This window comes from Oryx dammah, unplaced genomic scaffold (genome assembly GCF_014754425.2).
Source record: "Oryx dammah isolate SB20612 unplaced genomic scaffold, SCBI_Odam_1.1 HiC_scaffold_29, whole genome shotgun sequence".
Lineage (NCBI taxonomy): Eukaryota > Metazoa > Chordata > Mammalia > Artiodactyla > Bovidae > Oryx > Oryx dammah.
This window is the reverse complement of record NW_024070213.1, coordinates 7,962,245-8,033,378: the sequence shown is the minus strand read 5'-3', so window position 1 is coordinate 8,033,378 and position 71,134 is coordinate 7,962,245. Positions and strand designations below refer to the sequence as shown.

The window sequence follows — 71,134 nt, the reverse complement described above, 5'->3', positions numbered from 1 at the left end:
CCGACAGACACCTGGTCCCTGCAGTCACGAAACGCCCGGGACGCCGCGGGGGCGGGAACCTCCGTGCCTCCACACCCCCGCGGCCCGGCCCAGCCGCGCACAGGTGCACCGACCGCCCGCGCCCCCACGCCGCCCGTCCCGGCTCTACGACCCCAGCCGGGGGAAGCGGGGCGACGGTGAGGAAGGGGCCGAGGGGCGAGGCCGGCTCACAGCCGGACCCCCGGAGGGCGCGCGCGGCGGGGTCGCCGGGAGAAAGGATGCTCGGGGCGGGGCTGCGGTGGGGGAGGGGTCCCCTGCCCGGACTCTCACTCACCGCCTAGCTCTCCTCCCGGCCCGGGCTCCGCGGCGGTCCCCGCTCCGGCTCTCAACCGCGCGTGTCTCCTCCCGAGGCTCAGCGTCCAGCCGGGACGCGCGGAGCTATGGATAAGTCGGCGCGAGCGGAGGGCGTGCAGCGAGCGGAGCTGAGCGGGTGGGAAGGATGGGACGGTCGCGCTCACCGCTGCCGCCGCGGGGACACCACAGACACGGCCTCGGCCGGCTCCTCTCAGGCACGGAAGCTGCGGGTCCTCCTACCACACCCGCCTCCCGCCCCCCCTCCACGCCACGCCCGCTGGAGGAGTGACAGCAGTGCTGACCAATCTGAGGCCTCGCGGAGGCCGGGAACCACGGACTAAAAGAAGGGAGGGGACGGGAGGGATACAAGCGAGGCCAGCGTGGCGGCGGGACTTCCTGTGACTGACGGCCCAGCACAGCCAATGGACAGCGGGGAGATGACCTCATTGTCGAGGAAAGTCTGGAACTGGCGGAGTGGCGGTGAGGAGGTGGGAGGAGGTCGGAGACGAGCCGGAGGCGGGGCGCTGTGGCCTTAAAGAGGCCGCAACCCATTGGTCATCCAGTCAAGGCAAGGGCGGCGGACCCGGCCAGACCTGGCCAAGTTGCCAAGGGGTCAATGCTGCCAGAGCTTAGTGCATTAATCCTCCAGACCCCATCACAATCCTTCTAGGGGGCTGAAGTATCCCCGCCTGGGGCTCATAAATCGATTACTTAATTTCACGCTTCCCAAAAGGAGACACAATAAATTCCGCACTGGCCCGGAGCCCTGAATTGCCGTTAGAGGCCCCGCCCCACCGAAGCCCGTCGTCCCGTTTCTTCGAGTCAGTTTCCACTACAGTAAACGGGAGGATACCGGCACCCACCTACCCCAACTTTACCTGCCCAGAATGTTGAGATCATTAACAGCAAAAGTGCTTTGGACTTCAAGAAGAAAAGACTGAATGAACCCAAGGGAGGACTGCACTAGACGACTCTCATAATTCTTTGATTATAAGATGCTGATTGATGTCCTCCTCTCTCCGGCATCCACTCTCGTAGCGAAGGGGTGTGGGCTAGGTGGGTGCGGGGTGTGTGTGTGTGTGTGTGTGCTGCGTTAGGCGCAAAGGCCACACAGGGACTTGGTCCATGACTTCAACAAGGAGAAAGAAAGCGGGCTAAAAGGGAGAGAGAAACAAGGAAAGCCAGGTTCCCTGCGGTAAATGCCTCGAGGGAGGCAAGCCATTTGCTTCCCCTCCCCCCAGCAATGGGCGGGAGCCCAGAAAAGGCTAAATAACTCCAGCTTGGCGGGGTGGAAAGAGGGGAAGTGCTTTCCCGAAAGCTTCCTGGGGATGGTGTCACCAGACAGAGTAAGGAGGGGGGAGTAACGGGCAGCTACAGGAAGAAGGGGCTAGAGCATTCTTGCAGGTTTAGGAAGGAGCGGCGTGATGCCGCACAGACAGAAAAGAGGCAGATCGTTTTACATCCCAGAGTAATTCTTACTACAGCCTCCTATTCTCCCCCAAAAGCCTCCCGAGGCTGCTCATTGGTGTCACTCTCAGAGGTAAGGCAGGAGAGGGTGCCTCTCCCCCTCCAACTGCTGCAAAAGCCTAAGGGGCGCTCGGGTCTTGCCAGTTATTCTTCTGTCTTGTCAATTTCAAGTTCAGTATCACCGCTGGTCATAGAATCTTGTAGTTCCAGGCAGGAGCCCTGTGGCCTTTTAGTCACATACCTTCCTCAAAGGCAAGAATTCCTCCATGAAAGTCTTGTTAAAATTATTTATTCAGCAAATATTTCTTGCGGGGGTAAGACAAATGAGGTCATCACTGCCCTGGGGGTGCTCTCTCACCGAACTGGGGGACGTGAAGGCACATGCTGAGGTGACCAGGCAGACGATCCCCAGCAGCATGACTAACTAGAGGGCCCAGAGGCATGAGGCAAAAGTCCTGCCGGTGGAAATTACAGGTATGAGGCAGGTTTCCCCAAGACAAGACCGGGCTGGCACATTCCCAATGGAGTCTACCTACCCTCAGCCTTCAGGAAACAGCCAAGGGGAAAGGGAAACACAGCTGTGTGTTTTGTTGGGGTTTTTTTTTTTGCTTTTTGGCCACACCTCCTTGGCATGTGGGATCTTGGTTCCCCAACCAGGAATCGAACCCATGCCACCAGCATTGAGGAGCAGAGTCTTAACCACTGGACAGCTGGGGAAGTCCCTCAGCATATGTTATTAGCCATGAACAGGGTAACATCCCACTCAGCTTCCCAGACATGGCAAACTCATCACCTCTCAAACAGGCCTCTTCTTTACTTAACTTAAATTATGTGTATATATATATACAAGAGTCAAATTGAAAGCAGAGATATATATATAGAAAGCAGATAGATATATATATATATAGTGTGTGTGTGTGAGTGTGAATATCATATATACGGTGTGCATATATATTTCTTATGCATGATCTGCCTCCCTCTAGTTTCTGACCGTAAATCCTAATGTCATCCCCTGAAGATATCACAGAACACGTCTAATCCCACTTTGTCATGACAACATTCCAAATATTTGAAGATGACCAGCAAGCTGCCTTTCCCACACCCTCTTACCAGTCCCCAAAACAACAGAGATTAAGTCTTCTCCTTGTCACCATTCCTCAGACGATGGTTTCCATGGACCACACTCTCCTAGTGACTTTGTGGGGACATCTTCAGTTTGTCAGGCTCTATTAGGGATACAGACATGAAGATAGAAATGGCTGGTGGTGGGTTTTATTTGTTTTGTATTGGTAATGCAATGCAGGAAGGTTTTCACAAAAGTAAAATAATTAATGAAACTTGTATCTAGAGCACTTAATGATCTCTGCTTTCAATTTGACTCTTGTTTTTTCTCTGGATTATACTGTGGGGCTTCCCAGGTAGCACTAGTGATAAAGAACCCAGCCTGCCAATGCAGGAAACTCAAGAGACACAGGTTCAATCCCTGGGTCAGAAGGATCCCCTGGAATAGGAAATAGCACCCACTCCAGCATTCTTGCCTGGGGAATCCCATGCACAGGAGCCTGGCGGGCGACAGTCCAGTTGGATATGACTGCACACGAGCGCGTCAGGGACATGTGCTATTTCTGTCCTTCCACCAGACATCTTCTCTTCTGGAAAGAGGACCCTAATTTTCCCCTGGGGAACCACTTCTCCCCACACTCGGCCAAGGAGCTGACTCCAACCCAGTCCTGATCAGAGCACTGCTCACCCCTCCCCACCTCCACCATCTGCAGAGACTGATTTAGAGAAAGGCAGGTAACCCAAGGCAGGCGGTACAATCAGAATTCCCGGGCCCTTTGTTAAAACTATTAGGAAGGAGAAGTTCTTGCAGTGAGGCTGCCGAACTGTCCGGCTCTGCACCACAGGAAATAACGTGCTTGAGAATAAAGCCCACATGAGAACCTGCGAACTATCAGAGCTGAGACACTGTAAAGGCCACAGCAGGTGATGACTGTTGGGGAGCCTGGGTCCAGCCATTTTCTGGCTGATTTCACAGATGTCTGAAGTCAGGGTCCTCAGAGCCCGCCTATAAGGGAGATTCTGTAAATGGGATTATTGAGGGAGGAAAAACCTATAAACGAGGAAGTTGAGCAGGGAAAGGAAAAGAGACAAGTAAGGCTCAAATAATCTCTTGGCCTGATCTACCCCAGAGAGCTTTGGCACATAAACCACGCCACGGGGCTACTTTGTGTTGCCCAATATTGCTCAGTCACTAGCCATGGGCTCTGAAGGGGTTAAGTTCACCAACACTAGTCCCTTCAGCTGAGGGCAATTCTCCAGAATCTGGGGCATCTGGGAATCCTTTGCTGCCAGTACAGCAGCTGGGGGATGGGTGAACTGGCCTGTTAAAGAAACTTGGAAGGGGCACCATGTGGGTCTAACCCAGGGGGCCAATTCATTCCCCTCCCACTTGGGTTTTCGTTCATTGAAGCCAAAATGTGACTACCTCAAACACCCACGTGTGATGAGACCAGCACAGAGCACAGTGGAACCTTGGCCTTCCTTGATCTGGCCCCTCCATCCGCGAGCACACTGCAAGGTTCCATCAACAGGTTTAGTGGCTGCCCTGAGCCTGCAGCTCAAACTGAATTTGTCACCAACCTTTTCCGCCCTCTTTCCTTTAATCCTTCCCACCCACCCACCCCCCAATGCCCTACTAAGCCAAATTCACTCTTTTTTGTACACCTTTAATTATTTAACACAAATATGGGATTTTTAGTTTCATCCTCCTAGTAATTAGCAGTAGTTGTCATTTCGTGCATTTCCATCCTTCGCTGTAAATTGCTGTAAACAAAGGCCAATTCGATTCTGTCACCCATCTAACTTGCCACTTCTAATTTTGCTGCTGTTGCTGAAATGGGCAAATCCAATGACAGAAACCTTAAACAGACTGCTGCTGCTGCTGCTGCTAAGTCGCTTTAGTCGTGTCCGACTCTGTGCAACCCCATAGACGGCAGCCCACCAGGCTCCCCCGTCCCTGGGATTCTCCAGGCAAGAATACTGGAGTGGGTTGCCATTTCCTTCTCCAATGCATGAAAGTGAAAAGTGAAAGTGAAGTCGATCAGTCGTGTCCTACTCTTAGCAACCCCATGGACTGTAGCCTACCAGGCTCCTCCATCCATGGGATTTTCCAGGCAAGAGTACTGGAGTGGGGTGCCATTGCCTTCTCCTCAACAAACTGCTAGAGACCCCTTCCAATCTGCTAATCCATCACCCTGAAAGATTTACTCCACCTGTCCTTTTCCTTGAAGTCTCTCTTCCTGGGGAATCTCTCCAAAGATTCTCTCCAGGTCTTTTTTGTTTGTTTGTTTTTTAGCCATACTACATGGTTTGTGGGCTTACCTGGTGGCTCAGTTGGTAAAGAATCTGCCTGCAATACAGGAGACCTGGGTTCGATCCCTGGGTCAGGAAGAAGCTCTGGAGAAGGCAATGGCTACCCATTCCAGTATTCTTGCCTGGAGAATTCCTTGGACAGAGGAGCCGGACAGGCCACAGTCATGAAGTCGCAGAGAGCCGGACACAACTGAGCAACTAACACTTTCATGGTTTGCAGGATATTCGTTTCTGACCAGGGATTGAACCTGGGCCACGGCACTGAATGCACGAAGTCCTAACCACTGGACCACCAGGACACTTCCATTTCTCAGGTCTTGACCAGCCCTATCCTGAGCTCTTCTTGCTTTTCCCTGTTTCTTCTTAAGTCTTTGTTCAGGTTGGTCCCTCTCCCTAAATATCTTCTCTTTTATCTTTATGTATTCATATCCTACATTCCACTTCCTCCAGGAAGCCCTCCACTCTTCCTCCAGTCTAAATGAATCCTTCCCTTCTCCGATAATCCACGGCTCTAAAGTGCCAAGCACACTGCTAAGCATTCTGAGTGCATTATCTTCTTTCATTCTTGTGGTAACCCTGAGGTGAATGCTATTATGATCCTCATTGCTCGATGAGGAAACTGAGACAGGTTAATTAAGGAACTTGATTTGCTATCACACAACCAAAAACTGCCAAAGCCAGGGTACAGATACTAAAATGAAAACTCTGGCTGAAATTCAAGGAACTAGAGGAGATATTAAAAAGTGAAATAGACAATCCTGGTCTGCAATCAAGAATAGGAACTATCAGTTCAGTTCAGTTACTCAGTCGTGTCCGACTCCTTGCAACCCCATGGACTGCAGCACACCAGGCTTCCCTGTTCATCACCAACTCCCAGAGCTTGATCAAACTCATGTCCATCGAGTCAATGCTGCCATCCAACCATCCCATCCTCTGTCGTCCCCTTCTCCTCCAGCCTTCAACCTTTCCTAGCATCAGGGTCTTTTCAAATGAGTCAGTTCTTCACATGAGGTGGCCAAAGTATTGGAGTTTCAGCTTCAACATCAGTCCTTCCAATGAACACCCAGGACTGATCTCCTTTAGAATGGACTGGTTGGATCTCCTTGCAGTCCAAGGGACTCTCAAGAGTCTTCTCCAACACCACAGTTCAAAAGCATCAGTTCTTCAGTACTCAGCTTTCTTTATAGTCCAACTCTCACATCCATACATGATTACTGGAAAAACCATAGCTTTGACAAGATGGACCTTTGTTGGCAAAGTAATGTCTCTGCTTTTTAATATGCTATCTAGGTTGGCCATAACTTTTCTTCCAAGGAGCAAGTGTCTTTTAATTTCATGGCTGCAGTCACCATCTGCAGTGATTTTGAACCCCCCAAAAATAGAATTTCACCATTTCCATTGTTTCCCCTCTATTTGCCATGAAGTGATGGACCAGATGCCATGTTCTCAGTTTTCTGAATGTTGAGTTTTAAGCCAACTTTTTTACTCTCCTCTTTCACTTTCATCAAGAGGCTCTTTAGTTGTCTTCGCTTTCTTCCATAAGGGTGGTATCATCTGCATATCTGAGGTTATTGATATTTCTCCTGGCACTATAAATGGCACCAATCTGAACAACGCTGTAAGGATGGTAGAAATGAAATCAGAGAAGGGAAAACCCAGTAAAAGCACGTGAAGGAGTTTAGGTTTGAAAGGAGCGAGTGAGACGCGGCCCTCCAGCTTAGGAAACACTGTGAGTAACAGCGTGAAGGAAGAACAATATGGGGCATATTTGAACAAGGGAATTGTCTGGCTTGTTTGAGAGATAAGGCTTTCATGCCTTGGCAGAGGCCCTGTTGTAAACAGAAAAGAATGCCAAGACCAGATGGGCATTGGACATTTGAAAACAGGATCCAAACTGTGTCTTAAGAGCAACCTGATAGTTGATTGGATTGGAAGGAGACTGAAATGGGGTTGGGGGGGATAAGTTAGGAGACCACAACTGTTTTCCAATCAAGAGTTAAGTTAGGAGCCATGAGGGTACTGGCAATGGCCTTGGATTATTTTTTCCCTTCTGCTCTGTAACCATTTTGTCTTTGCTTGTCCTCAGAGATCATAACATCCTTGAGAAGTGTCAAGCATTTGAAAAAATGTGCCCATAATTGCTAAACCGCTAACAATTTCTTGATACTTAATAAGCACTCAGCAAATATTGTTGTAATGGAATTGAATGCACGAGCAGGGTGATGAAAATTCTGGGGCTCTGTTTAAATGGTTTCACAGGAGCTCAGGCCATGCCTGCAGCCCTCTGTAGTACTGTGTATGTGCTTACTTGCTCAGTGGTGTCTGACTCTTTGCTACCCCATGGACTGTCGCCCGCCAGGCTCCTCAGTCTGTGAGATTCTCCAGGCAAGAATACTGGAGTGGGTTGCCACGCCTTCCTCCAGGGGATCTTCCTGACTCAGGAACTGAACCTATGTCTCCTGTGTCTCCTGCTTTGCAGGCAGATTCTTTTATTCAGCACCTACTAGGTACATCATGCTCTCATTCAGTTCACCCAATGGTAGGTACTGACATCATGTTCCTCTTGTCTTTTAGTCGCTAAGTCGTGTCCAGCTCTTTGTGACCCTATGGAATATAGGCTCCTCTGTCCATAGGATTTCCTAAGCAAGAATACCGAAGTAGGTTGCCATTTGCTACCCCGGGGGATCTTCTGGACCCAGGGATCAAACCCAGGTCTCCTGCATTGGAAAGCGGGTTCTTTACCACTGAGCCACTAGGAAAGCCCATGTCCACCTTACAGATCAGAAAACCTGAGGGTCAAGCGAATGGTTTGCAGGAACTGAGAGACTGAGCTGCAGGACTTTCAGGGCTAAAACCATGATGCGTGTACGTGCTTAGTTGCTTCAGTCATGTCTGGCTCTTTGCAACCTCATGGACTGCAGCCCTCCAGGCTCCTGTGTCCATGGGGATTCTCCAGGCAAGAATACTGGAGTGGGTTGCCATGCCCTCCTCCAGGGAATCTTCCCGACCCAGGGACTAAACCCAGGTCTCCTACATTACAGGCGAATTCTTTACCCACTGAGCCACCTGGGTAGCCCAAAACCAGGACAACCCCAGGCAAATCCAGAGGGTTGGTCACCCTATCAAGATACCTTGCGCCACATTACACAAGCCAGGATTTAAACTCAAGTCTCACCAGCTCAAACCCCTAGGGGACCTTATTCTGGCTTTCTGATCTCTGCAGCCAATATAAACATTCTTACTTGGATATTCTGGGGACAGAATCCAAGCATACTCTTATATTGAATTTGGCTCATGTATTTGGAGCCTCCCGGAGACAGTCCCTTATAGAGAGACAACGAATCACAAAATGGATGGGTTTTTGTCAGAGAAAAGGAATCCAGCCTGGGGAACGTCTCCCGGCTGACACCGTGAGAGTTCGGCCTTATCAACGGTTCTTTGGCGCCTCCTGGTGGTGAAAAGTTGTTCAGTTCAGGTCAGGTCAGTCTCTCGGCGTGTCCGACTCTTTGTGACCCCATGAATCGCAGCACGCCAGGCCTCCCCGTCCATCACCAACTCCCGGAGTTCACTCAGACTCACGTCCATCGAGTCAGTGATGCCATCCAGCCTTCTCATCCTCGGTCGTCCCCTTCTCCTCCTGCCCCCAATCCCTCCCAGCATCAGAGTCTTTTCCAATGAGTCAACTCTTCGCATGAGGTGGCCAAAGTACTGGAGTTTCAGCTTCAGCATCATTCCTTCCAAAGAAATCCCAGGGCTGATCTCCTTCAGAATGGACTGGTTGGATCTCCTTGCAGTCCAAGGGACTCTCAAGAGTCTTCTCCAACACCACAGTTCAAACGCATCAATTCTTCGGCGCTCAGCCTTCTTCACAGTCCAACTCTCACATCCATACATGACTACTGGAAAAACCATAGCCTTGACTAGACAGATCTTAGTCGGCAAAGTAATGTCTCTGCTTTTGAATATGCTATCTAGGTTGGTCATAACTTTTCTTCTAAGGAGTAAGCGTCTTAATTTCATGGCTGCAATCACCATCTGCAGTGATTTTGGAGCCCGTAAAAATAAAGTCTGACACTGTTTCCACTGTTTCTCCATCTAATTCCCATGAAGTGATGGGACCAGATGCCATGATCTTCGTTTTCTGAATGTTGAGCTTTAAGCCAACTTTTCCACTCTCCTCTTTCACTTTCATCAAGAGGCTTTTTAGCTCCTCTTCACTTTCTGCCATAAAGGTGGTGTCATCTGCATATCTGAGGTTATTGATATTTCTCCCGGCAATCTTGCCTCCAGCTTGTTTCTTCAAGTCCAGCGTTTCTCATGATGTACTCTATATATAAGTTAAATAAGCAGGGTAACAATATACAGCCTTGATGTACTCCTTTTCCTATTTGGAACCAGTCTGTTGTTCCATGTCCAGTTCTAACTGTTGCTTCCTGACCTGCATATAGGTTTCTCAAGAGGCAGGTCAGGTGGTCTGGTATTCCCATCTCTTTCAGAATTTTCCACAGTTTATTGTGATCCACCCAGTCAAAGGCTTTGGCATAGTCAATAAAGCAGAAATAGATGTTTTTCTGGAATTCTCTTGCTTTTTCGATGATCCAGCGGATGTTGGCAATTTGATCTTTGGTCTCTCTGCCTTTTCTAAAACCAGCTTGAACATCAGGAAGTTCACGGTTCACGTATTGCTGAAGTCTGGCTTGGAGAATTTTGAGTATTACTTTACTAGCATGTGAGACGAGTGCAACTGTGCAGTAGTTTGAGCATTCTTTGGCATTGCCTTTCTTTGGGACTGGAATGAAAACTGAACTTTTCCAGTCCTGTGGCCACTGCTGAGTTTTCCAAATGTGCTGGCATATTGAGTGCAGCACTTTCACAGCATCATCTTTCAGGATTTGAAATAGCTCCACTGGAATTCCATCACCTCCAATAGCTTTGTTCATAGTGATGCTTTCTAAGGCCCACTTGACTTCACATTCCAGGATGTCTGGCTCTAGATGAGTGATCACACCGTCGTGATTATCCAGGTCATGAAGATCTTTTTTGTACAGTTCTTCTGTGTATTCTTGCCACCTCGTCTTAATATCTTCTGCTTCTGTTAGGTCCAGACTATTTCTGTCCTTTATCGAGCCCATCTTTGCATGAAATGTTCCCTTGGTATCTCTAATTGTCTTGAAGAGATCTCTAGTCTTTCCCATTCTACTGTTTTCCTCTATTTCTTTGCACTGATCGCTGAGGAAGGCTTTCTTATCTCTTCTTGCTCTTCTTTGGAACTCTGCATTCAGATGGTTATCTCTTTCCTTTTCTCCTTGGCTTTTTGCCTCTCTTCTTTTCACAGCTATGTGTAAGGCCTCCCCAGACAGCCATTGGGCTTTTTTGCAGTAACCCCTTTCTTACTCCTTAGATGAAAGAACCTGTGCTGTGGGTAAACGGTGAGAGTGAAACCCAGCTGAAACTTCTTACAGCTTGGGGAACATAAAGATTTTGCTTCAAAAATAAAAACTAGAAGAGATTTTTCTTTCTTTTTTCTTAAATGAAAGCTGACCAACGAGGCTGTCATAGTCTAGGGCGAGGAGAATCAGACACAAACTTTAAGTGGACGCCAAAAGAAAACCGTCAATAATCAAGATAATAATTTTTAAAAAAAGAAAATGAAATTAATGTCAAAAAATAATGAGCAAAATATCAAAATTTCAAGTACAGAACAGACAGCCTCTGACCACGCCCTTGCCCTGCCACGTCTCACTGGCCTCGCCCCAGTCCCGTGAGCACTGGCCCAGAAGCCCGGAACCGCAGCCCCTTCGAGAAGCTCTGGGTGAAGGGCTCCTGACGATGGCCCTCAAAAGCTCACCACGGGAAATGGAAGTGGTAGCTTCAGATGTTCCCACCAAAGAAACTTCATAGAAAGGATTACAACCGCTGCTAGGAGAAGCCGGAAGGCCTGCAGCAAGCATGAAGTTTCCTTAAGGCTCTTGTTTGGGCACATTTTGAATTCGATGTCATAGTATATCCATATTTGATTTTGCTCTGTTTCCTTTTATCGACATATAGACACTTCAGAAGTGTACAGAGAAGGGATATTATCATAATCTTCTAGCTCAAAGGATTTTCACAAGCCAGCACACATTTAACCGGTACCCAGATCAAGAAAGAACAAGACCAGAGCTCCTGCCACGCCCCTCTGTTCACTGCCACCCTGAGGTACCTCTGTCTTGATGTCCAACAGCATAGATTAGTTCTATTTTTGTTCTGTATATAAATGAAATGATACACTCCAAGGTATTTTAAGTCTGGTTTCTTTTCCTATGAGCTATGTTAGTGAGATTAGGCCACAATCTGTGTGTGTGATTATAGTTTGTTCATTCTCATTACATGGTATAAATCTATTAAAATAAATTTATCCATTCAGCTGACATGAGTTGTTTCAGCACACTGTGCTGCTATGAATATTCATATCCATGTCTTTTGGTTAACATGGACATGTCTACAACAGCCAGGTTCAGAAGAACTTTCTACCTGACCTATAGACCTGCAAAGGCTTCCCTGGTAGCTCAGCTGGTAAAGAATCCGCCTGTAATGCGGGAGACCCTGGTTGGATTGCTGGGTCAGGAAGTTCCCCTGGAGAAGGGAGAGGCTCCCCACTCTAGTATTCTTGGGCTTCCCTGGTGGCTCAGACAGTAAAGAATCTGCCTGCAGTGCAGGAGACCTGGGTTCCATCCCTGGGTCGGGAAGATTCCCTGGAGGAGGGCATGGCAACCCACTCCAGTATTCTTGCCTGGAGACTCCCCATGGACAGAGGCATCTGGTGGGCTGCAGTCCATGGGGTTGCAAAGAGTCGGACACGACTGAAGTGATAAGCAGCAGCGTAGACCTGTGAGCCAGTGAATTTAGAGTGGCTTGGTTTGTAGAATTACTGTAGCAGTAACTAACTCATAGTATACCCTTTTAAAGTCATAAACATTAATTATTAGCAAAACAGACATTAAAATGCAAAGATGATTCACCTTTATTGAAATAGAAAAAAGGCATGCCTATATTTCTGCTGAGAGTGCATTTGCTGGGTCATAGGGGAAGCATAGTTTCAGCTTTAGTATCTGCTACTAGTTAGCTTTCTAAAGTAATTGGAGCAACTGTCACTCAGAGAGTTCCTGTTCCTTCCCATCTTTGTCTAGACTTTATATTTTTTATCCTTTTTACTTTCTCCGGCCAAGTGGAGTGGTGTTATGCTGTAGTTTATTTGCATTTCCCTAGAGAGTAATGATTAAGAACCTTGCTGTATTTGGCATTTGTATAGCTTCTTTTCTGAAGTGTCCGAATTTTTGCCCATTTTTCTCTTGGGTTTTCTATCTTTTCCTTATTGATTTGTAGTTCTTTTAAAATTCTGACTTTGAGACCTTTATCAGATATATATAGAGAGAATATTTGTGGGCTGTCTTTTTGCTCCCATAATGGTGTCTTTTAATAAATATTTTCTTAGTTTTCATAGAATTCATTAAAGGTTTTTTTCATTCATGACTGACATTTTTTGTTTCCTGTTTGCAAAAGATCCGCCTATTCCAAAGTCAGAGATATTTTCATATGTTTTCTTCTACAAACTTTACTTATTTATTTATTTTAGCTTCAGATCTGCAATCCTTCTAGAAATTATTTTTGGTATGGTGTGAGATAGGAGTCATAAATATGTGCTTTTCCGTTTATGAGATGACCAACTACATGTGTATCTGTTTTTGTTTACATATAAAAGTAAATAATTAAATTCCCTTTTAAATTTTATGACTTTTCCCTAATTGTTCAAGTAAAATTGATACAGAAACAGCTGCTTTGAGCACTAATTTAGGTACATTATCCACACTCTCTCATTTAATTCTCTCTGTACTTGTATGAGGTAAGTATTCATACTTCAGTTTTATAGGTGAAAAGAGTGAGGCTCAGGGAATTAAAGTGTGTTGAGGGTACAGAGCAAGGAAGTCCAGAGTCCTTTAACCAGTGTTCTAAATTACCTCGCACAGAAAAATTTCATCTGGAGGATAATTGTCTGTTAAGGTACCAGTATGACATTTGTGGAGAAGGCGATGGCACCCTACTCCAGTACTCTTGCCTGGAAAATCCCACGGATGGAGGAGCCTGGTAGGCTGCAGTCCATGGGGTCGCTAAGAGTCGGACACAACTGAGCGACTTCACTTTCACTTTTCACTTTCATGCATTGGAGAAGGAAATGGCAAACCCCAGTGTTCTTGCCTGGAGAATCCCAGGGACGGGGGAGCCTGGTGGGCTGCCGTCTATGGGGTCGCACAGAGTCGGACACGACTGAAGCGACTTAGCAGCAGCAGCAGCATGACATGCTGAGCTATTCACAAGCTGATGAACATTTGCCCTGCTGCTAGTTTGGGGCTGTTGTGAACAAAGCTGCTGTGAACATCTTCATTTCTCTTGGATAGATACCTAGGAGTAGTATTGCTTGGGTCATATGGTAAGTGTATAGTTTGTTTATTTAATTATCTATTTATTTGGGGGCTTCCCAGGTGGCACTAGTGGTAAAGAACCTGCTTGCCAACACAGAAGACTTAAGAGACGCGGGTTCAATCCCTGGGTGGGGAAGATTCCCCTGGAGAAGGCAATGGCAACCCACTCCAGTGTTCTTGCCTGGAGAACCCCATGGACAGAAGAACCTGGCGGGCTGTGGTCCATAGGGTCACAACGAGTCAGACACGACTGAAGTGACTTCACAAGCACACACATCTGTTTATTTATATTTAAAAAAATTTTGGCCACACCCCATAGCATGTGGGACCTTAGTCCCCTGACCAGGGATCGAGTCCATTACTTCTGCACTGGAAAGTCCTAACCACTGGACCACCAGGGAATTTCCCTTTTGGCAAAATTTTTGATTTGTAAATATTCAGTTCTGTGGCTTGTCTTTCACTTTTTTAATGGTGTCTTTTGAAAAAATAAATAGTTTGCATGTTGATAAAGTCCCAATTTATAAGTTTTTTCTTATGCTCTTTTGGATGGTGTTTCTTAAAAATGTGTATTTATTTATTTGGCTGTGTCGGGTCTTAGGTACATTGTGCAGAATCTTTCCTTGTGATGTGCGGGCTTAGTTAGTTGCCCTGCAGCATGTGGGATCTCAGTTCCCTGAACAGAGGTTGAACCTGCATCCCTGTATTGCAAGGTGTGTTCTTAACTACTAGACTACCACCGAAGGCCCTTAGGTTATGCTTTTGATGTCATATCTAAGAGATCTTTGCCTAAAATCAAGGTCATGAAGGTTTTCTCATATATTTTCTTCTAGAAGCTTTGTAGTTTTCCTTTTTACATTCACGTCCACGATCCATTTTGAGTCTGTTTTTGCGCATGGATTGAGGTGACGGTTTACATTCATCTGTGTGTGTGTACATTCAGTTGTCCCAGCATCATTTGTTGAAATGACCGTTTCCCCCTCAATCAGCTTTATTGAGCAGCTGATTTTATCACCCCTGGAGGCTGATCCACTGCTGGACTTTCAGTTGTGCAACCGAATAAATACATTTCCTCGCTGTTTACACTCATTTGAGTTTTGCTTTATCCTTTGAAGCCAGAAGCCATCTGGCTGAAACAGATGTTGCCAGGAGGTGGCACCCGGAAGGTCAAGTGGATGCCAGCTCTGTAGACCGTCTATGGAATAACCCATGCCTAGTCCCTTGAAATCTTTCTCAGTCTGTACTCTTTCAGTGGATTTGAGCATTGCTTCTTACCCCTAAAGAGCCCATACAATCAAATGCTGGCCAACCTACTGCATACCCCGGGAGAGGGAAGCAACCAAACCAGACCAGTCTGAATGCTCCTTGGCTGGGACTCTAGCCAGAAACATTAAGAAGAGATGCTGTCTTCTCCTCTAACTTCATAAGCCATGAGGACAAGGTAGGCTTAGAGCCACCAGTGGCCGCCTTTTGGTCAGGTGGCAAGAGAAGACTTAGGAATAAAGGTATTCCCTGATGGCTCAGGAGGTAAAGAATCTGCCTGCAATGTAGGAGACACAGTAGACACTGGTTCGATCCCCGAGTCAGAAAGATGCCCTGGAGGAGAAAATGGGAATCCACTCCACTGTTCTTGGCTGGAGAATCCCATGAAGACAGCAGCCTGGCGGGGGATAGTCCAAAAGGTCACAAAGAGTCGGACACAACTGAGCAACTAAGCAACTTAGGAATAAAGCCCAGCAATGACAAGCAGGACCAAAAGGAGAGGAGAGAGGCAAGGTTCTCAGGATATCATTCACACCTCTGGGGGAGCCATGCCTGAAGCCCTCTGCTTCAGGGGCAAATCGCAAACTGGGATTGGTGTGGAGGTAAGGACTCCAGCAACTAGTTAGGAGCTCTGTTTGTGCTCTGAATTGGAGACCCAGTTGTACTGATTTCTCTCCCTAAGAAGTCCCACCTGACTAGGCCAGTGTTCTACGTTTTCCCTGCCTGTTCAGTTCAGTTCAGTCACTCAGTCGTGTCCAACTCTTTGTGGCCCCATGGACTGCAGCATGCCAGGCCTCCCTGTCGATCACCAACTCCCAGAGTTCACTCAGACTCACATCCATCAAGTCAGTGATGCCATCCGACCATCTCATCCTCTGTTGCCCCCTCCTCCTCCTGCCTTCAATCTTTCCCAGCATCAAGGTCTTTTCCAGTGAGTCAGTTCTTCACATCCAAAAGAATTGGAGCCTCAATTTCAGCATCAGTCCTTCCAATGAATATTTAGGACCAACCTCTGTTAGAATTGACTGGTTTGATCTCCTTGCTGTCCAAGGGACTCTCAAGCGTCTTCTCCAACATCACAGTTCAAAAGCATCCATTCTTTGGTGCTCAGCTTTCTTTATGGTCCAACTCTCACATCCATACATGACTACTGGAAAAACCATAGCTTTGACTACATGGACCTTTGTTGGCAAAGTAATGTCTCTGCTTCTTAATATGCTGTCTAGGTTGGTCATAGCTTTTCTTCCAAGGAGCAAGCGTCTTTTAATTTCATGGCTACAGTCACCATCTGCAGTGTTTTTCGAGCCCGAGAAAATAAAGTCTGTCATTGTTTCCATTGTTTCCCTATCTATTTGTCATAAAATGATGGGACCAGATGTCATGATGTTAGTTTTTTGAATGCTGGGTTTTAAGCCAGATTTTTCACTCTCCTCTTTCAATTTCATCAAGAGGCTCTTTAGTTCCTCTTCACTTTCTGCCATAAGGGTGGTGTCATCTGTATATCTGAGGTTATTGATACTTCTCCTGGTGATCTTGATTCCAGCTTGTGCTTCATCCAGCCTGGCATTTCGCTTGAGGTACTCTGCATATAAGTCAAGTAAGCAGGGTGATAGTATACAACCTTGATGTACTCCATGCCTGTAGGGGCTGCTATTCTACAAACTCATGCTCAAGTGGTTATCTTGTCTTGCTTGAATGGACAGGGATACTCAAGGTCTGGCTGCTCCCCAAGTCTCAGAAAACTGGAGTGCAGTAAAAACCACCAGCGGCAAAAGTGCTGATTAGAGTCACACTAATCAATCATAGACACTCAAAGCAGCGCACTTCTCCAAGTCTGAGTTGGTCCATAGTAGGTGCTCAGTAAATACCTGTTCACTGGCTGAATAAAAAATGACAAGAAGACTTCCCTGGTGGTCCAATGGTTAAGAATCCACCTGCCAATGCAAGGGACTTGGGTTCAACCCCTGGTCTGGGAAGATTTCACCTGCCGTGGGGAAACTAAGCCCTTGCTCCAAAACTATGGAAGCCTGAACTCTAGAATCCGTGCTCTGCAACAAGAGAAGCCATCGCCATGAGAGGCCCGTGCAGCGCAGCTAGAGTAGCCCCTGCGTGCTGCAACTAGCGGAGAAGGCAACGGCACCCACACCAGTACTCTTGCCTGGAGAATCCCATGGACAGAGGAGACTGGTGGGCTCCAGTCCATGGGGTCTCTGAGAGTCAGGCATGACTGAGCGACTTCACTTTCACTTTTCACTTTCATGCATTGGAGAAGGAAATGGCAACCCACTCCAGTATTCTTGCCTGGAGAATCCCAGGGACGAGGGAGCCTAGTGGGCTGCCATTTATGGGGTCGCACAGAGTCGGACACGACTGAAGCAACTTAGCAGCAGCAGCAGCTGCAACGAGAGAAAGCCCATATACAGCAATGAACGTGAATACCCAGCACAGACAAATAAATTAAAAAAAATTTTAAATACCTATTATAAGCCAAGCGCTGGTCTAGGTACTTGGGTTTCATCAGTGAACAAAGGTAAAAGCCTCTGCCTCCTGGAGCTCACATTTTATTTGGGGCAAAGTGGAGGATGGGGAAAGACAATAAATAATGAATGTTATCATTCTGGTCATGGTGGAAAATCACATCAACATGCCCACTAAAGATAACTTAAAACACAGGACAAAATATCTTCTTAAAAGCGTAAAAGAGCTAAGAAGGAAGTGAGGCATTTGGGGGCCATGCTGAGTCTAGGAGATGAGGTTCATACCTGACAGATATGGACTAATCTTTACAACCGTCCCCTGAATTGTCCTAGGGAACCAGTAGTGCTGGTGCATGGCCAGGGCTGCCTCAGTGTTGTGAAATAAATTAGTGAGCATGCTAGGCTCTGGGGCTTTATATACATGGTCCCATTTGAGCCTCACAGCATCTCTGTGAGATGGAAGCTATTGCTTACTGTTATTTTCCTAACTTTACAAATGAGACAACAGAGCGTTTAAGTGACCTGCCCAGGGTCACACAGCTAGTCAGTGGCAGAACAGGCTTTGAGCTCAAGTCTGCGTCCAGAGTCTGTAAACTGAACTGCGGTCCGTGCCACCTCTTGGTAAACAGCATCTGTTGTTTTTCTATTAGCTTTAGTAGAAAGATAACTCTAGTAGGAATGTCACTGTTACCTTGTTTATGAAGAAATGAGTATATCATCTTTATGGAAGTCTTTTTTTATGCAAAGATGTTAAAAAGTGCTTAGACAAGGAAAAACTACAATCCAAGCACAGCCTACTGGTGTTACTCAAAACCGTAGACACAGAAATTCAACGGGGAGCAGGAGAAAATTCTTAAGGCTGAGCTAGTGAACTCAAACTGAGAACAAATAGTGCTGGAGGCCAGGACAGGGAAGCCACCTGATTCTACGTCCTCTCAGCCCGCCTAGGCCAGGACACTCACGACAGGTTAGGGATGGTAGGCGTGACCTCAGTTCTACACCCTCCTTGACTGCTGAGAACCTGGGTTCTCCCAGGGTGGGGTGTGTATGTGATATAACGGTCAGGTTCATGGTGTCAGATCTAGCCTGTGACATTGAGCAAGTGACTTGATTTACTTATTTTGCATTTTCTTTTTAATTTCTTAATTTAACGTTTTATTGGAGTCTAGTGGATTTACAACATTCTGTTAGTCTCTACTGTACGGCAAAGTGAATCAGCCATGGTATACATGTATCCACTCTCTTCGACTCTGTTCGCATATAGGTCATTAGAGAGCACTGAATACAGTTCCCTGTGCTCCAGAGCAGGTTCTTATTAGTTATCTTTTATACATAGTAGTGTGTACACGTCCACCCTGATCTCCCGTTTTATCCCCACCTCCTTCCCCCTTGGTAAGCATGAGTCTGTTTTCAACTTTTGTCAATAGGTTTATTTGTATCTTTTTTTTTTTTTTTTTAGATTCCACATATAAGTGATAGCAGGCTTCTCTGATAACTCAGTTGGTAAAGAATCCACCTGCAATGCAGGAGACTCTGGTTTGCTTCCTGGGTCCGGAAGATCTGCAAGATAAGAGATAGGCTACCCACTCCAGTATTCTCGGCTTCCCTTGTGGCTCAGCTGGTAAAGAATCTGTCTGCAATGCGGGAGACCGGGGTTTAATCTTTGGGTGGGGAAGATCCCCTAGAGGAGGGTGTGGCAACTCACTCCAGTATTCTGGCCTGGAGAATTCCAGGGACTGTATAGTCCACAGGGTTGTAAAGAGTCAGACACAACTGAGCGACTTTCACTTTCATAAGTGATAGCATATGATATGTGTCTTTCTCTGTCTGACTTCTTTCAGTATGACAATCTCTAGGTCCATCCATTGAGCAAGTGACTTTATCAACAGTTTTGCAAAATGGGAGTGATAGCATATAACTAAGATCATGGCCTTCTTCACAGGAGATCCAACCAGTCCATTCTGAAGGAGATCAACCCTGGGATTTCTTTGGAAGGAATGATGCTAAAGCTGAAACTCCAGTACTTTGGCCACCTCATGCGAAGAGTTGACTCATTGGAGAAGACTTTGATGCTGGGAGGGATTGGGGGCAGGAGGAGAAGGGGACGACAGAGGATGAGATGGCTGGATGGCATCACGGACTCAATGGGCGCGACTCTGAGTGAACTCCGGGAGTTGGTGATGGACAAGGAGGCCTGGAGTGCTGCGATTCATGGAGTCGCAAAGAGTCAGACACGACTGAGCGACTGAACTGAACTGAACTGAAGATCATGGCATCCGGTCCCATCACCTCATGGCAAATAGATGGGGAAACAATGGAAACAGTGGCCGACTTTATTTTGGGGGGCTCCAAAATCACTGCAGATGGTGATTGCAGCCATGAAATTAAAAGACGCTTACTTCTTGGAAGGAAAGTTACGACCAACCTAGACAGCATATTAAAAAGCAGAGACATTACTTTGTCAACAAAGGTCCATCTAGTCAAGACTATGGTTTTTTCAGTAGTCATGTATGCATGTGAGAGCTGGACTATAAAGAAAGCTGAAGAACTGATGCTTTTGAACTGTGATGTTGGAGAAGACTCTTGAGAGTTCCCTTGGACTACAAGGAGATCCAACCAGTCCATCCTAAAGGAGATCAGTCCTGGGTGTTCATTGGAAGGACTGATGTTGAAGCTGAAACTCCAGTACTTTGGCCACCTGATGTGAAGAGCTGACTCATTTGAAAAGACCCTGATGCTGGGAAAGATTGAGGGCAGGAGGAAAAGGGGACAACAGAGGATGAGATGGTTGGATGGCATCATTGACTCAATGGACATGGGTTTGAGTGGTCTCTGGGAGTTGGTAATGGACAGGGAGGCCTGGCGTGCTTTGGTTCATGGGGTTGCCAAGAGTCGGACACAACTGAGCAACTGAACTGAACTGAACATATTCCAGTGGTTATAAGATGTATCACTAAGAAATAAACAAAGAAACACCAACTGCATGATGGCAACATGTCTTAACGATAGTGCTGTACAAGTCATAAACCAGTCATGGCAATTCTCCTGGCTTGGAGATTTCTCTCATTTCTTCTGCAAGATTGGCATTTTCTCCTGATTAGGTTCCATTGCTTGGTGTGTGGGCTTCCCTGGTGGCGAGATGCAGGTTCAGTCCCTGGGTTGGAAAGATTCCCTGGAGAAGGAAAAATGGCAACCCACTCCAGTGTTCTTGCCTGGAGAATCCCATGGACAGAGGAGCCTGGCGGGCTACAGTCCATAGGCTCGCAAAGAGTCAAACACGACTGAAGTGACTGAGCACCGGCTCCCGTGTAGAATTTTTGCCCACATCTTAGGAGCAAAATGTAACAACTCCTGTTTCTAGTTTGTCTTCTTGCCTTTGTAGTTCAGCCATTCAGTCATCTCCAACTCTTTGCAACCCCATGGGCTACAGCACAACAGGCTTCCCTGTCCTTCACCGTCTCCTGCCTGACCCTCATCTTCTTCCTATCTCAGGTTCTGCCAAGCACTTGCTGTTGTTTCATAAGAGAAGAGTAGTCCTCTCTCTAAAGAGAAAACTCTGTTTCATGTGGTATCAGTTTCCCTCCCTGTTGCTCCATATCCGTGCCTTTCCCCATCCTCACTTTCATATGAATGCTGAATCACACCATGATATTTTCAAAGACATTTTAAATAGTACCAAATTCAGTACATGCCTTACCAACAGTGCATCCAGCTCAGATGAAGGGAAGACAATGTGGGCCGCTGTGCTTAATTTCTCACATTTGCAAACAATGATTCTAAGACACAATCCTAATGTCAGAGATATCAAAATATAGGAAGTTATGCATGTCTTAGGCTTCCCTTGTGGCTCAGCTGGTAAAGAATCCGGCTGCAATGCGGGAGACCTGGGTTCAATCCCTGGGTTGGGAAGATCCCCTGGAGAAGGGAAAGGCTACCCACTCCAGTATTCCGGCCTGGAGAATTCCATGGACTGTATAGTCCATGCAGTTGCAAAGTGTCGGACACAACTGAGCGACTTTCACTTTCATGCATATCTTCGAATCGGGTAAATAGGGTAGCAAATACCTATATTGATTAGAATTCTTTCAACAAGAAAGTGATGGAAAACTCAACCCAGATTGACTTAAGTAAAAGGAGTATACTGAGTTGTGCTTCTGTGCTATCTTGTCTGACTCTTTGCGACCCATGGACTGCAGCCCACCAAGCTCTTCAGTCCATGGAATTTTCCAGGCAAGGATACTGGAGCAGGTTGCCGTTTCCTCCTCCAGGGGATCTCCCCAACCCAGGGATCCAGCCCGCGTAGCCTATGTTTCCTGCATTGGCAGGCATCTTCTTTTACCAAGTCCGAAAGTCCTTGTATTAATGCAGCTTCAGGTATGGCTAAATTCAGGACTCCAGGATAAAATCAGGACTCAGTTTCTCTTCATTTCTCTCTTTCTTCCTTCCATAGGGGTGGCTTCCGTCTAAGATCTCACTTGGTACAAGCTGGAGTCAGCGGCTCTAATCCTACTATCCTCTCTGGTTTCAAGTCCAGCTAAAAGGAGCGAGCACCTTTGTCCCAGAATTTTGAACCTGAGTCTCAGTATCGATCATTGGCTCTGACAGGTCACCTGTCTGGCTCTGGACCAGTCATCATGGTTGTGGGGGAAGCTGCTGAGTTACCTGCTGGAAGCCCAGGGGCTGCTGGGGCTGCAGAGGGAAATGGCGAGGATGGACGTGGGGCCGCAAAAACAGCGCACGATTGACTGTGGGGAATGAGGTGAGAGAAGCCTTCCCAGGGCAAGGCTCTCCAGGTGGATGTGGTCCCTGCTTCTCCGCGCTGGGCAGCAGGAGGAGGCCTCCGCCGAGACCCACCCGCTCCATCTGAGTCAGCCTCGCTCGGCCTCCCTCCCAGGCCGCTGACACCGCACTGACTCAGCGGCTACGTGAGCTGGCTGCTGGCTGGAAAGTTAATAAGCCTGGGAGCCAGGACATTCTTCCTGTGACGGGGTTGGTGCCTCAAGTGGGTGGAATGAATGAAAAAGAGTGGGAGCACCATGGCTCCTAAAGCTTTTATGAAGCCAAGAAGCTCGGAAAACAAGGGAGGGGAAATCCATGGCAGCAGTGGGAGCTGGTGAGCCCCCAACACCAGCGCTGGTCCCTGGCGGGGGTGGGCAGGCGCTTTCCCCACCCCGGCCCCATCCGCCCTCCAGCTCTGCCCATCTCTTTCCCTCAAATCTAAGGGTCAAGGAGCAGGACTGGGGGAACTGTCTATCCCTTGGAGGGTAGGGGAGAGAAGAGGGAGGCTCGGTTAGGAGGGGGTCCTGGGGGACAGGAGAGAGGGGAGGCGGGGAGTGCTTGTCACAACCGCTCAGAAACTGGATGGAGCACAAACACGGAGCGCCTGCTCTCTACCAGGTCCCCAGTTAGGGGGTGAGGCCCCCCCAACAAATAGGATTTGTCTCTGCCTTCAGGGAGCACAGAGTCTGGTCTGGACACAATAAGAAAATTGTTCATCGTAACAGAATGTGATGGCACAGGGACCTAGGGTTTATTAAAGGAAGGTACCCTGGGGGGAGAAGTGAAGGAGGTCATTGCCAAGCAGGAGGCCCCAGGTCAGTCTAGCCTTGACTGAGACTAGAGGGGGTGTGTGTGTGTGTATGTGTGTGTCTGTGTCTGTGTCTGTGTCTGTGTGTGTGTCTGCAGGAATGGGTGGGCTCTGGACACAGCTGTGGAACGGTTCCCCTCGAATCAGGCTTTGGCTACTGGCTTTTGGGAGTGGCAACCTGCCTGGCAAGGAGGCTCCTGCCAGCCAAGGACAATCCTCCACACGAGGGGACAGCTGGGGTGCCCACGAGCCCTCACTCTCAGCAGCTGGAGGATGGGAGCACCAGCCTGGTGGAGCCACCTGGACGGGGTGGAGGGGAGGTGATGCCCACGGCCTCTGCTCTGATGTTCCTCATGCTGGATGTCTGGTGGAGGATGGGGTAGGGAGCAGAAGGGAGCTGGGGGGCAGGGGACTTCCTGGAGGAGAAGTCCTTCTGGGGCATCTTGCAGAACAGCTCTGGAGGTGGACAAGCAAAGAACGACCTGAGGGGTCAATGTGTGCAACAGTTATAGGAGCACGTAGCGCTTTCTGGGAAGGCTAAGCTGTTTAGGTAGGACGCTGGGCTGTCACAGGGCTGGCGGGGCCAGGTCGTGAAGGTCCTGTGTGCCATACTAGAAGACCGGGGATTCAAGTTCTTTTGAAAAGAACCAGAATCTCAACCAAGTGTAGAGAACGGACATGTAGACATGGTGGGGCCTGGGGATGGGAGGCGGGGATGAACTGGGAGACTAGGCTTAATATAAGTACACTGCCATGAGTAAAACAGAAAGTGACTATACCTGCTGCATAGCACAGGGGGCTCGGCTCTGTGCTCTGCGATGTCCCAGGAGGGCAGGGTGGGAAGGGGAAAGATGGGAGGGAAGCCAGGAGGGACCCGCTCCTGGGACCATGTATATATATATATATATATGTTTGTATATATATCGTTGCTGTTGTTGTTGTTCAGTTGCTAAGTCGTGTCCAACTGTTTTGTGGCCCCACAGACTGTTAGCCAGCCAGGCTCCTCTATCTATGGGGTTCTCCAGGCAAGAATATTGGAGTGGGTAGCCATTTCCTTCTCCAGGGAATCTTCTCTACCCAGGGATCAAAACCATGCCTCCTGCATTGGCAGGTGGATTCTTTATCACTAACCCACCAAGGAAGCCCAAGCATGTGTGTGTGTGTGTGTGTGTGTGTGTGTGTGTGTGTAGGCCTCCCAGGCTTTCCAGGTGGTGCTAGTGGTAAAGAACCCACCTGCCAATGCAGGAGACCTGAGAGACGTGGCTTCAATCCCTGGGTGGGGAAGATCCCCTGGAGGATGAAAGGGCAACCCACTCTAATATTTTTGCCTGGAGAATCCCATGGACAGAGGAGCCTCCAGTCCATAGCGTTGCAAAGAGTCGGACATGACTGAAGCGACTTAGCACACACATAAGCCTCCCAGGTGGCGCTAGTGGTAAAGAACCCACCTACCAATGCATGTAGAAGTAAGGTGTGGGTTTGATCCCTGGGTCAGGAAGATCCCCTAGAGTAAGAAATGGTAATCCACTCCAGTATTCTTGCCTGGAAAATCCCATGGACATAGGGGCCTGGCAGGCTGCAGTCCATAGGATCACAAGAGCTGGACGTGACTGAAGTGACTTAGCACATACACGTGCATATATATGTGTGTGTATGTGTGTGTGTATATATATGTATATATATGTGTGTGAAAGTTGCTCGATAGTGTCCGACTCTTTGCAACCCCATGAACTGTATAGTTCTAGGCCAGAATACTGGAGTGGGTAGTCTTTCCCTTCTCCAGGGGATCTTCCCAACCTAGGGACTGAACCCAGGTCTCCCACCTTGCCAGCTGAGCCACCAGGGAAGCCCAAGAATACTCAAGTGGGCAGCCTATCCCTTCTCTAGCAGATCTTTCCAACCCAGGAATCAAACTGGGCTCTCCTGCATTGCAGGTGGGTTCTTTACCGACTGAGCTATCAGGGAAACCTGGATATATGTATATATATAGCTGATTCACTTCATTGTTCGGCAGAAACTAACAACACTATAAAGCAATTATACTCCAAAAAAAATAAAATAAAATAAAAAGGAACTGGACTCTCCTTCCACTCCACTTCAGCCCTTCCTGCAGACAGTCAGCACCTCATGGGGTGAGGCAGCCCAGCCCTGTTCGGGTGGGTGCAACCAAGGGCCCCGATGCTCTGCAGCACTGAAGTGGGCAAGAGGCCACCAGCAGGCAAATGGCCAGAGAGCGACGGCCAGAGAAGGGCTGTCTCCAGGCGCTGAGGGAAATGCAGGAGTCAGGAGCAATTTGAAAGTTGTTTTCTTGACGTAGGCATTTTAGAAATAGAAGGAAATGTCGTCACAAGGGAGTCCCATGGAGAGGAACGAACGCAGGATTTGGAGTCAGCAAAGCCAAAGGCCTGGGCCTGGGGCCCAGCACCACTGTGCCAGCTGGACAGCTCTGGGAAGGTCACTCGGCTCACCAAGGCCCTATTTCCACATCTGCACTGGGATCATATCTATTCCACGGGGTCAACTAAGATAACATCCGTGTGTAAAAAAGGCTGTGCAAATATGAAGTTACTGTCGTTTTGCAAAAACAAAAAGCCCACAGCAAGAATTCCTCAGGTAGTTTTGACCCCAGTTCCCACTTGGCACTGATTAGGTTGGTCGGGGACTTACTGGATGACATAGCAAGTCAGCAGCAGAGCTAAGGTGTCAACTCACCCGAGGACCGGCTCCAACATCGTCAGCAGAATCAGCTGAGATCCAGCTTCACTCTGCAGTTTAGATGGCCAAGGCATTCCCAGGAAGTCCCTTTCAGCACAGTGTTCACGGTGGTTCCCGTGGGCAGCCCCAATATCCTCCAAAAGGTTGGCAAGATGTAGCAATAGCTGGATGAGGTTCCCAAGAGGCAGGGCAGAAAGGGAGACAAAGAACAGACATTTGGCCTGAGAACAGAAGAGGCTGTGCATTTCTCCACCCTTCCTGTGGCCACAGTCCTCCCACTCCCACCAATGTTTTCAAAATACTGGAATCGATAGCCTTTCCCTTCTCCAGGGGATCTTCCAGACCCAGGGATTAAACCCAGGTCTCCTGCATTGCAGGCAGATTCCCTACCATCTGAGCTACCAGGGAAGCCCTCAAAACAGATTCATTGAGATATAGTTCACATACCATAAAAGGATCCTCTTGAAGTGTACAATTCAATGTTGTTGTGTTGTATTGTGTTGTGGTTTTTTGTATTCACAGAGTGGCACAAATATCACCACAACAAATTGTGGAATATTTTCATCTCCCCATAGAAGAGTTCCTAGTCATTAGCAATCATTCCCTTCCCCCATTCCCACTGTCCTCCCAGTCCTACGTAATCATGAATCTACTTTCGTTTGTTGTTGTTGAGTCACTAAGTTTGCAACCCATGGACTGTAGCCCACCAGGCTCCTCTCTTCATGGGATTTCCCAGGCAAGAATATTGGAGTGGGTTCCCATTTCCTTCTCCAGGGGATCTTCTGGACCCGGGGATTGAACCTGGGTCTCCTGCATTGGCAGGTGGATTCTTTACCCCTGAGCCATCAGGGAAGCCCAAATCAACTACATTCCAATAAAAATTAAAACAAAAACAATGTATGAGGATCCCAACTTTTTACATCCTTGCCAGCACTTGTTATGATCTGTAATACATATAACAGCTATTCTAGTAGGTATGAAGAAGTATATCATTGTGTTTCTCTTATTGAGATAAACTATATATGACATTTATCATTTTAACTGTTTGTAAATAATTTGGTCACATTAAATGTATTCCTCTTTTTGGTTTTGACTTGCGTTTTCCTAATGTCTAATGATGTTGGGTGTCTTTTCATGTGCTTATTAACCATTTGTATATCTTGTTGGGAAAATATCTCCTCAGATACATTACTCATTTTAAAACTGGATTGTCTGTAAACAGTGGAAACAGTGTCAGACTTTATTTTTGGGGGCTCCAAAATCACTGCAGATGGTGACTGCAGCCATGAAATTAAAAGACATTTACTCCTTGGAAGGAAAGTTATAACAAACCTAGACAGCATATTAAAAAGCAGAGACATTACTTTGCCAACAAAGGTCTGTCTAGTCAAGGCTATGGTTTTTCCTGTGGTCATGTATGGATGTGAGAGTTGGACTGGGAAGAAGGCTGAGTGCCAAAGAATCGATGCTTTTGAACTGTGGTGTTGGAGAAGACTCTTGAGAGTCCCTTGGACTGCAAGGAGATCCAACCAGTCCATTCTGAAGATCAGCCCTGGGATTTCTTTGGAAGGAATGATGCTAAAGCTGAAACTCCAATATTTTGGCCGCCTCATGCGAAGAGTTGACTCATTGGAAAAGACTCTGATGTTGGGAGGGATTGGGGGCAGGAGGAGAAGGGGACGACCGAGGATGAGATGTCTGGATGGCATCACTGACTCGATGGACGTGAGTTTGAGTGAACTCCGGGAGTTGGTGATGGACAGGGAAGCCTGGCGTGCTGCGATTCATGGGGTCGCAAAGAGTCGGACACGACTGAGCGACTGAACTGAAATGAACTTAACTGAACTGAACAGTTGTTTGTATATTCCGGCTCCAAGTCCCTTATTACAGATATGATTCATGAAGATTCTCTCCCATTCTGTGGGTTGTCTTTTCACTTTCTTGATGATAGTCTTTGAAGCACAGAAGTTTTAACTTTTGATGAAGTCTAACTTATCTATGTTTTCTAGTTTGAGTTTTTGATGTCATATCTAAAAAGGCTTTGTCTAACTCTAAGTCATGAACATTTACCCCTTTGTATTCTTCTCAGAGTTTTACAGCTTTGGTTATTTCATTTAGGTCTCTGATCCATTTTGAATTAGTTTTTACATAGGGTGTGAGGTAGGACTCAAATTTCATTTTCCTGTGTGTGGCTATCCAGTCGTCCCAGCATCATTTGTTAAAAAGGCTATTTGTTCCCTCGCTACATTTTGTCACCCATGTCAAATATCACACCCATGTCAAACATCACATTGCTTTTGAAGAAAGCAGTCCTGAAACAGTAATTTCTTTAAGCAGTTAGTACAACTTGTGATTCCTGGCAGGTGAAGGCAGCTTTTGTCCTCTCGTCACAATCACCTCAGGGCCTGTGGTCTGAGGTGACTTGGTATCCAACATGAATTCCTAATATTTGATGTGTTAGTCGCTCAGTCGTGTCCAACTCTTGGTCACCCCATAGACTGTAGCCTGCCAGGCTCCTCTGTCCAAGGAGTTCTCCAGATAAGAGTACAGGAGTGGGTCAATTCAGTTCAGTTCAGTTCAGTCGCTCAGTCATGTCCGACTCTTTTCGACCCCATGAATTGCAGCACGCCAGGCCTCCCTGTCCATCACCATCTCCCGGAGTTCACTCAAACTCATGTCCATCGAGTTGGTGATGCCATCCAACCATCTCATCCTCTGTCATCCCCTTCTCCTCCTGCCCCGAATCCCTCCCACAATCAGAGTCTTTTCCAATGAGTCAACTCTTCGCATGAGGTGGCCAGAGTACTGGAGTTTCAGCTTTAGCATCATTCCTTCCAAAGAAATCCCAGGGCTGATCTCCTTTAGGATGGACTGGTTGGATCTCCTTGCAGTCCAAGGGACTCTCAAGAGTCTTCTCCAACACCACAGTTCAAATGCATCAATTCTTCAGCACTCAGCTTTCTTCACAGTCCATCTCTCACATCCATATGTGGGCACAGGAAAAACCATAGCCTTGACTAGACGGACCTTTGTAGGCAATGTAATGTCTCTGCTTTTGAATGTGCTATCTAGGTTGGTCATAACTTTTCTTCCAGGAGTGGGAGTGGGTAGCCATTCCCTTCTCGAGGGAATCTTCCCAACCTAGGGAAATTGAACGCAGGTCCCCTGAATTGGCAGCCAGAATCTTTATTGTCTGAGCTACCAGGGAAGAGAGGCCAAAAAAAAAAAAAAACCCCAACTCAGATTGAATAACACAGACTGGGTGCCCCAGGTCTCCAAGTGGCTTGATGTGTTACAATCTCTGGGGCCCAGAGTGGTGGTGGTGTTTCAGTTTTTCCATGTTTATCAAGAAAAGATATCTAACTGAACATGCAATGGAATTGCAATTCATAAGAATATGACATATTTGAAAACTTTTGAAAGCTTTTTGAAATCTTATAAAAAGCTCTTGACTAAATTACTGTATGTGATACCATTCTTAAACTGTTTAACATACTTTTATTTTATTTTTTGAGGAACAAGAGCTCCATTTTTAAAATTTGATCATTTCTTGCATTTGAAGTACTCCTTAATGACATCCTTGGCTGGAAACTCTTTGCCATAACCCTAAAAACATAAAGAAAAAACGATTTTACTAACATTTGGAAACTTGGCTAAGTTGTTAGCACTAGTTAAAGCAAAGCTTTAACAAAAATTAGCACGTGTCTTTTGACAATGCTTTCTATCATTAAAATGTCTTATAGCAAATATTCAGTTCAGTTCAGTTCAGTTGCTCAGTCGTGTCCGACTCTTTGAGACCCCATGAACTGCAACACGGCAGGCCTCCTTGTCCATCACCAACTCCTGGAGTTAACAATTACTCAGCTATTAAAAATAATGTATTTGAATCAGTTCTAATGAAGTGAATGAAACTGGAACCTACTATAGAGAGTGAAGTAAGTCAGAAAGAAAAACGTCAATACAGTATATTAATGCATGTATATGGAATTTAGAAAGATAGTAACAATGACCCTATACGTGAGACAGCAAAAGAGACGCAGATGTAAAGAACAGACTTTTGGACTCAGTGGGAGAAGGCGAGGGTGGGATGATTTGTGAGAAAAGCATTGAAACATGTATATTACCATATGTGAAATAGATTGCCAGTCCAGGGTCAATGCATGAGACAGGGTGCTCAGGGCTGGTGCATTGGGACGACCCCGAGGGATGGGATGGGGCGGGATGTGGGAGGAGGATTCAGGATGGGGGAAACACGTACACCCATGGCTGATTCATGTTGATGTGTGGCAAAACCAATACAGTATTGTAAAGTAATTAGCCTCTAATTAAAAGAAATAAATTTATTAAAAATAAATAAATAAATTTTAAAATAGAAAAAAAAGTCTTATAGCCATTTTCAGGGACCTTAATGACTTTCAGTGTTTTTAAGGCTTATAACATGGCTTTCCTCTTACCAGCATTTTCCAAATTTCTGCAGAAACACATGCAGGTAAGCAGATTTATTGGTTGGGTTTGTTTAACATATTTTTAAATTATGGTAACATATACATCAGAGAAGGCAATGGCACCCCACTCCAGTACTCTTGCCTGGAAAATCCCATGGATGGAGGGCCTGGTGGGCTGCTGTCTATGGGGTCACACAGTCAGACATGACTGAAGTGACTTAGCAGCAGCAGCAACATATACATAACAGGAAATTTATTCTGGGACTACCCTGGTGGTCCCGTGGTTAAGACTGCACTTCCAACTGCAGGAAACATGAGTTCAATCCCTGGTTGGGAAACTAAGGTCCCACAAGCCACAGTTCAGTTCAGTCCAGTTCAGTTCAGTCGCTCAGTCGTCTCCAACTCTTTGAGACCCCATGAATCGCAGCAAGCCAGGCCTCCCTGTCCATCACCAACTCCCAGAGTTCACTCAGACTCACGTCCATCAAGTCGGTCCATCCAGCCATCTCATCCTCTGTCGTCCCCTTCTCCTCTTGCCCCCAATCTGTCCCAACATCAGAGTCTTTTCCAATGAGTCAACTCTTCGCATGAGGTGGCTAAAGTACTGGAGTTTCAGCTTTAGCATCATTCCTTCCAAAGAAATCCCAGGGCTGATCTCCTTCAGAATGGACTGGTTGGATCTCCTTGCAGTCCAAGGGACTCTCAAGAGTCTTCTCCAACACCACAGTTCAAAAGCATCAATTCTTCGGTGCTCAGCTCTCTTCACACTCCGACTCTCACATCCACACATGACCACTGGAAAAACCATAGCCTTGACTAGACGGACCTTTGTTGGCAAAGTAATGTCTCATCTTTTGAATATACTGTCTAGGTTGGTCATAACTTTTCTTCCAAGGAGTAAGCGTCTTTTAATTTCATGGCTGCAATCACCATCTGTAGTGATTTTGGAGCCCAGAAAAATAAAGTCTGACACTGTTTCCACTGCTTCCCCATCTATTTGCCATGAAGTGATGGGACCGGATGCCATGATCTTCATTTTCTGAATGTTGAGCTTTAAGCTACAGGCCACAAGGTGTGGCCAAAACAAACAAAAATGGACGTTAGCAATTTTTCAGCATGGGCTCAGCGCAGGACGTTCACTCACACTGTTGTTCAGCCATCTCCGCCAGCCATCTCCAGAACTTTTTCATCCTCCCAAACTGAAACTTTGTACCCCTTACCTCCTACCTCCTCATCCCTCCTCCCCTCAGCCCCGGGAGACCACCCTTCTGCCTCTCGTCTCTGTGACTTTGACGGCTCCAGGTGCCTGACGTAAGTGGGATCATCCACGGTTTGGTTTGTCTCCTTGATCTGGCTTCTTTCACTTGGTGTCATGTCTTCCGGGTTCAGCCCTGCAGTCACACATGTCAGAATTTCAGGTAGCTGCTTTCCCACGCTTCCTTGGGATGTCCACGAAGCTCAGGATGAATCTCTACCCCTGAAGTTGATCTCGTTCGTTTTCCTCACAATCAGAGGGAGCCTGCGGTCTCTGGGGTGCCTCACAGCTGACTGGCACCCACTGCCTGCCCAGGGGCATGACGACCACTGCTGCCAGGCTGGTGGGAAGCGCTGGGGTGGAGGCGAGCCTCGGGTCAGCGAGCACAGCCAGTATTGCTTGCGTCTCCCTTCTGCCCACCTCTGCGCCCAAGGCTTTCCTGGAGATTCCTCTACTAGCCATTCATCCTCCCCACGTTGATTGAATGCCTGTTGTGTACCCAGCGCTGTGTGAGGTGCAGGAAGTACTGTGAGATAGGGCAGACATGGGCTTTGCCTCCCTGGAAGTTATAACCTAGTGAGGGAAAGGCATTAAACCATCAACCACTCAATAAATAAATGTCTGCTTACAATTGTGATGACTGCTACGAAGTAAAAGATGTGTCGTGTCACAACTGTGTCAGTCGTGTCCGACACTGCGACCCCATAGGCTGTAGCCCACCAGGCACCTCTGTCCATGGGATTTCCCAGGCAAGAATAGTGGAGTGGGCTGCCATTTCCTCTTCCAGGGGATCTTCCTGACCCAGGGATCGAACCCTGCATCTCTTTCGTCTCTTGCTTTGGCAGGCAGACTCTTTACCACTGCACCACTTGGGAATCCCCATGAAGAAAAAGTGTAGGGTACAGTGCAAACATCTAAAATGGGGGTGCCAGGCTGCAGAGGGGACCAGGGCTGTACTCAGAATCCACTGACAGACATGGCAGCCGTGACCTAACACTAGAATAAGGGTCACAGGCCCTGCATGCAAGGCATGCCAGGCTAACAGATGACTGGGTGGACTAGGCTCCCCTGGGTTTTGCATGTCCAGCACCCCCTCTGGTCTCTGCTTTCTGCTCCTTTTAGGAATTGTTGCTCCTGTTTCCAGGATCTCTGGGGGCCCCTCCTTTGTGGTAGGAGATGTCAGGTAAACTGTGCTTTACTTTGGAGGGAAAATCATGACACATTCCGAACACCGGACCCCAAACCTTTCCTTAGATGTCAGGCCTTCGTATTTTCATGGCATTTGGCTCACATGTCTGGCATCTGCTCCTTTCCACTCTCCAGGCCCTAGCTCATGATGTCATCAGCATAGCATACTGTCTCGTGTGACGATGAAGTGTTCAAAGTCTGAGAATTGAAGAACTGTCAAAAGAGATAATGAAGTCCCGAGGCGAGATGGCAAAGGTGTGCCAATGACTCTGACAAATAAAAGCATGGTTTCTGATTTTTTTTTTTTTTTTTTTTTGCTTCTTGCAATACAGAAGATGGCATTTGCTAGATCAATAACTCCATCCTAAGTGTCAGGGACTGTATTTATTTTCCCCGGCAACGATTCCACATCTGAAATAATAGCTGCAACTCGAGTCAACACATAATTACATTTACAGTAACCCACTGGCATTCTCTGACACCCATCTGCCTTCTCCACTGGCCACACTGAGAGCAGGATGTGATAAAATCACCACCCAGCCTGTTTAAAGGCCTTGATGACACCATTAATTTCTCCAGTCCCCCGGGGGTGCAATATTGCTTTTGGCTTATCCCACTTTAGTGAGGAGGGATCTCCATTTGACTTCTGTCCTCATCGAATCCCTTACTCTGCCAATCCAGGAGCCAATACAGTAGTTTGCCAATGGCTGGGGATACCTATTGCAGCTACAGATGCAGGGGCAGGGAAACAGAAAGCTTTGGAGATCCACGGGGACTGTTTGGCAGTCAGTCTAGTCAAACTCAATTTATTACCTAGAGAAGGATGTCCACATGCAGCATCCTATGCCAAAATAATAGAACTGAGTCATTGACATGCCCGTCAGTAGAGAGGCGGCTAACTAAACTCTGATATATACATTTAATATTAACAGGATCCACTTAAAAATATTTATTTGTTTATTTGGCTGCACTGGACCTTAGTCAGGGCACATCGACTCACTGTGGCGTGTGGACCTTTTAGTTGCAGCATGTGGGACCTTTTCTCTTTTTTGGTTGTGTCGTGTGAACTCTTAGTTGTGACGTGTGGGATCTAGTTCCCTGACTAGGGGTTGAACCCCTGGGCCTCTGCACTGGGAGAACATAGTCTTAGCCACTGGACCACGAGGGAAGTGGATCCACCTGCTTCAGTTCAGTTGCTCAGTCGTGTCTGACTCTTGGCGACCCCATGAACTGCAGCACGCCAGGCCTCCCTGTCCATCACCAACTCCCGGGGACCACTCAAACCCATGTCCATTGAGTCAATGATGCCATCCAACCATCTCATCCTCTGTCGTCCCCTTCTCCTCCTGCCCTCAATCTTTCCCAGCATCAGGGTCTTTTCAAATGAGTCAGCTCTTCACATCAGGTGGCCAAAGTATTGGAGTTTCAGCTTCAACATCAGTCCTTCCAATGAACACCCAGGACTGATCTCCTTCAGAATGGACTGGTTGGATCTCCTTGCAGTCCAAGGGACTCTCAAGAGTCTTCTCCAACACCACAGTTCAAATGCATCAATTCTTCGGCATTCAGCTTTCTTTATAGTCCAACTCTCACATCCATACATGACCACTGGAAAAATCATAGCCTTGACTAGATGGACCTTTGTTGCCAAAGTAATGTCTCTGCTTTTTATTTTTTTTTTTTTATTTTTTTTTTTTTAAACAGGTGAAGTGAAAGTGAAGTCGCTCAGTCGTGTCCGACTCTTTGCTACCCCGTGGACTGTAGCCCGCTAGGCTCCTCTGTCCATGGGATTCTCCAGGCAAGAATACTGGAGTGGGTTGCCATTTCCTTCTCCAGGTGTCTCTGCTTTTTAATATGCTGTCTAGGTTGGTCATAACTTTCCTTCCAAGGAGTATCTTTTAATTTCATGGCTGCAATCACCATCTGCAGTGATTTTAGAGCCCCCCAAAATAAAGTCAGCCACTATTTCCACTGTTTCCCCCATCTATTTGCCAGAGGTGATGGGACAGGATGCCATGATCTTCGTTTTCTGAATGTTGAGCTTTAAGCCAACTTTTTCACTCTCCTATTTCACTTTCATCAAGAGGTTCTTTAGTTCTTCTTCACTTTCTGCCATAAGGGTGGTATCATCTGCATATCTGATGTGATTGATATTTCTCCTGGCAATCTTGATTCCAGCTTGTGCTTCTTCCAGCCCAGTGTTTCTCATGATGTACTCTGCATAGAAGTTAAATAAGCAGGGTAACAATATACAGCCTTGACGTACTCCTTTTCTGATTTGGAACCAGTCTGTTGTTTCATGTCCACTTCTAACTGTTGCTTCCTGACCTGCATACAGGTTTCTCAAGAGGCAGGTCAGGTGGACTAGTATTCCCATCTCTCTCAGAATTTTCCACAGTTTATTGTGATCCAGACAATGAAAGGCTTTGGCATAGTCAATGAAGCAGAAATAGATGTTTTTCTGGAACTCTCTTGCTTTTTCCATGATCCAGCGGATGTTGGCAATTTGATCTCTGGTTCCTCTGCCTTTTCTAAATCCAGCTTGAACATCTGGAAGTTCACAGTTCACATATTGCTGAAGCCCAGCTTGGAGAATTTTGAGCATTACTTTACTAGCGTGTGAGATGAGTGCAATTGTGCAGTAATTTGAGCATTCTTTGGCATTGCCTTTCTTTGGGATTGGACGGAAAACTGACCTTTTCCAGTCCTGTGGCCACTGCTGAGTTTTCCAAATTTGCTGACATATTGAGTGCAGCACTTTCACAGCATCATCTTTTAGGATCTGAAATAGCTCCACTGGAATTCCATCACCTCCACTAGTTTTGTTCGTAGTGATGCTTCCTTAGACCCACTTGACTTCACATTCCAGGATGTCTGGCTCTACCCACTAGGATCCATTTAAAACAATGAATGTAATTTTTTTTAATGAATATATGTTATATGCTGATGTGGAAGGAGCTTCAAGAGAAAAAAGCCAGGTGCAAAATTGTGTAGTATGACCTTTTTCTTTTTCTTTTTTTTTTTTTAGTAAAAACAAAATAAAAGAAACATTGGCCATACTGGGGGAAGAAAAAAACAACACATCCATTTACTACTTGATCCACCTTAACTCACACCCTGATCAGCAGAGCCAAGTGGGCTAAAGTCAGAGATCTGCTGACCAGACTTGAAGGATTTTTTCAGATATACCAATCAAGGAGGAACTTAGTGGGTGGGCCACTCATCTATCTGTGATCGATCAGTTACATCAGCTTCTGCAGGGCAATCATCTGGATAACTCCACTGGTCCCATCTATTATGATAACCATTCTGTTACGATAACCATGCTCACCTTCCTCACTTGCTTTCTCCCACCCCAGGGTCTCACATCCCCGCAGAAATAAGGAAGCCTTTTTCCCACCAGCAGCTCCCACCAAGGGCTGCTTAGTGGTGCTGCCACTCCTAAAGGTTTTCTCAAGGCCGTGGTTGTTTGGAGGATCAACTTCTGGGTACCAAAGAGTGTCATGTCCATTACATTCCATTAGGGAGGGTGACTTTATTTTGAAGGCAACTGGGAGCCATTGAAGTGTTTTCAGCGGTATAGGGTGATGCAATTTCTTTCTTTCTTTCTTTCTTTTTTTTTTCTTGACTGTGCTGCACAGCTTGTGGGATCTTAGTTCCCTGACTAGGGATCAAACCCAAGCCCAGGCAGCAAAAGTGCCAAGTCCTAACCACTAGACTACCAGGGAAGTCCCCTGGAAATGTCTATCTTAACAAGACTACTCCTGCTCTTTGGTGGGAGTAGAGGGGAAGGGGTGACGCAGGAGAGAGGGGGCAAGTGAGATTCGATGCCACGACCCCAGTAAGACTTCGACACATGCAGACGGCGGTCAAGTCCTGGAAAGTACAGGGCAGGTGGCTGTCACCATGGGGGGCCCTGGGAGATATGGGGTCCCCTGCGTAAGGCATGGTGAGTCAGGGTACGCAGATGGGAGGGGAAGGGTTCATTGCTATACTTAGGCTGAATCTACCTCATGATTGCACTAGGAGGGGCAGGTCAAGAGTCAGATGGCTTGGAGCAAAGTAGGTCAAAATTTCCATTCTCAGGAGGAGGTGATGAGCAGTATGGGTTCATCTGGGCTTCCCAGGTGGCGCTAGTGGTGAAGAACCCGCCTACCAATGCGGGAGACGTAAGAAAAGTAGGTTCGATCCCTGGGTCAGGAAGATCCCCTGGCATGGCAACCCACTCCAGTACTCTTGCCTGGAGAATCCCCAGGACAGAGGAGCCTGGTGGGTTACAGTCCACAGGGTTGCAAACAGTTGGACACAACTGAAGCATCTCAGCACGCACACAGGCACACATGGGCTCGTCCACTGCTACAAGTGACCAGATGCTACATTCCATGGGATCCCTGAGAAACCACATGAAGTGTGTCTCAGGAAAAGGGGGAAACAGGAAAAGCATCTTTCCATGGCTTCCACACTACATTGTCCAAGGGTTCACCCTAAGGAGTGAACTCTCCCTGTACTTCCAGGTCACTCCAGCATAGACATTCCCTGGGGTCCCCTAGTCTAAGTTGTGACAGCCACAGAGAGGATTGGGGTTTAGGGTAGATAGTACGTGGTGCGGGCCTGGGACACAGCACAGTCAGGTCTTACCCTCACCTGTACCTGAAACTGGTCAGAGACTGCAGAGCAGGGTCATTGTAGCAATGGATGGAATAAAAATTAGATGTGGCCAAGAGGACTTGAAGAGGTGCACATTGGTATCCAGGAGGGATGCTCAGCTCTCAGTCACTAGCAGATAGAAGATATAGTTCAAATTGATCATTTGTAATGGAATGGATGCTGGAGTTTCTACCTGAATGCTTCCTTAAAGAGAACATCCTTGACTCTCCTCTCTAAAGGACCCCAGTCACTCCCATCATCCCATTCGTTCCCTACCACACGAGTCATCTGCCACTGTGGACTGACTGACTCAGCATTCACCCCCTCCACTCCACCCTACCCCCAGAATGACAGGCCAGGAAGCTAAAGCCTTCTGTTCCAGGTCCCCTGGCTGCTCGGTCATGGTTTAAATTTCTCCAGTCAGGCAGAGACATTTTCCCTGGCATGATTCCATAGCTTTTCTTTCATAAACACTTAAATCCCTTCATGATTAAGTTACCAGGACTTGTCTGGATTGAAGCCTTGAGCAGGATATCTTGTTTACTTATTGGCTTGTGCGTGCATGCTAAGTCGCTTCAGTCATGTCTGACTCTGTGTGATCCTATGAACTGTAGCCCGCCAGGTTCCTCTGTCCATGGAATTTCCAGGCAAGAATACTGGAGTGGGTTTCCCTGGCCTCCTCTTGTTGTCTGACTTATCTCTCCCTCAATTCTGTCACTGAAGCTCCTGGGTAAAAGTCACTCTTTTTTTTTTTTTTTCTCCACTGCATCCACAGAGCCTAACACAGTACCTGGTATAACAGGCTCAACCAGATTTCATTCAGATCTGCTGGATGAAAGGGTGGACGGATGGATGGATGGAGGTGAGAAGACTATGGCAGGTGAAAGAGGAGGAAACAGTAGGCTATAATGCTCTTTTCCCCACCCTGTCAACCCTGAAATGCTCCAGGGCTGAGTCCCATCTCCTTTCCAATCACCCTTACTTAAGGTAAGCTCCTTCAGTGTCATCAATTTAACTTCATAGCTCCAGGCGTGACCTCTCCCTGGAACTTCTGACTCATATCCAAAACTACCCAACCTTTTCACACAGATGTTAACAGACATCTCAAATGTAACATATCCTAACAGAACACTTGGTTTCTCCTCCAAATCATCTCCTCCTACAGCCTTCCTGATCTCCCCTCTGCCAAGCATTTGGAGTCATCCCTGATACTTCTTTCTCCTGTATGTTTCTGGTTCAAACTTCAGCAGACCCTCGGGACTCTACGTAATGTACAGACACTCACCATTTCTCCTGACTCCCATCTCCCCAGTCTAAGATACCATCCTATTTCAATCGGATTATTGCGGTAGTATTCTTTTTTTTTTTTTTTAAATAATAACAATTTCATTTGTTTATTTGTTTTTAGCTGTGCTGGGTCTGCGTTGCTGCTCCGGCTTTTCTCTGGTTGCGGCGAGTGGGGGCCACTCTTCGTTGCGCTGTGCAGGCTTCTCATTGTAGAGGCTTCTCTTGCTGCGGATCACAGGCTCTAGGGTGTGAGGGCTTCAGTAGTTGTGGTGCGCAGGCTTAGCTGCTCCATGGCATCTGGGATCTTCCTGGATCAGGAGTCAAACCCTTGTCTCTTGCATTGGCAGGTGGATGTTCTACCCCGGGGAAGAGCCCCAGAGAAGCCCTGCTACAGTCTTCTATATGGGGTGCCTCTGTCCCCCCATGTCACATCTCCCTCGGTCACCTCTGACTCCAGCTCCAGCTGCAGCAGACAGGTGTGTGCGGGCTTAACTGGTCTGGAGCCGATGTGTCTCGCCTCCAGCGCGCACCTTGCGTCTGTTTGCTTTTCGCCCAGAAGCCTCTTGGCTCCTGCACGCGAGACTCACCGTGCACTGACAGCCTCTCGCCTCAAGTGTGAGCTGCACATCTTTTCGCTTTCTGCCGCATCTGATGCGGCAGGAGTCTGCTCCTCCCATGCACCCAGGACTGCAGTGTTAACACCCCAGTGGCAACACTCAACCACTGGGGGCGAGGCAACTGGGAAAAGGCAGACGATTCTGGGAAACAGTCCGTGCCCTTTTCAAGGATCCTGGTAAATGCAAGCCCCCCTTGTCCACAGCAGCGATGGTGATAAAGCACCTTCTCTGAGCTTTGTCTCCTTTCCTTTCTCGTTGTCCTCACTTCCTCACGCCTGCTCCTGTGTCATCACTCGGAAAAGCTATGTACACATAAGTCCTTGTCCCAGGACAATAACTGAGGCCTGACAGAATTTCCCCTTCTGCAGTTTCCACCTGCTACCCTCCCCTTTGGGCTTCCCTGGTGGCTGTGCTGCTGCTGCTAAGTCGCTTCAGTCGTGTCCGACTCTGTGCGACCCCATCGACGGCAGCCCACCAGGCTCCCCCGTCCCTGGGATTCTCCAGGCAGGAGCACTGGAGTGGGGTGCCATTTCCTTCTCCAATGCATGAAAGCGAAAAGTGAAAGTGAAGTCGTGTCCAACCCTCAGTGACCCCATGGACAGCAGCCTTCCAAGCTCCTCTGTCCATGGGATTTTCTAGGCAAGAGTACTGGAGTGAGTTGCCATTTCCTTCTCCAATGTATGAAAGTGAAAAGTCAAAGTGAAGTCGCTCAGTCTTGTCTGACTCTTAGCGACCCCATGGACTGCAGCCCACCAGGCTCCTCCATCCCTGGGATTTTCCAGGCAAGAGTACTGGAGTAGGGTGCCATTGCCTTCTCCGCCCTGGTGGCTCAGTAGCAAAGAATCCACCTGCCAATGCAGGAGACATGGGTCCCATCGCTGGGTCAGGAAGATCCCCTGGAAAAGGAAATGGCAACTCACTCCAGTATTCTAGCCTGGAGAATCCCATGGACAGAGGAGCCTGGTGGGCTACAGTCCACGGGGTTGCAAAAGAGTCGAACCTGACTGAGCGCGCACAAGCACACAATGTTTACTTAAATGTTTCTTCTTTGTTTTGCACTGGAGCCAAGAGTTTCATCAGGGAGGAGGTGAGCTGACGGCTGGGTGGCCTTGCCCTCCTCCTGGTGGCCTAGTCAAAGACTGCCCTTTCTACTATGTACTTCTGCTTTGTCAGTAACTGTCTCAAGCAGGTGGTTTTGAGAGCCTTTTAAAAATATCTTGATAACTGTTATTATTTTCCAGCACAAAGCAAACCATGCTTTTTAAAAAAAGGAATTTGAACATTACGGCAACTTTGAAAATGAAAGTCCTTCATAAACTGCTCTTCCAAGTGTGGTACCTGGTTGGGCATCTCCTGGGAACCTGTCTGAAATGCAGAGTCTCGGGCCCCTCCCAGCCTGACCTGCCAAATCAGAATCTGGCAGCAGGATGCCTCTGCAGAGAATTCACTCAATGTTTTGCCCTCTTAGGCTGTTCCTCGGGATCTCTTTTGGGACTCCCGGGTGGCTCAGCAGTAGAGAGTCTGCCTGCAATGCAGGAGCCACAGGAGACGCGGGTTCGATCCCTGAGTGGGGCAGATCCCCTGGAGGAGGGCATGGCAACCCACTCCAGTGTTCTTGCCTGGAGAAGCCCATGGACGGAGGAGCCTGGTGGGCTACAGTCCTTGGGGTCGCAAAGAGCTGGACATGACTGAAGTGACTGAGCAAGGATCTCCTTGGGGGGTCTTTGCCCTGAAATTCGTCTCAAGGAGTTCCAGGTAAACCCTCAAGGACCTCAGAGCATTTAAAAAACTAAAACCTCTATAAGCCTGGTCCCTGCTGATCCCAGGGAAGAAGGGAGTTTGTCCTCTTCTGGTCCCAAGTCCCTGGGCATCACCAGCTCAGGGTGACCTGAGTCACCTCTGAGCACCAGCCAAACGGCTCAACAGCCAGCAACTCCACAGCTTGGAATCCATGGGGCGCTGGGAAGGGGGCTTGGGTGGCCTGGAGGCGGGCATGACAGTGGTCCAAGCCTTCCCTTCCCAAGCTCCCAGCACAGGCACCCCAGCTCCTCCCAGCCGCCCGGGCCCAGGCTACCAGGGGTGAGGGGTCGGGCCACAGGGAGGCAGCCCATTGCCTCTGGAGAGACTGGAGCCTCGCGGGTAGCCAGCAGCACCCCCGGTGGCACAGGAGACACGGCCCCAAGTGCAGGAGGGAAAGAAGCCCGGTCCCGGATGGGGTTGACCGGCCGGCTCGGCTCTGCAGGCAGTCGGAAGCCAGAGCTGCGGCGCAGGACCGAAGAGGTTAACGCGCATCTGCCTCCGAATGTTAATGTGTCTAGGTGATGTCAGTGGGAGCCGGGGAAGCAGGGAGGGGAGAGCGGTGGGGATCGCAGGCGGCGGAGACTGCCGGGCAGCCCGAGGAAGACCCCCCTTCCGGACTGCGGGGCTCCGGGAGCCCGGGCTTGGGACCCGCACGGGAGCCTGCGGCAGCCTGCGTGGGCGAACGACCGAGCTGGCACCCGCGGCGCCGGCGGGATGGACCTGGAAGCCTCGCTGCTGCCCACCGGCCCCAATGCCAGCAACACCTCGGAGAGCCCGGATAACCTCACCTCGGCCGGTGAGACGCGCTGGAGGGCGGGCCTCCCTCCTCTGCGCCGCCGAGGGTGGGAAACGGGAAGGTTTCACCTCTGAGCTAAACTGCTTGCGAAACTTTATGCCAGTTCTTGGGAATGAGATGGGCAGTCTGCCCTCCCGGAGGGCCAGGGGAGAAGGGGACTACGGGGAGGAAGGGGCCGGGGCAGAGGCATGCTAGGAAGTGGTCTCGGATGTTGGCCAGCCCGCGAGGGAGGCAGGGGAGGGCTGCTGAGGAGTTCCAAAAATGCTTTGCCGGAAAAATTCCAGGCTAGAAAAGCAAGAGAAACTGGAGGGCTGTATGTAGGGAGATGGCTGGAAGCTCACTCATTCACCCATCCCCTTGGTTTTTTCACTTGAACTACGTGATCTGGTGGGGTCTGAAACATCCTTACTGCCTCCTCCACGAAAGAGGCATGGGAAGGAATAATTCCCAGAGACGCGAGGGGATTAACTTTGCTGGTGAAAGAGGCTTCCTGACATTTCCAGTGCTGAGATGCCCTGGGATTCTAGCTTTGAAGAGGAAGAGAAGGAAGAAAACAGAGGAAAGGTTTGCATGGAGAAAATTCTCAGGTGGCTAGGCTGCAGCACACAGTTCAGTCTAGTCACTCAGAAAGCCCAGGTTCAGAAGATAGGGACCCAGGAGAGGGGAGGGCTGTGGGCCTGATGGCCAAAAGCCTCCACGAGACAGTCACCCACAGAGATCCCCAGCAATCAACGCACGGCTTCCAACCAGCGACTCCTAAAATGAAATGAGCAGGGCTGCAAATAGGAAACAAGGAAACACATGCTCGCGCCCACACATGCACAGACGTTCGTGTCCTGCTGGCTATTTCGATAATGTTTCCTGGTGGAGGCCCGAGGCCCACAGAACCGTTCTCTGCAGACAGCTGTGGTTCTTGACGCTGCGCCTTCTGAGAAAACACAGGAGGCAAAGGGACTGGTCCTTTAATGAGCAGGTGGTGCAGGAGACTCTGGTGGGATTGAGCAGGGAGCCGGTGCAGGAGGGCACGGGGTTACGTTTAGCAGCCGTGTGGGCAGGGAGGATGGCGGGGAAGATTCCAGATGAAAGATAGGCCCTGAGCTGAAATGGCAGGTGGATGGAGAGGTGGGCAGGTGCATGGCTGGAGGCTGAGCATGCCAGTAGGAGTTCAGCCCTCGGAGAGCAGAGGCCATGTCAAATGGTCGACCCTTGCTCCTTCTGTCCCCAGGGCTGCCTCCTCGCACAGGGAGCATCGCCTACATCAACATCATCATGCCTTCGGTGTTTGGTACCATTTGCCTCCTGGGCATTGTCGGGAACTCCACGGTCATCTTCGCGGTGGTGAAGAAGTCCAAGCTGCACTGGTTCAGCAATGTCCCCGACATCTTCATCATCAACCTCTCGGTGGTGGACCTCCTCTTCCTCCTGGGCATGCCCTTCATGATCCACCAGCTCATGGGCAATGGAGTCTGGCACTTTGGCGAGACCATGTGCACCCTCATCACGGCCATGGACGCCAACAGTCAGTTCACCAGCACCTACATCCTGACCGCCATGGCCATTGACCGCTACCTGGCCACCGTCCACCCCATCTCCTCCACCAAGTTCCGGAAGCCCTCTGTGGCCACCCTGGTGATCTGCCTCCTGTGGGCCCTGTCCTTCATCAGTATCACCCCCGTGTGGCTCTATGCCAGGCTGATCCCCTTCCCGGGGGGCACCGTGGGCTGCGGCATCCGCTTGCCCAACCCAGACACTGACCTCTACTGGTTCACCCTGTACCAGTTTTTCCTGGCCTTTGCCCTGCCCTTCGTGGTCATCACGGCCGCCTACGTGAGGATCCTGCAGCGCATGACGTCCTCCGTGGCCCCCGCCTCTCAACGCAGCATCCGGCTGCGGACAAAGAGGGTGACCCGCACGGCCATCGCCATCTGCCTGGTCTTCTTCGTGTGCTGGGCGCCCTACTACGTGCTTCAGCTGACCCAGCTGTCTCTCAGCCGCCCGACGCTCACCTTTGTCTACCTGTACAACGCAGCCATCAGCTTGGGCTATGCCAACAGCTGCCTCAATCCCTTTGTGTACATCGTGCTCTGTGAGACGTTCCGGAAACGCCTGGTCCTGTCAGTGAAGCCAGCGGCCCAGGGGCAGCTCCGTGCCGTCAGCAACGCCCAGACAGCTGATGAGGAGAGGACAGAAAGCAAGGGTGCCTGACGCTTCCCTCTGCCACCCTGGGCACCTCCACGTCAGGACTCCACAGCAGACCGTGGGGAGAGACGCTGAGAGCAACCCAAGACTGCTCTGGGAGGTTGTGCGGAGACGGGGTGGTGAGCGGTGGTCACAGACCACTGGGGAGGCTTGGCGCCGGGTTTGGGGGCTCCAAGCATTAGAAATCTCCTTCCGAGAGCTGGATGGACCTTCGGGTTGAACAGACACTGAGCAGGAAGACTGGTTTAAATGTTCACTGAGCCCTACACCTGCTAGCTCTCAAATGTCTTTTTCCCAAGAGGAGAATTAGAAGGCTTCTGGCCAAATTTGTTTAAAATCAGGCAGGGCTCGTGTGTGCGCAGAGGTACGGCAGAGGGCCCTGGGGAGATGGGAAAGGTGACAGAGCCTCAATGCCCTTTCCTGTCTCTCACGGGGAGGGTGGAAGGCAGCCTTTCTCCCAAGCTGGAGGATGATGAAGGATAAAGCGTGCGGGCTCTCCAGGTTCAAGCATCCTGTGTCATTTTCCCTTTATCTCTAAGTGATGCATGTTTCTTTGGGGGGTGGGGATGGGGCTCTGAGCCCACACGAGTAAAAGCCCAATTTGCTAGGAGATCCACTACCCGGGAATGACAAGGCTATCTTGGGAGGGTGCGGGTGGGTGCTTTGAAATTAAGAAAAATGGGGAGAGGAAAGGGGGCTTTGCAGCTGTGAGGACATTGTCTCCATGGGGTACATTCGTCAGTCACCAAATCCAGAGCGACACCCATCAGGGTCCTGCACGTTCAGGGTTCATTCTAAGGCCTGGAGCTATGAACATCAGCTTTTTGCTCCAGCCCTTTCTCTCTGAAGTTAAAAAAAAAAAAAAAAAAAACGAATAAAGGAAAATCTCCACCCACATCTCTCTGGATGCTCCTGTATAATTGCTTGGGCCTGGGGGTTGGGGGGAAGCGGTGGGGGTGGGTGGCCAAATAGGGAAGGAGGGGTCTCTTGGCTGTGGAATCCAGACCTTGGTTCAGGCTGCATTGTAGGAAGCAAGAAGCAGGGGATCTGTTTGTCTAAACCCACAGGGAAGATCACACAAATGGAATTACTGTGAATTCATTAAACGGAAATTTCGCTGCCAGGCTTGTTCTCGGACTCGGCTTCCCATCTTCTGCTCAAAAGCACTTGGTTGTTACCATTGCCGGCTGTAACGAGTCCCACCCACCACCTCCTCCGCTGAGTCACAAGTTGCAGGGCTGGCTTCTTGGGGCAGCCTGAACCTGAGCCTGCCTCCTGCTGCGGCTGCGAAGATCGTGAGCCACGTTGAGCAGGAAGATTACAGATGGGGCCGCTGGGCGGCAGCCAAGGATGCTGCGTCTCAGCTTCTTCAAGAGAGAAACCCGGAGCCAGGCGTCCTGCATGAAGACGTGGATGAGACAGTGGGAGCAAACTGTGACTCCTGATTCATCCAGACACATCCTTAAAGCAGGTGCATCAGCAGAGCCTCTTCTTGGTCCTTATTTTTCACTGTGGAGTTGCAGCAGGTAGCCTGTTTAGCAAACTTCTGGGCAGCCTCTTTGGGTCCTGGGGAGCTTTTTCTAATCATTAGTATTAGTATTTCCCTCTTGCATTCCATTCCACCCGGTGCATGGGGAGTTGGGGTGGTAAGGGGTGGGGATAGTTAGTTTTCCTTACCCTCTAAAGTGGGGTCACAGGTAAGCTCCAAATCTACTTGAGATGTACATCCAACAAAAGAAAAGCAACTCTTATGGGAGCCTTAAGGCAACTCCTACCCACTGTTTCTGCAAAAGGAGGTTTTCCTGAATCTGGTTTGCCTGTGGAAGGCTTCCCTGGGTCTGTCTTCCCCACTCCCTCCCCCTTCAAGGAGGAATCTAGGAGAGGAAATAGGTGAGATGGCCTCCCCCAGGAAATGCAGGTGACCAAGGCTACAGGTGGGTGAGTGGGCGGGTGAATGACCTGCTGAAGGCCCCGTAGACTCTCAACGCCGCATTGAAAACTGAAGTTGAAGCAAAGTGGGTTGAGACAGGAACGTGAGTGGTGGTGATGTAGACAGAACCGAGGGGAGAGGACTGGGGAGAGGTGAACTCATGGCTGGAGAGGGAAAGGGGGACAGAGAGGTTATCATGGGGGTGGGGGCAACTCTCACCAACATGTCTTTCCCCAGCCCAATCCAGCAGTCACCTGAATAGACTGGCGTCTACAGCAGTGGTCCAGGCAATGGAAACATCTTGGAAATGAGGGGCAGCAGTGGAGATGGAGAAAGAGGCACATATGTGAGATATATTTGTAAAGCAGAAGCCACAGGGCTTGGGATGAGCTGGCTGTGGAGGATGAAGGAGAAATAGAAACTTGGAAGTCATTGGCCTCTAGGGAGATGGGATGGTCTAAGGAAAGAGTGAGTGCAGAGTCAGAGGGAAAGAGGCTTGACATTTCCATGCAGAGGTTGAACAGAGAAGGAACAGTCAAGCCAGTAGAGACATCCGTAAGATGTAAGAAATGGCCAGAGAAGTAGAAGGAAATCAGAAACTGTGGCATCACAGAAACAAGAGAAGAGTCATTTAAGAAGCAGTGGTTGGCTGGACCAAAGCTGTCCAGGAGGTCAGGTGGATGAGGCGTGGAAAGGCCCATTGGATGTAAGATCATGGAGGTCACTGGGGACCACAGCTGGCTGGGGATGAGCAGTGACCCCCTCTTTTAGAGAAAGCAAATCCTCCCAAGTTTGCTGCAATCCCCGCCACCACTCCCTGCTGTCTAAAGCTCGGTCTGAGTCACTTTTGTTTCCCCTGGTTCCTGAAAGTATTTATACTTGCAACACTTGTTTAGGAGCAATAAGTACTGTATTGCAGCATACTTATTTATTTATTTGTATTTTGTTGGCGGCACCGCACAGCTTGTAGGATCTTAGTTCCCCCACCAGTGATGGGACATGTGACATTGGCAGTGAAAGCACCGTGTCCAAACCACTGGACTGCCAGGGAATTCCCTGAACATAATTTTTAAAAGGTGATTTTTAAATTTCTGCTAGACACAGAGAGCATACAATTTAACCATGTTCGTTGTTAATTATATTACTTTTCCTATCCTGTCCTCCATGAAGCTCCATGGGTTGCTCCAGGTTCTTTCCCTTCTCTGATTGATTGCAATTGACTTACAAGCCTTGCCTCTGCCCTGTGATTTGACCTCTCTGCCTCATGCCTGGGCTTCCCTGCTGGCTCAGCAGTTAAGAATCCACCTGCCAACAGAGAAGATGAGAGTTCGGTCCCTGAGTCAGGAAGATCCGCTGGCGAAAGACAATAGCTACCCACTCCAGTATTCTTGCCCAGGAAATCCCATGGACAGAGGAAACTCGCAGGCTACAGTCCAAAAGGTTGCAAAGAGTCAGACACAACTAAGCAACTGAGCATGCACACACCCCGGTGCCTGCCTGAATCCTACTCACCTTCTACTCCAGCTCAGTTCTCTACCTCCACACAAAGCCTTCCTAGCCCTCTCCAGCCTGCAATGAGTCAGTCATTCTCTGGGCTCCTATAAAACTTCCAAGTTATGCCACTTATTAGGTGATTAATCTTGCTCTATGTCGACTTGAAATATCGCACAATGTGACAGTTGCGAGTCACATTTTATTGGGGGGCAAAATGAGGACTGCAGCCTGAAGACAGCACTGCAGTTAGCTCTGAGGAACTGCTCCAGAGAGGCAGGGGGAGGGTTAGTGTATATGTGATTTTGGTAAAGGGGAAATACATGCACAATGCAATCAAAGCACATATATTTTGCAGAAGCTTTCTGCTGGTCATGAGGAGCAGTCATCATCAAGAAGGATTTTAGCGCTTTTCTAGATTCGAGGAGGTACAAGATTTAGGCTCATAAAATCGGCTTCTGAACCTATCTCACTCCCTGAAGACCCCCCCCCCATCAGCCCCACAGAGAGTGCCTCGTTTCTGCTCTCCACTTTGAACTCCTTTCGGGGTTGTTGAAAATCAGCAGCTGCAGCAGCACATGGTTTAATCCTTGTAGAGGTGGATGGCAAGCGCCCATGGCAAGTGCCAATTTGTAGCTGACGTATTGAATTAAAATTTATTATAAAAGGGTAGCCTTATATATCCTTTTAAAAAATGAAAATTCCAAAGTCTTAGAGTTAAGCAATGAATCTTCCACATTATAAAGCTATTTATAACAGTAATTAAAGTAGTGGTAACATTTAACCTTTATGAAAATATCACAGAATTCAAATCACAGCTTGAATCCTCGATAATGCAAGTGTCTTACAGAGTGAAGGCTTGGTCAGTTTTAAGATAAAATTCCTCCATCTTCCAGAATGTCTCACAAAAGAGCTGAATATACCTCTGTGAGGACAGAAGGCAAGGATGCTAGCTCTGTGAATTGTCTCTTCTCGTGCGAATCCTAAAACTGATCCTAATCAATCAATCCTAATCAATTAACAGCAAATCCTAATCAATCAATGGAAATGAGCTTAATGAGAAGACCAATAAGGTCCCCTTTGAATATGGAAAATGCAAAATTGTGTTTCCCTTCTATCTGTGTGTTTCCTTAAGAAACAGGTTTTTAAAAAGTCAAAACAAAAACAGGACTTAAGCAGAAGTCTGCTGTGGGGAATTCTAGAAAACATTTTGCTTCCCTGACTAAAGGAAGCAGATCAGGTTGGTAGCATCTGGGCTCTTCCTCCTTTCTCCCTGCCTTGAATGCAGATGTATCAGCTGGAGCTGCAGCCAGTCTCTTGAGATCATGAAGTGACAAGTATGAGAATGCAAACCAATGTTCTAAGGCTGATGGGTCAGGAAGACTAAGAGAACATGGGTCCCCAAGGGCATCAGTGACTTGCTGAACCAACATCAACCTCCAGGTTTCTAGGTGTGCAAGAAAATGAATCCTTATTTGTTTAAGCAACTATTCTGTTAACCCTCCTGATAATGTCCTAAGCTTCCAACCTAAATCTTCCTGGTTTAGGAAGTACAAATCCCACCCTAGCTCCACAGATGGGGCCCAGCTGGCTTTAACCAGTCACTATCCCATCTCCCCGTTCACAGTGGTTCATTCAGGGGAGGTGAGAACAACCAATGGAAAGTAAGAAGTCAGCCAGGACTTTTGGGAAGGAAAGTGTTGATTCTTCTCTGTTTGGAGCTACTGAACAGAGTAGCTCCCCACCCACCCCCACCCCAGACTTGACCTAGGAAGCACACGGCTCCACGGGCTGCCAGCAGCCAGCTTGGGGTAAAGTTAGGGCAAAACTTTCCTGAGAATGAAGCCAGTTCAGAAGTATCAGAGCTGAAAGAGTGTGAGAATCAGTTGACATTGTTTGGGCCTTGATCATCCTTACCTGAAGCTAGGATGCTCTTGAACTGTTTCATTATAGGAGTCAATAAGTTCCCTTTATTTTAACAGCTATTTCAGTTGGGCTTTCTATTATTCGCAATTAGGAAGTCCTGATAAGAAAGATGTGAACATTTTAGTTGCAGCATTTGAACTCTTAATTTCAGCATGTGGGATCTGATCCCTCCTGCTGCAACTAAGATCCAGCACAGCCAAAAAAAAAAAAAAAATTTTATAAAAGAAAGATATGAACATTTTAGAGATTAGTTTGGTTGTGGACTTTGCCCAAAATTCATATGTGGAGACCCTAACCCATGTGATGGTATTTGTACATGGGTCCTTAGGAGGTAATTATGACTATTATTTTTGGCTGTTTTGGGCCTTAGGCCATGCAGGATCTTTCACTGCAGAGCACTGACCCTCTAGCTGTGGCTCTCAGACTCAGTAGCTGTGGCACGTTGGCTTAGTTGCTCCAAGGCGTGTGGGATCTTAGCTCCCTGACCAGGGATGGAACCTGAGTCCCCTGCATTGCCAGAGGTGGATTCGTAACCACTGGACCACCAGAGAAGTCCTCGTGATTATGTTTAGATGAGGTCATGAGGGTGGGGCTTTCACTAGAGGATTAGTGCCCCGATAAGACTCTCTCTCTCCACTCACACACACCCAGGAGAGGCCACGTGAGGATGCAGTGAGAAGGCAGCCATTTACAAACCAGGAGAAGAGCTCTCACCAGGAAATAAATCAGCCAGCATTTTGATCTTGGACTTCCAGCTTCCAGAGCTGTGAGAAATAAATTGTCTGTTGTTTAAGCCACCCAGTCTATGGTGTTTTGTTTTAGCAGCCCAAGCTAAGACAGTTGGTAAGAGCCTTTTTAGTTCTAAATGACAAATATCCAACTCAATTGATTTGAGCAAAAAATGCTGGCCTAGTTAGTGGAAGTTCAGGGCTTGCTAAGCTTTCAGTCATGACTGGATCCAACAGCTCAAGCTCTGTCCTCAGGACCGACTCTCCATTTCTGTCTTCCCCATACCCTCTCTCTCTCCATTACTTGGCTCAGTTTTCCTCTTCTCAAGTGATGGGGTCCCCAGTGGAGTAGCAAAGATGACCACCAGCAGTTGTGTGAAATTGTATTGTCCTCACAGGCAGCAACTACAGGATATTAGCCAGGATATCAGCCCTGCCACCTGACATGTTCTTGCCATCTTTCCCTCCAACATCTGTTTCAAAACCTGAAAAAGCTTCTGAATGATCTCCTGTGAGTTACCCACCTTCCCCTTCCACCCAACCAAGCATAAGATCTAGGAAGATGGAACACTCCTATTGGCTGGAATAGGTCACATGTTCACCCAAGTGGGGTTATGTCACCGGCAGGCCCATTCTGTGTATATGTGTGTGTTGTAGTTCCGAAAAGAAAAAGAGAATTTATATCACCTTAAGTAGAAAGAAGTGTGATGGGCAAAAAGACAATAGATATCCCACCAGGAAGGGTCTCAATAATTAGAGAGGGTGGTGTGGAAAACAGAATGGGCAAAGGACAGGTAGGGGAATCAAAGAAGATTGAGAGGCCAGCCAGGAAGCCAGGTGATTACTATGGAGAATTCTGCACACGATCTTTAACCTTGAATCTGATGAAAACTCTGGATCCTTCCCCCTGAGTGCACATTGGCACATGCACATAAAACACAGCAAATAAGTCTGGAAAGTTTATAATATCCTCTCCAGTGCCCGAAGAGGAACCCTGGTAATGCAGGAATCTGGGTGTCTGACAGCCAAGTCAGACAGAAGACCCCAGACGGCTGTGAGGAGGCACAGTGCCCACTGTCATAGTGAAAACAGGCAGGCCTGCTAAGGACAGGACAGAATCTTAGGGACCTTCACCTTGCAGGGCTGGGCAGAAGAAGAGAAACCAGTAGAGGAACCTGGGGATCACCTGGAGTGATAAGAGGACAACCTGGAGAGCTTGACATCCTGGAAGTCAATGGAAAGGACTGTTTCCAAGACAAAGTGAGTAAGAGCGCCAGGTGCTGCAGAGAGGTCAAGTTGAGGGCTGAGAAGGATGTGTCATGGGTTGAATGTTGTCTTCCAAAAAGGTATGTCCAAGTCTTAAGCCTCAACACCTGAGACTTTAACCTTTTCTGGGTCTTTGCAGATATGCAGATATAATTAACTTAAGGATCTCAGGATGAGATGATTCTGAACTCAGGGTGGGTCCTAAACCCTGTGAGCATGTCCTTGGGTTTTTGTTTTGGTCTTTATGCTGTACTGGGTCTTCACTACTGCTTGTTGCAGTGAGTGGGGAACACTCTCTAGTTGCAGTGCATGGCCTGCTCATTGGGGTGGCTTCTCTTGTTCTGGAGCAAAGGCTTCAGCACAGGGGTGGGCAGGCTTTAGTAGCTGGGCTCTTGGCCTCGAGAACGAGGGCTCAGTAATTATGGCACACGGTGGCCCCGAGGCATGTGGAATCTTCCCACACCAGAGACTGAACCCGTGTTCCCTGCATTGGCAGGGGGATTCTTATCCACTGGACCACCAGGGAACTCCTAAATTATGTTTTATAAAAATATCATTTGTTCTACAGATTCAGTGCAATCCCTATTAAATTGTTTAGTCACTCAGTCGTGTCTGACTGTTGTGATTCCCTGGACTATATAGCCCGCCAGGCTCCTCTGTCCATGGGATTTCCCAGGGGAGAATACTCGAGCAGGTTGCCATTTCCTCCTCCATGACCTTGGGTTTTTACAGAGATACACGGAGGGCAAGCACGTGAAGCCTGAGGCAGAGACTAGAGTGATGCACCATGAGCCAAGAGACAGAAAGAGTGGGATGTCTTCTCCCATGGAAGGTCCTGGAAGGAACGTATCCTGTCCAACAACCTGATTTTGAGTTTTGAGGCCTTCAGAACTGTAAGAATAAATTTCTCTCTCTTTTTTGTTGTTTTCAGCTATCCAGTTGGGTACCTTGTCCCAGCAGGCCTAGGAAATGAATGCAGGGCTTGGATTTAGAAGTAGAGAGGTTGTTGGTTGACCTTGGTGGGTTCTGAAGCATTAGGAACAACTCTCCCAGGATAGTTTGACCATGGTGGGGAGGACAGCTCTGGCAGAAGCAAAAGCAATGTCATTTAAAGAAAAGGTCTTTGAAAAAAACAAAACCACTAATGAAAAAGTTGGTCCAAAATCAACAGGGTTGAAAGGACAGAACTCAGAACTTCAGGCGGGAGAAACACATATAAATTTCAGGCGGGAGAAACTCACCTGTATAAGCAGATGGACTGGGGTGATGCCAGTTGAAAGACATCCAGGTGCTCTCTCGGGTAATCTCCCTCCTTTTCTGCCTGAAGAGGCTTAGGAATGCAAAGAGGAAGAGGAAGTGCTCAGCTTTGAACATCCAAAAATATATTCCTGAGTGTAAAACAAGGGAATAACCTTGAAAGCCAATCTTTGCCAAGAAAGAAAAGGATGTTCTAAATAATGGAAGCGGGCATTAAGATACTCACACAGGCCTGGTGGGTGGCCTAGGTCACCCAGAGTTGTGTCCTGAGCCTGGAGAGAAGCAAGTCAGGGTATGATGCAGTGGGCATGGCCCCAGGACAACCATGCCGAAAGGTAGGGGCCAGGGACGTAGGAGATCCAACACGTGGTCTAGGTCCTCCTTCTGGCCAAAGCCAGGGGTTGAGGGGACAGCTGAAAGTACTTGTTTCATGACTCTTTTTCTATTTGAATCCCTGGGAGGAGATCCATATTGGGTGAGACCTGGGTGCAGCAGGTCAGAGGGGAGAAGAGCCACAGGGAGGAGGGGAAATGGCCAGTTGAATGACCCACTCCCCACAGCTGCAGGCGTGCTGAAATAACTCAGGTCTGGCAGGGAGATGTGGAGGGGCTGAAGGGCCTGGGGGCCCTTAAGGTCTCAGGGCAGGATCCCTCCTGGGATCTCCCTGCTGGTCCAGTGGTGAAGACTCTGCGCTTCCAATGCAGGGGGTTGGGGTTCGATCTCTGGTTGGGGAACGGGGATCCCACAAACCGAATGATGTGGCCAATTTTTAAAATTTATACGTGTATGACAAAGAGAGCTATTACTCTTGTGGGGGCCCTCATGCACAGGGCAAGGTTCCAGCAGTGGGTGTCAGGGCACTCCAGAAGGCCCTCGGGCGACTACTCTGTGGACCCATCCACCACCATCACAGACAGTGGCAGCAGAAAAAGAGGAGAAATTTAAAAGGACTGAGCATGTACCCCAAGAGAACTGAGTCATCCACTGGAGACAAATTAAGCTGGAAGATGCTGTGGCACCATGAATCGGCAAATTAGGGCTCCTTCCTTCTTCCCCACAGGCGAGCAGGGGCTCATCAACTCAGTCACAGGCAACTGAGAAGCTACGTTTGTCGGGGCACTTTTTTCTTGAATACTAATCTGTGCTCCTGCTTCCCAGACCACGGGCACCCTGGCAGGGCTCCAGAGGCTGGGAGCAACGATTCTGCGGCTGTTGGAGGGGGTTGGGGCAGGCCTTGTGGCAGAGGGTTCCTGGGGGTCTGGAATGTGGAGATGAAATGTTAGTATGAGTGGAGCACAATTCCCCAGGGACTCTCGGGGATGGCTGCCTCGGGGGGAGGATGTAGGAAAATCAAATTCAAGAGTACAAATCAGTACTGTCACATACCCCAGAGGCTAAGGAGAATCACCAGGTAAGAGAGAGACCTGGGCTGTTGGATTTTAAAAGTGACAGTCTGAGAGCCTACCCCTCGGTTCACTTAATCCTCCCAAAGCGCTAGGTGTTTGTACAAAACACAAACAAAATCCAGAGGCACCATTTCCCCATGTTTGTGTTCTGAGGCTGGGGTTCACACCAGGTCAGGAGCCACAGCTGGTTTGGATCAGAACCTCCACATCCCGCATGCCCCCACTTAGCCCGCTGCCTGATTAAAGGAAGAAGGGACAGGTGATGCTGGTAGGTCATGTCCCCATAGACCCCTTTGCTTTGCCGTTGTTGTTTAGTTGCTAAGTTGTGTCTGACTCTTTTGCGACTCCATGGATTGTAGCATGTCAGCCTCCTCTGTCCATGAGATTTTCCCAGGCAAGAGTACTGGAGTGGGTTGCCATATCCTTCTCCAGTGGATCCTCCTGACCCAGGGGTCGAACCTGCTTCTATTGGCAGGTGTATTCTTTACCATCTGAGCCACCAGGGAAGCCCGGATCCCTTTGCTTAGGGGGAGATTTAAAGTTGGCTGCCATCTCGTCCTAGAGGAGCCAGCCCTCTGTTGCCTGGTTTGCTTCTCTAAATTGTCCCCTGGGATTGAGGGTGAGAATGTGAGCCTGAGACCCAGACAGAAGCCCGTTCATACTCCTGCATGGAGATCTTGGGCAAAGCGTTTAAACTGTGGAGCCTTATGGGGACAATAATTCCCACCTTACTGAACAGTTAAAAGGTTCAGGGGAGGGCGTGTACACCGTGTGTCTAGCATTGATGCAGGAACAGGTAAAAGCAGTTTAACTTAATTCTGCTTTCCATCCTTCTGCCGCCCCCTCTCCCAGCTCTAACCCAATCAGCACGTTCAGGGTTAAATACCCTGCAGGAAGCAGAGCAAAGTGACTCAGAACTGGAAATTGGTTTAAGGGGCCAGCTCAAGCAAGCTTCCCCTGACCTTGACCTTTGGCAATCTTAAAGAAACAAAAATTTAGAAAACCTTTTCTTGTGAAGGGAAAATAACAGTGTCCTTGGGGGCTCAGCCCACCTGGCATCTCTGTGGGCTCCATTACCTCAGGGTCTTGGGTGACATACCCAGGACATCTGTCCACTGTGGGAATGGGGCCTGAGTGCCTTGCCTGTAGAGGACCTCTGAGAATCACAGCGGGTCAGTGATGGGGAGTCACTGTCAGAAACTGCGCACTGATCTCAATAAAAGGATGCCCAACTCTGTCTTTCTTAAGTGATATTGAGGGAGAGGAGCTCCCACCAGGTTCAGAGGAAAGAAACCGCTGCTCCTGGCAGCAGGGGAATGGGGTTGCCACAGCAACGAGCTGCTTCCCAAGTCCACTCATTATATGGTTTTTGAATTTGACTTCCTCCTGTGTACACATTTTGCAGCTCCATTCCCCATCTTGCCACCAACTCACTGCCTTGGGCTTCTCCCCTCCTTTCAAGACCTGGCTCTGGTATGGGACAGTATTTACTTAGTTTGCCTCTGCTGCAGGAAGGGGGTCACCTTCCAGGCCCCAAGAGTGGGCTGTTGTCTAACACTTGGGAATGAATGGTCTGAGGAGACACATGCTGACCAACCCAGAGACTTTACTGGGAAGGGGCACTGGAGGGGAGAGCAGCAGGATAAGGGAACCCAGGAGGTCTGCTCTGCCACGTGTGGCTCACAGTCTTGGGGTTTATGGTAATGGGATTAGTTTCCAGGCTGTATCTGGTCAGTCATTCTGACTCGATGTCCTTCCTGGTGGCCCACACACCATTCAGTCAAGATGGAGTCCATCGAGGAGGATTCTGGGAAGTTGGTAGGACACGTAGTGTCTCCTTTTGACCTTTCCCAAATTCTTCTGGTTGGTGGTGCCTTGTTCTGTGTTTCTTACCAGGACCTCCTGTTATAAAATAACTCATGCAAATGGTTACTGTGGTGTCTGGCCAGGGTGGGCAGTTTCAGTCAGTGTTCCCCTAACACATCCTCTGTTAGCCAACTGGTCAACTTCCTTGGGCAGCAGTTTGGCAGACAGGAAGTACATACCCTTTGACTTCATAGCTCGGGGGATTTAATCCTGACATTGCAGCGTTGTCTGTAGTCACTCCAAACTGGGAGCCACTTTGTATCACTGGTTAAACATCAGCTGTGGCTTGAGAGTGCTATGTGGGTGTAGGAACAGCAAGCCAGATTCCATCGGCCCCCGCGGGAAGATGTACTGTAGCTGTTGTGTGGTTTCTAAGTCATGTCCAACTCTCTGCAACCGGACGGACTGTAGCTCACCAGGCTCCTCTGTCCGTGGGATTTCCCAGGCAAGAATACTGGAGTGGGTTGCCATTTCCTTCTCATAGTTAAGTTCAAAAGGCCAGTTGTTCAAACTCATAAAAACAGAGAGTAGAATGGTGATTGCAGGGACTGGGGGAGGGGTAAATGGGGAGATAGAGTTTCAGTTCTGGAAACCGGCTGCACATCAGCCTGAATGTACTTAACCCGACAGAACTGTCCACTTAGAAATAGTTAAGGTGGTAAATTTTATGGTACGTGGACTTTACCACAATTTTAAAGAAATGCAAGTTGCAGAATAGAATTAATAGTTACAGCATGATCTTGTTAGTGTGCCTTTCTAAAGGGTTCTGAAATTATGGAAGACGACAAAATAAGCTATCAGCGGTTACTTTTCTTTGGCTGCACCGGGTCTTTGTCATGGTGCACGGGCTCTAGAGCTCAAGGGTTTAGTAGTTGCCACACGTGGGCTTGGTTGCCCTGCAGCATATGGGATCTTAGTTCCTGGACTAGGGATTGAACCCACATCCTGTGCAATGGAAGGCTGATTCTCAACCCCTGGACTGCCAGGGAAGTCCCTCATTGGTTACTTTTGCAGTTGGAAGGAACTGAAGGGGGAAAAGATGTTATTTTTCATTTATTCCTTTCTGCAGAGTTTCTGCAAAGTTTAAATATATGTAAAATTAGGATCTATTATTTTTATAATTTCAACAAGTCAGTACAAACAAGGTGATGATATTCAGATACCTGGTCTCTAGAAAGCAGACATTAATTCAATAGATGTTTATTGAGATGCTGTGCCAAGTACAAGAGTCCAAGGGAGAGCAGGCAGACGGGATGGTCTCTGCCCTTGTGGGATTTACACTCCTCCAGAGAGACAGTCCTGACCGTGGCTGGTGACTGACATGAGCTGTGATAAAGGGCAAGGGCGTGCTTTCCCCATATGGTCATTTCATCTCACACCTCTGAGGAGGTGACATTTAAGCTGAGACATGAAGAATGAAAAGGAACCAGCCGGGAGGAAGGAGGAAAGGGCATCCAGGCACAGGAGCGAGAGTGCAAAGATCCAGATGGCCCAAAAGAGAAGGTCAGCATGTCAGAAACAGGCAGCAGAGGGCGAGGACTGCGCTCCCAGGGAAAGGTACAGCAGGAGTCTAAGGGGGAGAGTGATGTGATTGGTTTATGTTTTAGAACCATTACCGTGACTGCTGGGGTTGGAGACGAGGCAAGAGGGGCGGCTGACAGACAAGATAATGATGACTTTATTAGCTTCCTGCTGAATGACATTGATGAGGATTTTGGTTTTAGACAAGGCCTGAAAATTGCAGGTAATGACTGGAAGAGGTCAGAAGAGTGCACATTTTAAATGGCTCTTAAGTGCACACACAACCGATGACATTATTGTCTTCGCCGGGCTTGCGGACAGGAGGGTTGCAGCTGGCTCTTCTCGCTCTCAGGAGCCTGTGAGTCAGTGGGATCCAGTCAAATGTAGGTTCTCATTTAGCAGGTCAGGCCGGAAGGGGCCTGAGACTCTGCATTTCTGGCCAGTTCCCAGGAGATGCCCAACCAGTTACCACACTTGGAAGAGCAGTTTATGAGGGACTTTCATTTTCAAAGTTGCTGTAATGTTCAAATTCCTTTTTTAAAAGCATGCTTTGCTTTGTGCTGGAAAATAATAACAGTTATCAAGGCTCTCAATCAAGGCTCTTAATAACAGTCAAAAGGCTCTCAAAACCACCTGCTTGAGAGTTTCCGACAAAGCAGAAGAACAGATTAGAAAGGGCAGTCTCTGGCTGGGCCACCAGGAGGAGGGCAAGGCCACCCAGCCATCAGCTCACCTCCTCCCTGATGAAGCTCTTGGCCCCAGGGCAAAACAAAGAAGAAACAGCATTCAAGTAAACGTTGTGTGCATGTCGCTGCTCAGTCGACTCTTACGACCCCACGGACTGTACCGCACCAGGCTCCTCTGGCCATGGGATTCTCCAGGCAGGAATACTGGAGTGGGCTGCCATTTCCTTCTCCGGGGGATCTTCCATGCCCAGGGATTGAACCTGAATCTGTTGCATCTCCTGAGCTGGCAGGCGGATTCTTTACCACCTCGGAAGCCCCTGGGGCCAGATTACTTGGGTTAGAAATCTCAGCTCTGTCACTCTCTAGCTTTGTAAACTTGGACACATTGCTTAAGCTCCCCAATCCCCAGTTTCCTCCTCTGAAAAATGGAGATAATAATAGCTAAGAGTGTTGTAAAGATTAAATGAGTTCTTGGGCTCATAGCGTCTTTACCTGCAAAGTGGGTATTTAATATTCCTGGGCTCACAGAGTCGGAAAGATTAAATAATAATAGCTAGTGCTTTAATAGTCTCATTTAGAATGACCAGCATGTAATGAGACTATTAAAGCACCAGCTATTACTATTTGATCCTCCCAACAACTCTATGAGCCCAGTAATATTAAATACCCATTTTGCAGGAAAAGACACTGAAGTTGGCAAAGATGGCACTCTGCTCTGGGACAGGGACAGCTCGTGGCTTCTCTGCTCTTCGGATAGCTCTCCATCCCAGAAGAGGGACCCTGGGAGAGGACAGCCATCCAGATGCAGCTGATGCCGCCAGAACCCCATTTTCCGTAGCACCTCAGGGGCCCCATGCCATCCCAGGTATCACAAGCAGACCCGGTCCTCCCTCTGACCTAAAACAGCCCCCCTGTGCAGGAACTAGAGGCCACGAGGCAAAGGTTCAAGGCAGGTGGGTGCTCAGCCTGCAGCATTCCCAGCTGTTCACTCACTCTAAGGCAGACGGATCATAAAATGAAACTCAGCCTGCAGGGGCCACATTCAAACAAGACCACGCTATCCGCCTTCTGCACAGCAGCCTCTGCAAGATGAAAAGGGTTTCTGAGACGAGAAGAAGGCAGGCCGCCTCCATCTATTTTACTTAATACCGCTGGTTGGATGCAAATTGCTTTCTCACACTGATGCAAAAGAATGCTGGTGGGCGGGATGCAGCGACTGGGCCTCGCAGCTGAAAGATGGCACGAGCGTAGGCAGCTGCCCTAAGAGGACCCTGGGGCCTCATGTAGGGCAGAGGGCAGCCACCAAGTGCCTTCTCCTTTTCTCCTCCCTGACTCTCCACCTCGCCTTCCCCTCTACCCCTGCTCCCTGTGAGGACTTTGCTGAGTGTGGGAGTCGAGTCAGATTTTTCCTCAGCCTTTGTCTGGGTCAGGAGCACTTGGAAGCATTTTGATGCACTAGAATATCTCCTGGAGCAAATGCAAAGCTGGCTCCTAGGCCACAGAAGGTCAGCTTCTGGGAGGGGATCCCACAAGAGGCTCAGGGACAGGGAGCCTGTATTGAGCCACCCTGAGTCAAGTGGGTTGAAGAGAGGTGAAGTCGGACTCTGGGTGTGTGGGTGCTAAGTCACTTCAGTTGTGTCTGACTCTTTACAACCCTATGGACTGTAGCCTACCAGACTCCTCTGTCCATGGGATTCTCCAAGCAAGAATACTGGAGTGGGTTGCCATGCCCTCCTTCAGGGGATCTTCCCGACCCAGAGATGGAACCAAGATCTCCTGTGTCTTCTGCATTCCAGGTAGAATCTTTACCGCTGAGCCACTGCAAGCCCCTGATTCTGGGTGCTCAACTCAAATCTGTATTTTACTTGTGTTTATGTTTATGTATGTTTATGTGTTTATGAATGTGTATGTTTGTTGATATTCTCTTCATTACCCAAAGAACTTGAGATGGCTTAGAAAAGTTTATGCGATGTCAAGGAATAAAAAAGATAGCTTTGAGAATTGAAGGGAAAGTAAAAAAATAAAATGAAAGATGGACTTCCCTTGTGGTTGAGTGGCTAAGACTCTGCGCTCCCAGTTCAGGGGGACCAGGTTTGATCCCTGGTCAGGGAACTAGATTCCATATGCCGCAACTATGAGTTCACACGCCACAGTGAAAACCCAGTGCAGGCAGATTCAGTTCAGTTTGGTTCAGTCGCTCAGTTGTGTCCGACGCTTTGTGACCCCATGAATCGCAGCACGCCAGGCCTCCCTGTCCATCACCAACTCCTGGAGTTCACTCAAACTCATGTCCATCGAGTCAGTGATGCCATCCAGCCATCTCATCCTCGATCGTCCCCTTCTCCTCCCAGCATCAGAGTTTTTTCCAATGAGTCAACTCTTTACATGAGGTGGCCAAAGTACTGGAGTTTCAGCTTTAGCATCATTCCCTCCAAAGAATACCCAGGACCGATCTCCTTTAGGATGGACTGGTTGGATCTCCTTGCAGTCCAAGGGACTCTCAAGAGTCTTCTCCAACACCACAGTTCAAATGCATCAATTCTTCGGTGCTCAGCTTTCTTCACAGTCCAACTCTCACATCCATACATGACCACAGGAAAAACCATAGCCTTGACTAGACAGACCTTTGTTGCCAAAGTAATGTCTCTGCTTTTGAATATGCTGTCTAGGTTGGTCATAACTTTCCTTCCAAGGAGTAAGCGTCTTTTAATTTCATGGCTGCAGTCACCATCTGCAGTGATTTTGGAGCCCCAAAAAATAAAGTCTGACACTGTTTCCACTGTTTCCCCATCTATTTCCCATGAAGTGATGGGACCAGATGCCATGATCTTCGTTTTCTGAATGTCGAGCTTTAAGCCAACTTTTTCACTCTTCTCTTTCACTTTCATCAAGAGGTTTTTTAGTTCCTCTTCACTTTCTGCCATAAGGGTGGTGTCATCTGCATATCTGAGGCTATTGATTTTTCTCCCGGCAATCTTGATTCTAGCATGTGCTTCTTCCAGCCCAGTGTTTCTCATGATGTACTCTGCATATAAGTTAAATAAGCAGGATGACAATATATAGCCTTGACGAACTCCTTTTCCTATTTGGAACCGGTCTGTTGTTCCATGTCTAGTTCTAACTGTTGCTTCCTGACCTGCATATAGGTTTCTCAAGAGGCAGGTCAGGTAGGCTGGAATTCCCCTCTCTTTCAGAATTTTCCACAGTTTATTGTGATCCACCCAGTCAAAGGCTTTGGCATAGTCAATAAAGCAGAAATAGATGTTTTTTTGGAACTCTCTTGCTTTTTCCATGATCCAGCGAATGTTGGCAATTTGAACTCTGTTTCCTCTGCCTTTTCTAAAACCAGCTCGAACATCTGGAAGTTCATGGTTCACGTATTGCTGAAGCCTGGCTTGGAGAATTTTGAGCATTACTTTACTAGTGTGTGAGATGAGTGCAATTGTGCAGTAGTTTGAGCATTCTTTGGCATTGCCTTTCTTTGGCATTGGAATGAAAACCGACCTTTTCCAGTCCTGTGGCCACTGCTGAGTTTTCCAAATTTGCTGGTATACTGAGCGCAGCACTTTCACAGCATCATCTTTCAGGATTCTGAAACAGCTCCACTGGAATTCCATCACCTCCACTAGCTTTGTTCGTAGTGATGCTTTCTAAGGCCCACTTGACTTCACATTCCAGGATGTCTGCCTCTAGGTGAGTGATCACACCATCATGATTATCTGGGTTGTGAAGATCTTTTTTGTACAGTTCTTCTGTGTATTTTTGCCACCTCTTCTTAATATCTTCTGCTTCTGTTAGGTCCATACCATTTCTGTCTTTTATCTAGCCCATCTTTGCATGAAATGTTCCCTTGGTATCTCTAATTTTCTTGAAGAGATCTCTAGTCTTTCCCATTCTGTTGCTTTCCTCTATTTCTTTGCATTGATCGCTGAGGAAGGCTTTCTTATCTCTCCTTGATAGTCTTTGCAACTCTGCATTCAGATGCTTATATCTTTCCTTTTCTCCTTTGCTTTTCACTTCTCTTCTTTTCACAGCTATTTGAAGGCCTCCCCAGACAGCCATTTTGCTTTTTTGCATTTCTTTTCCATTGGGATGATCTTGATCCCGGTCTCCTGTACAATGTCACGAACCTCATTCCATTGTTCATCAGGCACTCTATCTATCAGATCTAGGCCCTTAAATCTATTTCTCACTTCCACTGTATAATCATAAGGAATTTGATTTAGGTCATACCTGAAGAACTGGACATGGAACAACAGACTGGTTCCAAATAGGAAAAGGAGTATGTCAAGGCTGTATATTGTCACCCTTCTTATTTAACTTATATGCAGAATACATCATGAGAAACACTGAACTGGAAGAAACACAAGCTGGAATCAAGATTGCCAGGAGAAATATCAATAACCTCAGATATGCAGATGACACCACCCTTATGGCAGAAAGTGAAGAGGAATTAAAAAACCTCTTGATGAAAGTGAAAGTGGAGAGTGAAAAACTTGGCTCAACATTCAGAAAACGAAGATCATGGCATCTGGTCCCATCACTTCATGGGAAATAGATGGGGAAACAGTGGAAATAGTGTCAGACATTATTTTTGGGGGCTCCAAAATCACTGCAGATGGTGACTGCAGCCATGAAATTAAAAGACGCTTACTCCTTGGAAGAAAAGTTATGACCAACCTAGACAGCATATTCAAAAGCAGAGACATTACTTTATCGACTAAGGTCCATCTAGTCAAGGCTATGGTTTTTCCTGTGGTCATGTATGGATGTGAGATTTGGACTGTGAAGAAGGCTGAGTGCCGAAGAATTGATGCTTTTGAACTGTGGTGTTGGAGAAGACTCTTGAGAGTCCCTTGGACTGCAAGGAGATCCAACCAGTTCATTTTGAAGGAGATCAGCCCTGGAATTTCTTTGGAGGGAATGATGCTAAAGCTGAAACGCCAGTACTTTGGCCACCTCATGTGAAGAGTTGACTCATTGGAAAAGACTCTGATGCTGGGAGGGATTGGGGGCAGGAGGAGAAGGGGACGACCGAGGATGAGATGGCTGGATGGCATCACTGACTCGATGGATGTGAGACTGAGTGAACTCCGGGAGTTGGTGATGGACAGGGAGGCCTGGCGTGCTGGGTTTCATGGGGTTGCAAAGCATCGGACACGACTGAGCGACTGAACTGAACTGAATGGTCTAGTGGTTTTCCCTACTTTCTTCAATTTAAGTCTGAATTTGGTAATAAGGAGTTCATGATCTGAGCCACAGTCAGCTCCCAGTCTTGTTGTTGCTGACTGTATAGAGCTTCTCCATCTTTGGCTGCAAAGAATATAATCAATCTGATTTCAGTGTTGACCATCTGGTGATGTCCATGTGTAGAGTCTCCTCTTGTGTTATTGGAAGAGGGTGTTTGCTATGACCAATGCATTATCTTGGCAAAACTCTATTAGCCTTTGCCCTGTTTCATTTTGTACTCCAAGGCCAAATTTGCCTGTTATTCCAAGTGTTTCTTGACTTCCTACTTTTGCATTCCAGTCCCCTATAATGAAAAGGACATCTTTTTTGGGTGTTAGTTCTAAAAGATCTTGTAGGTCTTCATAGAACCGTTCAACTTCAGCTTCTTCAGTGTTACTGGTTGGAGCATAGACTTGGATTACTATGATATTGTATGGTTTTCCTTGGAAATGAACAGAGATCATTCTGTCGTTTTTGAGATTGCATCCAAGTACTGCATTTCGGCGGAGAAGGCAATGGCAACCCACTCCAGTACTCTTGCCTTGAAAATCCCATGGATGGAGGAACCTGGTAGGCTGCAGTTCAGGAGGTCGCAAAGAGTTGGACACGACTGAGTGACTTCACTTTCACTTTTCACTTTCATGCACTGGAGAAGGAAATGGCAACCCACTCTAGTGTTCTTGCCTGGAGAATCCCAGGGACGGGGGAGCCTGGTGGGCTGCCATCTATGGGGTTGCACAGAGTCGGACTCTTTTGTTGACCATGATGGCTACTCCATTTCTTCTAAGGGATTCCTGCCCACAGTAGTACATATAATGGTCATCTGAGTTAAATTCAGCCATTCCAGTCCATTTTAGTTCTCTGATTCCTAGAATGTCAACGTTCACTCTTGCCATCTCCTGTTTGACCACTTCCAATTTGCCTTGATTCATGGACCTAACATTCCAGGTTCCTATGCAATACTGCTCTTTACAGCATCAGACCTTGCTTCTATCACCAGTCACATCCACAGCTGGGTATTGTTTTTGCTTTGGCTCCATCCCTTCATTCTTTCTGGAGTTATTTCTCCACTGATCTCCAGTAGCATATTGGGCACCTACTGACCTGGGGAGTTCCTCTTTTGGTATCCTATCATTTTGCCTTTTCATACTGTTCATGGGGTTCTCAATGCAAGAATACTGAAGTGGCTTGCCATTCCCTTCTCCAGGGGACCACATTCTGTCAGACCTCTCCACCATGACCCACCTGTCTTGGGTGGCCCCATAGGGCATGGCTTAGTTTCATTGAGTTAGACAAGGCTGTGGTCCATGTGATTAGATTGACTAGTTTTCTGTGATTATGGTTTCAGTGTCTCAGATAAATAAATATATAAACAAAAAAGAAAGGGATGGAAAACAATGAAACTAGGAGTAAGATTTTCAGCCTAGCACTTCGATGGATGTTAAAAAAAAAAAAGACGACAACCTTCCTGCCCCTCCAAGCAGACTACTATTGGCCACATGCCCCCTAACATGAATGAAAGTGTGAGGGAGGCTGGGGAGCATGGAGAGGTGTGGCTTCTAGTGTGGGCTGGTCCCCAACCAGGTCATCGGGTCATCTGAGGCAAAGGCAGGGGGTAGGGAAGTGGTGGAGAATGCAGGAAGCCCTGCGGGGTGAGCAGAAGGGGAGAGGCAAGAGGGGCCTCCTCGGGAGTTGTATGTGAGCAGGCGGCACCATGAAGGGCAGGGGGCAGACTGTGCCAGCATGTCCAGCCCTGTCCTAACTTCCATTGCCAGAAACATGAGGGCAGAAACTGGCTGGCCTCCCAGATCATGGAGGCAGCAGATAAAGTGCGTGTGAGAAGGTGAATAAGCAGGGACCAAGGGCCCCAGGCCAGCCCTGAAGAAGCTCCGAGGTTGCACAGTCCCCACAATCAAGCTCACCAAGGGAACGTCCTGCCTGTGAACAGAAGCGAGTCTCCTCTGCTGTTTCCCCACGCATTGCCCCCCTGCCTCCCAACCCTGCCAGTCAAGCAAGGGCTTCAGCCCTTGACTTTAGACTGGAATGTAGAACCAAGGAAGGCCTTGTTTCATTTTGTTTTGTCCTGTTTTGCTGAGGTGTACGGAGGGGGAAAGAGGAGGGCATTGTGTCACAACACATCCAGTGTGTTCTAAGCATCCCGGGATCCTTCCGACTTATAAGCAACCTTGCACTCATTAATTGATCCAAATCTTTTTTTCTTAAGGTATTTTGACTTTTAGTCAAACTTCGGTTTAAGTAATGAGTTTCAGAGGAAGAAGTCGTCAAAGGTTGTGTTGTTGTTTTGGGAACACTGATCATTAAATCGAGACGAAGTTGACCAGCACCAGCTTTTTTTCTTTTTTTCACTCCTACACTCCGTACTCCTCCAGAGTCACACCAGAAAGAAAAGACTTTGATTAACTTCTTGCTATTCCTTCTCCGCCCATACTCCATCCCCTCATTGTCCCATCTCCTCCCATGTCTAAGTGAGCAGTGTGCAGACGGGGACAGCCTGAGCACGGCCAGTGGCCGGCAGAGCCGGGTCTCGCCTGATGTCCACATCCCAGCACCGAGCCGATGCTGCTGTTGTCCTGGGCGCCCCCATCCCCAGCGCTGCTCATGGCTCACACCTTCGCGCTGCTCTAAAAGCTCGCTTTTGGCCAAGAAGATGCTGGGAGGTTACAGCCACGCTGAAACCCCTTGCCTTTTCAGGGCAACCACCTCTGTGTGACAATTTATGCTCCAGAGCTCCCCATGGGGTCAGGCTGAGGCCGGACTTCTTTTTTTAATTTTTATTTATTTATTCATTCATTTATTTTTGACTGTGCTGGATCTTCGTGGCTACACAGACTTTTCTCTAGTTGCAGCGAGTGGGGGCTACTCTCTAGCTGCGGTGCGAGGGCTTCTCACTGGGCGGCTTCTCTGTGGAGCGCGGGCTCTAGGTGCACAGGCTTCAGCAGTTGTGGAACGCGGGCTGAGTTGCCCTGCAGCATGTGGAATCTTCCCGGAAACACTCGTCTCCTGCGCTGGCCGGCAGACATTTTACCACTGCACCACCAGGGAAGTCCGAGGCTGGACTTCGGTAAACCATATCTTTCCCCAGCATCTTGCCCTTAAGGGTTTCTCTTGAGACCCCTTCCTTGATAAATCCCTTGTATGAGCACCACAGTCTCAGGTCTTGCTTCTCAGGGGCTTAACTATGACACTTTCGTCTCCTTGCTCTCTTTATAAAAGCATGGTGTTTACAATGATAGGGGCAAAGTAGGTGATTAAACAGTTAATCCTACGAAGGGTCGTATCGAACAAAGTATGGAAGACCTCTGTAAGTTAATGATCACTTAAGAAAACAGGTTTGCTTAACCACAAAACCAAACAGGCTGGCTTAGCGACAAAACAGTGCAACAGAAGCATAGACATGCCCCCAAACAAGAAAACAGCGGTGGCGTGAAACCCACATCCAGCCCAGTGAGGCCAGTAAGCTAATGATTCCTAAGACATGCTCGTCTGTGAGCACTAAAAAGAAAACTATAAGGAGAGGGCGGCATTATATATATTTGCCGTATTTTTGTGTATGTTACCACCTTTTTGCTTATTTCCTTTATGCCATGACAACCCCACTTTGACCATGTAGGGACAAGAAAACTCACCCACCTGACGTGGAGGATGAGCTGATGAGGAGAAAGGTGGTCTCCTCCTCCTCCCCACTTTTCTTTTGATTATAAAACTGTAACCCACCCACTCACCTGCTCTTGCAGAAAAGAAAAAAAAACCAAAACTATAGCCCACTAAGTTCTCAGCGTGGCATCCTTTCGCCCATGGGCTTGTAAGCCTCACAAACTTCCTATTTTAATAAATCATTTCTTATCTATCACTGTGCGTCTTGCTGAATTCTTTCTGCAGTAAAACATAAAAAACCAGAGTGGTTCAGAGCACCCCCGAGAAGCATTTCTGCAGTTTCAAAAGGGTCCCTCTGGGCAGGAGTTTGGCTTTCCTGCTTTTCAACTGAAGAGGGTCAACTGCAAATTGGCACTTGCCATGGGCGCTTGCCATCTACCTCTATAAGGAGTCAATCTTGTGCTGCTGTAGCTGCTGATTTTTAACACCCCTGAAAGTTCAGGGTAGAAAAGAAAAATGAGGCACTCTTGCTTGGGGAAAAACTGGCAGGATAGGCCTTCAGATAGTTAGATACCCTCAGGAGCTGACTGTATGAGCCCAACTCTTGTATCTCCTCATATCTAGAAAAGCACTAAAGTCTTTCATAGTGATGACGGTTTCTCATGACTAGAAGAAACCTGGGAAAATATGTACTTGATTGTACGTACTGTCCCTTCATCAGAATCACATACATCCTCCGCTCCCAGGCCTGTCTCTTTGCAGCAGTCTCTCAGAGCTATCTGAGGTGTTGTCTGCTGGACTGCAGTCCTCATTTTGCCCCAAATAAAACTTAACTCACGACTCTCACTTTGTGAGGGTTTTTTAAGCCGACAGTGTTGACCTTCTACCACGACCTCACGAGACGGGTCTGGAGTGGGCGTGCAGGTGTGGCTGTTACTGATCTCAGCATCCCACATGGTTCCCTCTGTGTCCTGGTGGCATCAATGGGAAAACCACGCTGCCATCTGCGTTGGTTTCCAGGGCTGGCGTAACAAATTCCACAAACCGAGTCACTTAAAACAACAGAAATGTATCGCCTCGTAAGTTCTGGAGGCTAGAAGTCCAAAGTCGAGGTGTCGACAGTGCCTCTGAGAGCAGCAGGAAAGCATCCTTCCTTGCTCATCTGGCCCCTGGTGTTTGCCAGCTTTCCTTGGCCAGTAGATGCATCGATTCCAACCTGCCTCCTTGTCACACAGCCGTCTTCTCCTGTGCATCTCTCCTCATAAGCACACAGTTACATTTGATTAAGGGCTCACCTAATCCAATATGACCTCATCTTAACCAATGACCTCTGCCACAAACCAGTTTCCAAATAAGATCACATTCTGAGCTACTGGGGGTAGAACTTCAACACATCTTTTTCTGGGGGCTAGGGGGGATCACACTCCAACCCATAATACCATCTCTGTCATCCATTAGCTGTTGGGTGCCACAAGTCAGGTAACTTCTCTGATCTGGCTTCTTCTGCTGTAGGAATGGGAACACCAGGGAGCTGAGGCTGGAGAGAGGGACCCTGGGGGTCGTGTATGTCTCTCTTGGGTACCCATGGGCTGTTGTTACAGCCCTGTCCTAGCCCCACCCCCAGCCCCTAGCAGCCCCTGCCTAGGAGAGCTTAGATCTGCCCTGGAGGTGTATTTTATATCAATAAAAGATTATCAGAGTCTTTCAGGAAGTCAGGCTTCGTGGGCCATTGTTTAAGTGTCCCTGCCTGTGACTGCTTGATGAGCAAGAGGGGAGCTAAGAATACATTAGGTGGGATGACCTGGGTGAGTGGAACACACACAAAAGCCTCCGCACAAAGCCCTTTCTGGTCTAATAATGGCGCTAAGCGAATCCATCTTCCCCAGGCAATTTCCTGCTGCCAGAACTGAGCTGTCTCCTGTCTCCTCAGCCTCCTGCTGCTCCACAGCCTTCCTGCGGGGCTCCAACAAAGGGGCAGTCCTGTTCATCATTCGTGACAGGTCCCTTCGCTGACAGATCTGTCTTCTTTATTCAGGGTAGTCCCATCCCAATCTGAAACTGTCAGCTGCTTCCAGAATAATCTGTCCTTTCCCTGATCTAAGTCTCAAAGTTTGCAGGGATCATGAAAGATGCAAACTGAGGACTCCGCTGGTGGTCCAGTGGTTAAGAATTCACTTGCCAATGCAGGTGATGTGCGTTAGATTCCTGGTCTGGGAAGATCCCACATGCCATGAAGTAACTGAGCCTCTGCGCCACACTTCCTGAGTCGTGCTCTAGAGCCCGGGAGCTGCAACTACAGAGGCCATGTGCTGCAACGACCAGCCCTAGAGCTGGTGCTCCACAATAAGAAAAGCCACCGTGAGGGGAAGCCTGCGCACCTCGACGAAGAGTCGCCCCCGCTCACCGCAACTAGAGAAAGCTTGAGTGCAGCAACAAAGACCCAGAGTGGCCAAAACCAAGTGAATAAGTTATTTTCTTTTTTTAAAACCTCCCTGTTTTAGGAAATCAGTTGTCACCTAAACCAAGGCTTTCAGCCATGCCAAGGTGTATGCTGAAAGACTCTTCAGTTTGCAAATATGGTAAAGAAATTGCTTTGAAAAACAGACATATCTGTCCTTCTCTCCTTTTCCATTTCTCTGAAGGCGAGAGTGAAAGGAAAAGAATACAGCCCAGTCTTAAGATGAGCAGGCCCTGTAGATGGGCAGAGAATTGGGAATACCCAGCTGCTAATGCAACGTGGGAGGAGAGCTCTGAAAGTCCAGCTGAACTAGTAAATTAAACACTTTCTGACATTGCCAGGGTCTGGATGAGGAACCATCATGAAAGCTGCTGTGCCCTTCTAAGCTAAGTGATTTTCAAGATAAGGCCTACTTTTACATTCCTTTGAAGCAAGGGAGGCAAGGGAGCTTTAGAAACAAATGCTGACTTTAAATTTGGAAAATAGGATAGTCAGAAGTTCCCTTAAACCTTAAACCTTCCTTCTCCCAGCATCTACCCACTCCACAAACCAGAGAACCACCTGCCAAAAACAAGTCAGTTATTCTGAAAATCAATTAAATTATTTATGTCCTTTGAAATGCTTATTTCAAAAGGAATACAGAGAAAGAGAGAGAGCCAATTAGAAGCTGCTGTATTGAACAGCTTTTTAGTTAAATCAGGTTCTTTGTCTCTCTGTTTTGCTAATGGTGTGGATTGTTGACCTTTCCAATCATTAAGTATGGCTGCTTAGTAAGATCCCCCTGGGCTTGGTTTGTTCATAGTTTTCTGAGCAACAATTCCCCCATGTTGATGGCCTAAAAGCATAATGAGGTGAATGAATCACAAGTAATAATAATTTTAAAAATCTAAGCACAAACAAAACTGGACTAATTACCATGAAGAAGCAGCATTCTGATGAGGGGAGGAATAAGTGTTAGGACAGGGGAGAATACATAATGACCACCACTTTCGTGTGCTGTTCACTGCATGCCGGGCACGATTCGAAGCACTTACCCCTTTAGTTCTAGTAAAGACATTTTACAGAAGAGGAAACTGAGGCACAGAGAGGTGAAGTAGCTTGCTGAAAGTCACACAGCTAGGAAGTGACCAAGCTGTTATGTAACCAAGGCAACCTCGCTCAAGCATGACTATTTCAGCCCTTTTAAGGAAGGGGAATGGGAAAGGCATAAAAAGAAGTTAAATGTGCATAAAGAAAAGGACAGTAATATTTCTAAATGCACATTGATCAGTGTATTCGTTTCTTGGGGTGAGTGAAGTGAAGTGAAAGTCCCTCAGTCGTGTCCAACTCTTTGCGACCCCATGGACTGTAGCCCCCCAGGCTTCTCTGTCCATGGGATTCTCCAGGCAAGAATACTGGAGTGGGGTGCCATTCCCTTCTCCATGGGATCTTCTCCACCCAGGGACCGAACCCAGGTCTCCAGCAGTGCAGGCAGATTCTTTACCGTCTGAACCACCAGGGAAGCCATACTTGGTGGTTTAGAACGACAGACACGGGACTTCTCTGGTGGTCCGGTGGTTAAAACTTCACCTTCCAATGCAGAGAGTGTGGGTCTAACCCCTGGTGAGGGAGCTAAGATCTCGTGTGACCTGAAGCAAAAACACCAAAACATAGAATTGAAGCAATATTGTAACAAATTCAATAGATTTTTAAAATGTGTTGCATATGTGCTAAGTCGTGTCCAACTCTTTGCAACCCTATGGATTGTAGCCCGCCAGGTTCCTCTGTCCATGGGATTCTCCAGGCAAGAATACTGGAGTGGGTTGCCATTTCCTCCTTCAGAGGATCTTCCCGACCCAGGGATCGAAC

At 48.1% G+C, this 71,134-nt stretch overlaps 2 protein-coding genes and 1 non-coding gene across 4 annotated transcripts in view; 1 reads left to right on the top strand and 2 right to left on the bottom strand.

Annotated features, from left to right (window-relative positions):
* Positions 1-595, bottom strand: part of MRTFA (myocardin related transcription factor A) — a 203,289-nt gene extending 202,694 nt beyond the window's left edge. The window contains exon 1 of one of the 2 annotated variants that reach the window (XM_040233243.1): positions 314-595. The gene's annotated coding sequence lies outside the window, so the exon portion shown is untranslated. The remainder of the gene's footprint in view (positions 1-313) is intronic. The other variant, XM_040233244.1, reaches the window with a different exon arrangement.
* A 29,460-nt stretch (positions 596-30,055) lies between these two features.
* On the bottom strand, positions 30,056-30,186 carry LOC120858978. Its single transcript, XR_005720002.1, has one exon. It is a non-coding gene; the product is annotated as a small nucleolar RNA SNORA33 (small nucleolar RNA).
* An 11,089-nt stretch (positions 30,187-41,275) lies between these two features.
* MCHR1 (melanin concentrating hormone receptor 1) lies at positions 41,276-44,802 on the top strand. Its single transcript, XM_040233235.1, has 2 exons — positions 41,276-41,708; positions 42,934-44,802. The coding sequence occupies exons 1-2, from the start codon at positions 41,627-41,629 to the stop codon at positions 43,911-43,913; spliced, it is 1,062 nt and encodes a 353-aa protein (XP_040089169.1). The 5' UTR covers positions 41,276-41,626; the 3' UTR covers positions 43,914-44,802.
* Positions 44,803-71,134: the final 26,332 nt, after the last annotated feature.

What these genes read in the sequence shown, in the direction of transcription:
- MCHR1 (XM_040233235.1), top strand. Translation starts at nt 41,627, where the DNA reads ATGGACCTGGAAGCCTCGCTGCTGCCCACCGGCCCCAATGCCAGCAAC. An exon ending in GGATAACCTCACCTCGGCCG is followed by an intron (nt 41,709 to 42,933) that starts GTGAGACGCGCT and finishes TTCTGTCCCCAG; the next exon opens with GGCTGCCTCCTCGCACAGGG.